The sequence below is a fragment of the Lygodium microphyllum genome, chromosome 10, assembly GCF_053477565.2.
Source record: "Lygodium microphyllum isolate KBCC chromosome 10, Lygodium_microphyllum_v1.1.10, whole genome shotgun sequence".
Lineage (NCBI taxonomy): Eukaryota > Viridiplantae > Streptophyta > Polypodiopsida > Schizaeales > Lygodiaceae > Lygodium > Lygodium microphyllum.
The window spans coordinates 127,823,535-127,895,623 of NC_141144.1; the positions used below are offsets into that span (position 1 = coordinate 127,823,535).

Genomic DNA, 72,089 nt, shown 5'->3' on the forward strand with positions numbered 1-72,089 from the left:
CACCACGGAAAGAGAAGGACTAGTCATGGTATTTGTTGTGAAGAAATTTCGGCATTACCTCTTGGCCATGCCTTTCACTTTCTTTGTGGATCATCAAGCATTGCTCTATCTAGTGAATAAACCATGCGCTACAGGATGCATTGCTCAATGGTTGCTTCTGCTTCTCGAATCTGACTTCTTAGTGGTGGTACACAAAGGGAAACAACACTACATGGCTGATCACATGTCCTGCATACCCACTAGAAAAACTGCTGGACAAGGTATAATGGACAACTAGCTGAATGCACACCTCTTTAACTTGTCTAGAAAAAGAGATTTATTTAGAGTCGATTTAGCCTTGTACTAGGCAGACGACATAGTCCAAGTGCTAGAGCACAAACTACCTGAGAGATCCATTGAGAAAGCTCGACTTAGGCATCTCATCCTCAAGATACAACCATATCAACTCATAGCTGGTCAACTCTATAGGCTAGGACAAGACAGCTTGTTCCGCAAATGCGAGTGCAAGCATGACATGTATCATGTGCTCATAGAGGCACATGATAGAATTGCAGGAGGACATTTAAGCACAGTCATGATAGCCTGCAAGGTGCTGCAGTCTCAACTGTGGTGGCCCATCATTTTTCATGATGCAACAAGATTCATGAAGCATTGTGATGAGTGCCAACAAACCAAGGTACCTATTCGGAAGGGCAAAATGGAGTTGACCCCTATTATTGTGAGACAACCATTCGAAAAATGGAGAATAGACTTCATTGGGCCCATTAGTCCAACAGCCCAATACTCATAAGCCAAATATATCATAGTTGCCACAGATTACCTTATGAAGTGGGCCAAAGCTCGAGCTACTAGGAAGAATGATGTTAGAACCACGACCAAGTTTCTTTAGGAACAAGTGATCTCATGATTCAATTGTCCCATCGAGCTAGTTAGTGACCAAGGCACGCACTTCATCAACAAAGTGGTTGCCCACCTCATGTCCACCTTCCTGATCATACATCGAAAGTCCTCACCCTACTATCCTCAGGAAAACGGTAAAGCAGAATCCACGAATAAAATTTTAGTAAGCGTGCTGACCAAGGTTGTCTCTTTCTTGCACAGCAATTGGGATAAAAATTTGATGGTAGCCCTTTGGGCCTATTGTACAGCCTATAAAACAGTTGTAGGACAGACTCCTTTCCAACTAATCTATGATACAAAAGCTATTCTACCAACAAAATTATGCATTCCTAGTCTAAGCGTAGCCATCCAGGAGAGATGGGAAGGAAGGAAAGAATGGACGAATCGTCTAGCTGAGTTGGAGCACTTATTAGAGACTCAATTGTTGGCAACACATGCATTGATTTGCAAGAAGGCACAAAGGAAAAGCCAGTTTACAGGCATGTCAAATAGTGGGACTTTGACCAAGGCAACCTTGTACTGTTGTATTCGGTAAAGGGGCATAAGCAAAAGATAAAGTTCAAAGGCTTAGGACCTTTTAGAGTCCATGTCATCAACCAAACATGTAATGTGGAACTGGAAACCCTAGACGGCAAGGGCATAGGTTTTTTCAATGATAGTCGCATCAAGAGATACTATCCTCCAAGTCATCCACTCCACGAACCTTCGATGTTGGAACCCTTGTCAATGTTAGAGTTGCCAACCTCACAGAGCTAGGAGATGAGGATAAAGAAGATGTAGTACCTGTCTACTCGCATCTAATGGTCACTGCTCAGAACACGGCCTTATTTAACGTATTGATAGATGAAGGAGCTAATTGTAACATTCTAACCCATGATCATTGGACCCAAATTCACCGACTAGAGCTACAACCCACAAATGCAAAGCTCAGTCCTTTTGGGAGTCAATCACACACACTTTTGGGAAAGTGCAACATCGCAATCTCTATCAAGTCTGAGAGCATAGCCATAATCTTTTATGTGTTTCCAAATGCAAAAGATGTGGGTAAGGAATCGTTGCTAGGATGCACGTTTAAAAAATAGACCTGTTGTCATGTTGATTATGAGTCACAGCGCATCCACCTTGCCATTGGCAATGTACGCATAGTGACAACTTTCAGCAAGGGTAGCACAGCTCTATCAAAGACCACAAAGCCACCTGTAGAGATACCCACAACCAAGTCTAAAAAGGGAGGTGGTGACTTGTCATAACCCACCATGTCTCAACGCCAACAAACCGCCCACGAGCGCAACCAACACCCATGGACCAAGTTCAAATGGGTCCCTAAACATCAAAGACCCCCACCTCAATTACTCAAACACAACCTTGTAATGCTAGAAACCTGTACTCAATACCTAGGAGGTAGAGAAGACATTATGGGTGTAAAAGAATGATCAAACCAAGATGGTTCCCTAAGATCATATTGCAAGCACACATGCTGCATGGCAAACAATCTATCAGCCTGCTCATCATGAGCACCGCTAGAAGATGCATAGTGCCCATGTTGTTTTCCCTTTGCCTTCATATCTCCCTGCTTCTTGTAACAATCCTTTGCAATGTGTCCATATCTATCACAGTAATGGCAGTTCTTATCTCTATTTGACTAATCATTTGACTGCCATGAACCAGATCCACCACCTCTACCATGGGGTGATCTCCCCTACGCTGGTCCTGTGTATTTGTGCCATGCCAGGCATTCTGCTGATGCTATCCATAAGCATTTCAAGTGTCTCCTTGACCTCGAAAAGAGCCACGGCCTCTATCGCCTCTACCATGTTGGCTAGAGTAAAGAACAATGCCTCTGCTTTGAGACGTACTAGAACCTGTATTCAGCCCAAGCTTAACTTCCTCATGCAACACGAAAGCAATCAACTCATCCCAATCAAGGGATTCAACTCTCATAGAAATAGACATATCAAATGATTTATACTCTTTGCCAAGTCCATTCAATGTCACTGCAAGTATATCATCCTCAGACAACACTGAAGATCCAATGGTGGCAAGCTGATCCGCTATGTTCTTAATCTCTGTAGTGTAATCCTGAATGCTTTTGTCATTCCTAGAAATGTTATTGAATTGTTGCTTTAGCTGAATCTTTCTTGCATGTGTTACATTTTCATAATTCTTCATGAGTATGTCCCATGCATCCTTTGGAGAACTACATCTTGTAATCTGTATAACCATAGCATCTAATATACATAAGGAAAACCAATGTAACACCTTGCATGCTCTCTCAGTCCATAGCTTATGAGCCCTTTTCTGATCATTTGTCAGATTCCTTTCATGTATTTCAGGTTCAGCCTCATCACCTGTACATAAGTCCTGATAACCTCAGCTAACCAAAAAATTCTTCATACTGAACTTCCATAAAGCAAAATTTTTATTGTCCATCTCTTCTCCCACAATTTGAGTGATATTGTCAGTGCCTTGAGCATTTTCCATAGTTGCAGCTTAGGTATTCAGTGATGTATACAACGTATAAGTATCTGACTCTTTTTCCTACAGTTCAAGACCAATTTCTTACTATTCAAGACAGTTTCCTGCAATTCATGATAGTTTTCTTAACAACCTACTCGTTGTAAATTGTGCTTCAACAATGAAAAAACACAATCAACTGAGCATAAACCAATCTCAAATCAATTCAAAACATTCTATGGTAGTGGCAAAACATCCTAGCAACAAACTATATCCATACAAGTATCAATGTTTGTACTATATGTAAGTAGCAGTACCAAATACAGCCAGCCCACTGCTATAACCAATAGTATTTTCTCTGTTAAAACAAGAGTATTCAGACCTCAAAACAACCCCAAAACATCTCATTCAGTTGCCACTCTATGCAAGAGTTGATAATGTCAAACCCGTTAGAATATATTGCATGTATGTCAAGTGAAAATGATAGGTATCCTTCCTACAGACAATAACCAGTCAATACCCTGGTATAACCAACAACAAATCAGTCCAAACTTTGGCAATCACAATATCCCAAAAATTATCTACCACTCAAGTGGTATGATCCAAGCATTTGTCAGTAGTAGAAAATAAGCATCACAGATACTTCAACCCTGTAGGTATATTGTTTCCAAATTCAGGATAGCAACCAGTTCACTGCTTCCAGCCTGCAAATAAGCTCCAAAACTGAGCATTTAACACTCCAATATCATGCTCAAATGCATGATAATAAGGGCATATACATTGTTCGGATGAAAGCTACCAATGCCCTGGAATCACCTATTGTTTACTGCAATAAACAACCAGTCCCTCTACACAGGTCTATGCTGAATATCTCAAAATCTATTAGGAATTTGAAAAAACTTTCTTCTGCAAATTGTAGACCACGTCAAAACGGTCTAGTTTGATGGGCCGTTTCTCCAAAAACCATTTCTGTAACAAGATATAGCTTACGCAAAAAAAAGGGGGCTATAGGCATAGTCTCCTTTGATGACATTTTCTTCAAATCTGATGGCTTGATGTCAGATGGCCACTGCCAAGCCTTCAGGCTTCAAGTGTTCAAGCTTTGATACCATGTTGGTAGAGATGGAGAGAGACAAAGTGGAGCGGAAGATGAGTCTCAGCTCATTGTTGTTCTTCTTTCATTATTCTTCCATCATACTCACTGAAAGAGACTTGCACATATAGGTATGACTAACCAAGTCTAACTATGGTTAAGTCACTAACTACACCAACTTATTGAATGTCACACACGTGTACAACTATATCCAACTAATGTCGGTCACACACATAAAGATAGACTGACTAAAGAGTAATGGCAGCCTGATATTCTAACATACACCGGTCAAGTAAAGTGAGAAAGTCAACACAGTGATTGATATATGATAGCTATGTAGCTCATCACTATGCATACATAGCTAATGTTGTGTAGGATGTGGAATCTACTTTTTTTAAGGATACATTGGATAATGAGTATTGGAATCATGCTATGGATGAAGAAATGGCTGCACTTACAGATAATAACATATAGGAGTTAGTGCCCTTACCTAAAGGCAAAAAGCTATTGGTTGCAAATGGGTTTACAAGGTTAAGCATAAGTCAAATGGATCTATTGAGTGCTATAAGGCACGACTGGTTGCTGCCAAAGGGTATGCACAAACTCATGGTATTGATTAAGAGGAGACATTTGCTCCAATGGGGGCTAAAATAGCAACTCTAAGGTGAGAATGTCACTATATGTATCGGAATATTGTGGGTAACCTTATCTATTTGATGATCACTAGGCCAAACCTAAGCTACACCACTTAGTTTGGAAAGTTGATTTATGTGACTTCCATAGAAGCCACATTTGGATGCAATACGGCACACGTTGCTCTATGTCAATTCCATATTGAACTATGCCTTATTATATGGTTCAAGTGTACCATTATATTTCCAGGGTTACACAAATGCAGATTGGCTTGGCAGTATTTTTTATAGGAGATATACCAATGGATTTGTGTTTTCCTTTGGGAGTGTTGTTATTACTTGGAGTAGCAAGAAACAGCCAACAATTACCTTGTCTAGGATAGAGCCAGAGTATAGTGTTGCATTTGTAGTATGTGAGGTAACTTGATTATGCAAGCTACTTTGTGATTTAGGGATGCAGGTGGATAAGAAGGTTATTATCTATTGTGATAACCTTAGTAGCATTCAATTGGCTAGGAACCTATTGTATCATGTGTAGACCAAACACATGTAGGTCCATTACCACTTCATTTGAGAGTGGATTCTAGCATGTGATATTGACTTGGTTTATGTCAACACAAAGGATCAAGCTACTAAAATTTTCACAAAGGCCTTGGGAGCTAAGAAGCTTCAATGCTTTAGGACTATACTTGGAGTTCACAAGCTCGTGTTGAGCTTGAGGGGAAGTGTTGAGATGTCGAGCTCTATATGAGTTGCCATCGACTATGTGCCTTGGTGATGTGGCACAATATTATTCATTGGCATGCTAGGTGACCAACATGAGGATATGCTAGTGATTTGACAACTAGACTATATCCATGTAGTCCATCCTTAGTTATGGCACATTCATTGTGTCACCTCTTTTTCATTAGCGAGTTCACACTTAGTGACCACATATACATACGTTGTGGTACTTTCATATGTCTTTTATCATATTGTAAACTTAGTTCTTTTGTGGAAGAAGAAGAAAGGAAAATAAGAAGATTTTAGCCCTCTCTATGTTCTCAAGTCTCCATTGCTTTTGTGTGTGTATGCTCTCCGGTGCTTCAACTCTCCTCCCTCTTGTCTATTTTCAAACAATTCAACTGTTTTTTAATTTCAAGAATTGATTGATTTTCTAGCTGATCTCTCTTGTTTGTGTTGTTTTTTCCTTCTCAATGACTCACTTTTTTGTGCAATTTTTCCTTTCAGTATGTATTTTTTGGCTTTAGTTTTTAGTTTGTTTGATTTCCTTACCTAAATGCATGTGCATTTGTGGTGGTGATGTGCATCTTTTTGGTAGATTGTACACCTGTTATGAGGTGCATGGTGTGTGAAGGGTGGCTCTGTGTTAACCTAATGGTAATGGATGAGGTACAAGCACTATCACAATGTGTTGGAAAGCATTCTAAGTCATGTGTATTTGACTACTAATGGTCTAGTGCACATTAGGATGCGACATGCAATGTGGTTCAGAATACTCATACGCGATAAGTGTGCTTGAAGATCGTGTGTAGGATGGTGTGAAAAGAGGGTGTGGAAGATCAATGCATGTGTACACATGTGCACTATATGTGTTAGTGAACATACGCAAGTGCACTATGCACAAGGGTGAACTAAGATTATTATATATTGTGTTAGTGCACTATGCACAAGATGATTATATATATTAAACTATGTGCAATTATAGTCTTTGCACATGTACGAGATTATTTGTAAGATACTAGATGGCTTGCTGTGTGGGGTGTGGTGCACAAAGTGTGTACTGGGTGTAGTGGATAGAAGAAAGTGGACAATGGCATCCCCAACATGTGCCAACAAGCAATGTGGGTTACACAAGTGGCCAACAAGTGTGGTGTTGATGTCATTCTCAATGATGGTGATGGCAATGTCAAGTAGTACAAGCACAACAGTAGGTGTGCTACTAGCAACAACAGGGTGACCAACAAAGGGCAGCACATACTCTGTAATTAGAGAAACCCTTGCATTTTTTCACGCTCTCTCCTCACGTTTTCTATGCCTAGACTACAACTGACAACAAGGAGGTAGCTTCCATGACCACTTCATGTGAAAAGTGTTATAAACATACATACACACACACACACACACACACTCTCTCTCTCTCTCTCTCTCTCTCTCTCTCTCTCTCTCTCTCTCTCTCTCTCTCTCTCTCTCTCTCTCTCTCTCTCTCTCTCACATTATAATCTCCTCTTTCTTTACTCCTTCCTCTCCCCATGTGTCTTCTGTGAGAGGATCTTTCTCATCATTGTTAGGTGATGTAACAAGGGTGATAATCCAATAAATCCTTCAAGTTTTTTCAACATACCATACAACTTATCTATATTTTTTGGATTATTTTTATTGTAAAATAAATGTAAAGAAGATATGTTGGTTATTGCTAAATATGACTTAATCATCCTATTATAAATTACCGCATTTAACAAAAGTAATTTGTGGTTTCCACTCAATCCACAACAAGATCTAACTAGTGCATGTGTTGTAGAGTTGGTGCATGCATACCCTTTCTATTCCGTAACACAAAGCATGTAAGAGATTACATGGCCAGCATGTCCTTGGTCTCGACTAAAATGTCATGCTCTACGATCTTGACATCAAGACTATTATACACACTCTTATTAATTCAAGAGTTTCGATGCACAAAGCACACGATTAGCTCTCATCTCATCTACTCACCCGCCAGATCTATGACTAAATGATCGGAGAACATGCTCATCTATACTTACCATATTAGTTTCATCACATTGGCTAACCTTATCCTCAATCCATATGCATGCTCCTTCACCTTTGATCTTGCTTCCATTGTTGCCACGATAGATAGGAGATAAGGATGATGAAATCAAAGAGATGAAGAGAAGACGACTTCTCAATTCACATCCCTTACCCTCTCACGCTCTCAAGGCATACACTCTCGCTCTAGTAAGCACTCACTAAAGAGATGGGATGGGGAAGAAGAAAATAGGATGCAAGGAGCTTTGCACAACCATGTTCCTTAGTCCACTCATACTCACACTCTCTCTCCTTCGCTCTCCTCTCTCAAGGCACAAAAGTTGCAAGAAGTCAAGAAGGCAAAGTTTGCACAACCAAATAGCTTGTTCAATTAGTTTGCATCCTTTTTATCCCCCTAGGACATTCTATCCCTTTTTGTGGCCTTTTGACCAGACATGCCTCTTATTCTATGCACCTAGACCTTAGTCTTAATCAAAAAATTGACTAATACGAGTTGTAATGTCATGTTACCATTTTATCGATGTAACGAGGGACTTTTTAAAAAATTATGGGTGCTTAATTAAAATATATCATATACTTGGAATAATATGCACGTGTTGAGAGTTTATGCAATGCCATAAGCATCCACGACAACAAGCATGACTTTTTTATGTGTTATTTGAAAAAATAAATAAACCACCTTAGGGCATTCAATCTCTATGTATTGCTATATCTAAAGAATCTTTGTTGCTATTTCTTATATCCATATATTTACCATATTGTCCTCATGTATTTGGTATACATCACCTTTGGCAATGCCTTACCTTTGGGTGAAAGATGGATGTTATTCCTATCAAAAAATATCAATGAAAGGCATTGTTCGGAAAAAATATCATTGAGAAATGTACATGAATCCCATTGGACTCTTCTTAAACCGGCAAATCAAACTATTTGGACATACATCTAGTCCTATGTTATTTAACATACACTATAGGTGCTCCACACACAGGACCCATGTGAGCATGGGTCTTCAGGGCATGTGTCAAGTGGTGGTCTAAAACATAATCTTATATTTAACACTTATCTTTCATCTCTACCTTTTGTTTTATCGCATAGACTTAAACACAATCCATCTACATGGTTGTGGTGTATGCCTAGGTGCATCTCTCCCTCTCTCTCTCTCTCTCTACCTTTGAGACCATGTAGATTAATCAAACTCCCTCTTTTGCAACAGTAAGGTGGACGTGGAGGGGGAGTATTTTGCATGTAAGTTGCACAATATAAGTAAACATTAATAAAACTTTTTTCTCTTATGCAATGTTGAGGTGGATATGGAGGTGGAGGTAGATTATTTGCATGTGAGTTACACAATATAAGTTTTTCTTATGCAATGGTAAGATGGAGGGTCTTACATGTAAGTTGCACAGCATGAATATTTGTAAGCATGCCTTCAAACATGAAAGCAAATATACAAATTGAAAAACCAAATTCTAAACAAAGAGAACAATGTTATGCTTGTCTAAGTGCAAAAGTAATTTAGTAACTTTACTTACATGCTCACGCTTAAATTATCACACTTAAAATATTAAAGAGGAGAACATGCTCACACTTTGATTATTGCACTTACATATTACACAGGAAAGTTTGATTTGAAAGGAAATAATAAATATTTGATTAAAGATTAGGCATAGTAAAAAGAGTCTAATGGAGAGAGAGAGAGAGAGAGAGAGAGAGAGAGAGAGTGTGTGTGTGTGTGTGTGTGTGTGTGTGTCTTTAAATCCATCTCACATGAAACTAACAATAAACAATAGGTTGAGTTGAGAGATATGCAACCTCATTGTGGATATCCACAAGTGATGAGGCGTAAATACTTTGATCTACCCTTTGCATATCTCACTCTCACCATGTATGAAGCCGGAATGCACATGTGCACACACACACACACACATACACAAGCAAGTCAACCTATATTGTAAAGCATTCAATTTTTCTATGATATATATACACGTATATAAATCCATCTCACCAAGAACTAACAATAAACAGTAGGTTGAGGTGAGAGATATGCAACCTCATTGTGGGTGCCCACAAGTGATGAGGCATAAATACTCTAATCTACCCTTTACATTACTCACCCTCCCCATTCCTTTTCTCTTTGGGGTTATTGGGACAGGTGCCACATAAGCTTGGACAGCTTGGCCATAAGATTGGTAGATCTCAAAAAAAGATTTAGTATAGATATACATATACATATAGATGACCATCCACAGTACCCCACCTTTGGGTGAAAGATGGGTGTTATTCCCACCAATGAATATCGCCGCAAGGGCAGAAAAATCGCATTATAAAAGAAAGAGACTTCTCCTTGTCCTTGTTATTTTGCTTCTATATACTCTGTACAATCACCCTATTATAAAGAAGAGAAGTTGAAGCTGAGCAGTCAAAACTGCAGAGTCATCTTACACTCTTTACGATTTGAACCACTTAAGTGGCTTGCTTCCATACACTACATCCATCACAGCACTACACTTTCAAGAAAGCCCAACCTATTGGCAACAGAGTGCACCAAGGCTGGACCCATGATGGCTAGAGAGTGGGTTTTATGTTCTACACAGGAGAGAGCTAGTCATATTGTTGCTGATGGCGAGGACTTCAGATTCTAATTTTGCAGCTCTCTAGCTTTTCTATAATGTATAATATGGCCATGAGGATATGTCAATGAACTCATAATGGAAAAGTTTCCATATTTTACTTGACCTATTTCAACTTTATTTGCACTTCAAAAATTTATTTGACAGATTAATTTACAGTTCAGGCACCTGCAACTTGTCACCACTGGCTATGTTCTCTCAGTAGTTTGAACCAAAGAGGTGTTGTTTGTTTGATAACTCTGTCAAATCACCAAACAAAGCCTATGTAAAATGTACAAGTATCATCTTGATTCTTGCTGTCGCAAGACCTTTCAATCCATTGGCTCTGGTTTTACATGTATTTGCCCTTTCTTTACCTTTGGCTTGATGTCCACATGTTCTTGAGAGATGTGGAAATTTCTCTGTGATAACAATGATGGTTGTGAGCTGTCGATCTTTGGCTTGACATCCAGCACATCTGCACATGGAGACTTGTACAGAAAGTCATCTCTAAGTTTCATCTCCACTTCTACTCCACTCTCCCTGTTGCAAGGATCACTTGACAAACTTTTCTCATCGTCTATTGGACAGAGCTCTGCAAGGACCTGCTATTGTGATTGTATTACAAGATGGAAGTGTGTACTGCCTTAATAAAAAAACTGTTTGAATGAAAATCATGTTTGACAAGAGCTTATCAGATGACCAACATATATTCCACAAGAAAACAAGTGTGGCATTGGGCTGCACGAATCACAGATGCATTCCAGTTCAGCAATATCCAGCTGTCTCACTAAAGCTTCTCTCTCATTGCAGGATCTTCACCAATAGACCTTCCTAATCATTCATTTGTCACTGTATTGTTCACCACCAAGGATGGTGTGATTGCTGTACTGAAATTATTCTAAACGGTTTCTGAAATGCAGGTTACATGCTTATGTGCAGAATCTCTCAATAAGCCTCATTTTAAGATCAGCACTGATCTGAAGAAGGTCACAATTTCTTACTGCAGCTATTCATAATTTATCACTAGTTTTCTCATTGATATTAAGGAATTAGATCAGCAGTTGTAGCATCATAATTTGGCAAGTTGATAATTCATTTACAACACAATCAGAACTTTCCCAGGAGCCTTCCTGTAATTAGTTGAAATGTTCATAACCCCCCAACTGCAGGCAGCAGGGTACAGGATCCATAAAGCTGTTTCATAGCAAGTTCAGTGACATTTATTTGGCCATGCTGGCATACTTATGCTGTAGAAACACAATGCACTCATTACACTATTGATTTGCCACCAACAAAAAACAAACCCCACCAAAAAAAAAACCTCTGCCTCAACCTTGAGGCTGATTTTCCAAGTTTTTTGTCTACATACAAAGGAATGTGCTTGTTACCCTAAATTGATGCATGACAAAAAATTACTCCACATTGAGCCTTGAGGCTGCCATGGACATGATTTTGGCCAAAAGAAAGTCCCAAATTGTGTTAAATCATATCCTTGAAGCGAGGGACTTACATTCATCCTAGAGGATAATGAAATTCTGAGTATGTCTGAAAAGCACTTTTCAATTTGGTTATTTCACAAGTGAATAGTCTGCAGGTGGAAAACCCAAAACACTTGCACACCTAGCTTTATGCAACATTCATATCCTGCACATGTGAATAGTTAAGGATACTCCTTGCCTATCATTATTTATTGACCACTAGTTGACTGACAGGGTCATTCTAGGCACCAGTTTGTAGCACCAACCAAAAGCAAGCACCAATGAAAATGTTGAGAGAGTGTAGAAGTGAAATTTGTTCTTTCATACCACTCCTCTTCCCCAAGCTGGAAGTGGAGTATTGCATCTTGATGGAGCACACTGGGGACTGCATCTGCCAGCCTTCACAAATATGGGTGATTTGGAAGGTACCTGCAACATTCAGATAGCAAAAGCGGACTGTGTTGTCAATTATCCACAGGGGCAGTCCCCCATTCCTGCCAGCTTTGCCTTCTCTGCCACTTCTTCCTGCACACACTTGCCCACCTACCTCCACTTCCGCCATGCATGCCATCTTCCTGCTGAACATGCCTACCAGTCTGCCCTCACTTCCGCCTCCTCTTTTGCCTATGATGACTATCACTTGTACTAATTAATTTATCCATATAGATGACTATGATGACCAAACTTGCATCTCCCTTTCTCACATAAAGTGAGTACCAGCATCAGAAATATAAAAGCCCATGTTGAGAGGATACTCTCAGATCTTGTTAGACCATGCTCTAGGTGCTTGCTTCAGCCCATAGAGTGTCTTCTTTAATCTGCACACATATGTGGGCTGCTCTGAATCCTCATAACCTGCCGGCTACTCCATTTTTACCTCTTCTTGCAATTCACCATGCAAGAAGGCATTCTTGATATCCATTTGTTGCAAACTCCAACCTTTGACTACTACTAAAGCAATCACATCTAATAGTTGCCATTCTAGCAACTGGAGTGAATATCTCTTCATAATCTATGCCATATGTTTGAGCATAGCCTTTTGCAACCAGCCCAGCCTTATACATGCTAATAAAACCATCTATATTATACTTGATTTTGTAAACCCACTCACAGCCAATAGCTTTTTTGCCATTAGGCAATGGTATTAGGTCCTAAGTCTTATTGACTTCTAATGTAGCTATCTCCTCATCCATTGTTGTATCCCAATGAGCATGACCAACAATATCCTCAAAACAAGTGGACTCAAACATCCTCAATCACCTTTACCATATAAGCATAATGGTGAGTTACATAACCTTCAAAACCAAATCCTTTAATAGGGTATCTGACCCTACAAGACCTGCGTACCACTGGATCACTCAGTGGAGCCTTTACATTACCATGTGCTCTCTGTACACCTGGTGTCCTGATTGAAGAAATACCAAGCTTATCATTCAAACTCTTTGAACCATTGGAATCTCCATCAAATCCTAAATGACTACTAGATGTATCGTTACCATCCGACACTTTATTCTTCCCTTTGTCTTTACGTGCAACACTTGTAGATGCACTTGAAGATATGAAACTACTCAGTCTCCAAGACGCTAACTATAGATGTAAAACTAGATGATGTTTCTCGTCCACTAAGACTCCGTGATACTTGCTTTTCTTTCAGCACATGACTATCATGATCATGATCATCATCCAACGCATCACCACTAAATACATACCAATTGCTCATCTCATCAAAAAATAACATCCCCGCTTATTCTGAACTCACTTGTAGCAAGGTTATAACAATGATACCCTTTCTGTTCTAAAGAGTATCCAATAAAGATACATTTTCAGCCTTAGGGTGGATCAAGCTTCTTTCATAGCTCATCTGGCACATGAACATATGCAATACAGTCAAACACTTTCAAGTGTGACGCATCAGGCTTCTTACTTGTAAAGCATTCATTGGAGGTCATTCCATGCATTGCATCTGTGGAAGTCATGTTCATAATATAGATTGTAGTATGAACAGCTTCAGACCAAAAGTATTTTGACATATTCTTTTAATCCATCAATGCTTGTACAACTTCTGCAATATGTCAATTTTCCTTTCTACAACCCCATTTTGTACTGGGGTATACCTACAAAGTAAACTATCTCGTTATCCCATGAGACCTCAAAAAGTCACTAAACTCATTAGAAAGATACTCTCCCCCTCCATCTGATCTCGAGCATTAACTTTCCAGTCTGTTTTTATTTCAATAGTAACCTTGAAAGTTTTAAAGTACTCAAATACATTACTCTTTTCCTTCATGAAATATATCCATAGCTTTCTTAAACACTCATCAATAAACGTAACAAAGTATTTGCTACCACTAAGAGATATGTTCTGTGTAGACCCCCAAACATTTGTATGCACAACATCTTTACACTATGAAATTCTGCAACTCTAAAAGCAAGCAACTCTATAACCTATTCTTTGGATTACATTAATTTCAGCCTTTGCACATTTGCATGTTCAATACGTTTATACCATATTTCAATGTCTGCAACCACTTCTTTTCTTTTAGCATACATAGCAGCATTCATAGCAAGAATTCCAACATCTAAAGTAAACATATGGCCAACTCTACTTCCTTTTGTGACCAACATGTACTTATCATTAAAGTCTTATATAAAACAACCTTTTGTATTAAATCGAACCTACAACCCTTACTCTACCATTTGGCCAACAGACACTAAATTCTTTGTGATTCATGGCACATGTAATACATCTGACAGACCCTGTCTATCTAACATGCAAGAACAAGGGAATCTTTCTAATATGTGAAATTGGGTAGCATAAATCATCACCCATTTACACATAACCTAGATTTTGTAAATCCTGCATCATCTCCAAACCATTCAACATGACTAATCATATGATTAGATGCACCTAAATCAACATACCATACATCATTATATGTCCCCTTTTTTGTAATAGCATTCATCATATACCGCATAACAAACAAACGCTCATTTTTATATTCATTCTATCGTGAAGACGATGCATAGTTTCCTTGTTGTAATTTACCACTATGAATATTATCATTCTTAGCATAACAATGGACTGTAATATGACTCTTTTTTCACAATAATGATAAACAATACTAGAATTTTCAAAACCTCTATTCTGCCATCCACCTCTTCCTCTAAAGTTTTCATGGCCTCCAAAAACCTACATTTCACCGAATTGTTGATTTAACATGTTTCGCTAGTTATCATCAACATGTCCCATACCACGGCCTCTCAAAGAGGATTTACCACGTTCCCTCAACTTGAGTAAAATGCTTCGACCTATTTACCACTTCTTTCAAATGATTCACCCTACAAATTGATCTTTTCGGTGATCGTGAGAAAGACCAACTCGTTAAAATCTGAAAATGGCTTCTGTACATATACAGACGTGACAAATGATTTTCAAGACTTCTCACTATTAAGACCACCCAAAGTAGATAAAACCAAATCATCATCATTATACTGTCAAAGTATCTATAATGCTACTCATCTTTAAAACATACTCATTGATAGACATTTTTCCTTTCTTCAAAGTATTCAACTCTTGCTTGAGTTGAATATTTCATATCTTTGTATTTACTGAAAACACGTTTTTAAAATTTTTCCAAACTGTATATGGAATTTCTGTATTTTCTGATGTTCCCTAACATAGTATTATCAATGATTGCAGATAACCAATACATCACATTTTTGTCCTTCTTTAATTCATCTGCAATAGCATGGTTACTCAGCTTTTACTCCTTTTTTTCACCTAAAACGAACTCGTAAAGGCCTTTTCCAATAAGAAAGTTCATCACACGAAACTTTCTTAATAGATAATTGTTCTTGTCTAGCTTCTCAATGATGGGGTTTCCACTATTCTCTGTCATTATCACAAAAATGATACAAAACAACAAGTCTTCTATAACATTTCACAACAAGTGCACAGCAATATACCAAGCAGCTTTGGCTCCCTTTTTTTAAAACCTAAAACGAACTCGTAAAGGCCTTTTCCAATAAGGAAGTTCATCACACGAAACTTTCTCAATGGGTAGTTGTTCTTGTCCAGCTTCTCAATGATAATGTTTACACTAATCTCTGTCATTATAACAAAAATCATACAAAACAGCAAGTCTTCTACAACCTTTCACAACAAGCGCACAACAATACACCAAGCAGCTTTGGCTCCTTTTTTTCACTTGAAACAAGCTCATAAAGGCCTTTTCCAATAAAGAAGTTCATCACATGAAACTTTCTAAATGGGTGTGGTTGTTCTTGTCTAGCTTTTCAATGATGGGATTTCCACTATTCTCTGTCATTATCACAAAAATGATACAAAACAGCAAGTCTTCTGCAACCTTTCATAATAAGTGCATAGCAATACACCAAGTATCTTTGGCTCTTTTTTTCCACCTAAAACGAACTCATAAAGGCCTTTTCCAATAAGAAAGTTCATCACACAAAACTTTCTTAATGGATAGTTATTCTTGTCCAGCTTCTCAATGATAGGGTTTCCACTATTCTCTGTCATTATCACAAAAATGATACAAAACAAGTCTTCGGCAACCTTTCACAACAAGAGCATAGCAATACACTAAGTAACATTTTTCACTAACTGCTCAATAGTATATGTAATTTGCAACCTATTTGCAGATAAAACTTATGTTTACTTATTAGTAAATACCTCAAAACTTACAGGTTTGAAATCTATAACTTGTACACCCACTTTTGGCTGATACAACCCGAATTACAATATACCCTGAAACTGTTGTCTACAACCTTGCGTTTCTAAAATGGAGCCCGAAACGGCCTCAGATTGACCCAAAAAGCAATGAGAAATCCCTAAAGGATTAATCTACACAATATACAATGCTTTGCTCGTACACTAAATCTCACAACAATCTAAAATTTTTGCTCTTCCCTACTTTCAATGCTCCATAGACACTATCTAAGAGAAAGAGTGGAAGAATCGAAGAGATTTTTACCCGTTGCTTGCTTGCTCAGATTCTTGCTTCTTCTCCTTCACTTTAACCTTTAAAACCAACCTCTCTCAATGGCGCCGCTTCAATACCATATTAAGAATTGTGTGGTAGTGGAACTTGCTTGAGTTGCTATGCCAAACACACACCATATACAGAAGAGAAAGCTCACTTAAGTACACAAGAAGAGAGATAGAGGCCAAAACGTTTTCTTGCTGGTTTTTTTCTTCTTCCTCACACAATACAATATACACAAAGTATAGATAAGATATAACATATAGAAAAGTGACCTACTAAGTTAAACAATGTATAACCGACTATACTAATCGACTGGCACTATAACTATGCCAGCTGTATATAGATGCAACAAATGATAGATAAGTGGCCATATGAGGATCATAATGACCACCGATGTGCTAAGTGTAAACATGTACACCCATCTAACCAAGCGGTCCATCATCAATGTCTGCACACAAGGATGGCATTGCCATCACTCTCTTCTTTCCAAGCCCCGATGACTACTTTACTCCCCCTACCTTTCCAAGATTGGCAATGCATTCAGCTACCTCATACAAAGAAACGAGACCTTTGCCAATACAGTCTCACAGGGTCCCTATAGTTACTCATTATTGTTCTAGGAATCAGGATTTCTTGCTACCTTTCCTTAAACCCTCAGATTCTATCCATTCATGGAGGATTTGGAGTTCAAGTATTCTCATACTCCAAGCTTCCTAGGCAATGTTTCACTTTCAAGATGATTGAAACGTCCCCCTAGGATCCAACCTACATACGAGACATGACACAAGCCATATTCAAAATATAAGGGACTGGACATCAAACTCACCTCCTAGCCTTGGATCCAAATGAGCTCACCTCCAAGCCTTAGAGTAAGCAATACTTCGGATGGCAACCACATCCGAAGGGTTGGCACACCATCTCAATGTATAGATGTGTCAGCCAATGGGCCAATGGGCCAAGAGTCCAAGAGTCCAAGAGTGGTGATCACACAATGATGTGCACAATAGGGCCTTGCATCCTATAAATAGAACTCAGCTTTCCCAATCCCAAAGTGCCCTTTAGTGCATTCGCACTAAGTCACTTCATGACCACTATGACCAATGCTACTAGCACCAATCTAAATGTGCAAGGTAAATCCAATTCGTAGGATACGCTATTTATCTTCTTAGTAATCTGGAAATAACCAGTGGGACTTTAAGATAAAGCCACATGTCCTCCTAAAGTTATCAAGGAGTGCAATGTTGGTTAGTATAAAATATGGCACGACCCTAAATGCTTTCCCTATCAATCATCAAGATCTCTTGCATATTGTGCAAAAAGTAGATCACGGACTGCATTTTCACCCGCATGAGCTTGATGGCAATTGGTGGTTTTGGCTCATAACCATACATAAGCATAAACAAACTATAACCAATAGTCAAACGCTTAGCACTATTATAAGAAAACCCAATCTACGGAAGGTAACGCCCCCAGTCAAATTGTCTACAAGAGACATATGCAGGCAACATATCCTCTATGGTTTGATTTGCCCTCTTGATTTGTCCATCGATTTCAAGATGCTCGGAGGACCACATGGGCAATTGAGTTACTAGTTTTTGGAAAACTATTTGCCAGAAATGGCCAATGAATTTAGGATCCCCATCATTAACTTTTTCGTAAAAAAAACCATTAAGTCTCTAAAGATGTTCAACAAAGAGACCATGGCTTTTCACAATCATCTTTGTAGAAATAAAACAAGCCATTTTCGTCAATCGGTCAACCACAACCCATATTGCATTATGACCTTGATTCATACGAGGTAATCCTACTACAAAATCCATAGAAGTGCTAGTCCACTTTCTATTGGAAATTTATAAAGGATGTAGCATCACTGCTTGTCTATGCCATTCAGCTTTATTAAGCTAAAACTGAGGGCACTCGCACATATAAAACTCAACCATAGTCTTAAAGTGCTGCCAATAAAATTAGCGAGTAACCAAGGCCTAATTTTAGTGTATGTTGATTAACAATGATATTAACATTAGGATTAAGCGTTACATCAATATAAACATTAAATGTTTAAAAACTACACTACCATTTAATGCTACATTAAACATTAAAATTAATGATAACATTAATATTAAATGTCAAATCAATAACCAAGAGAGAAATTTTAACTCGATATTTCAGCTACTAATGGCAATCTACCATAGCCTCGGAGTGGTAGCTCCTCAGGCTCCATCAATATCACCGAAACTCGATGCATACGGACCACCCCAACACAAACCCGAGCATACATACCAGATAAGAAATGTACCTTGTTGTACCCACCACCCGCAGCACGTGTCCCCCCCACGCATGCCCTTCTCACTAGCAATATCCCATACCACCCTAAACGAAATAAAAGTATACCTGTCATGCATGAACCATCACAGTTCCGTGAGAAAAAGTGGTTTCATACATGTCATCAAATCTCGCGTCCAATTGCAAGTTGCTGCTCTAATACCAATGAAACATCCCCTTGGGATCCAACTTGCACATGAGACAAGACACAAGCCATATTCACAAATATAAGGGACCGGTCATCAAACTAACCTCCCAACCTTAGAGCCAAATCGGTTCACCCTCAAGCCTAGAGCTAGCAACACTCCAAGTCACGACCACATTCCAAGGGTATTCCAAAGGTTGGTGTCCCATACCACCAACCCATAGCATCCCAATGTACGGATGTGTCAGCCAATGGGACGAGTCCAAGAGTGGTGGTCACACAATGATGTGCGCAATAGGGCCTTGAGTCTTATAAATAGGACTTGGCTGCCTAAACCTGAACTGCCCTTACTGCATTTGCACAAAGTCACTTCATGACCACTGTGAACAATGCTACTAGTGTCCCCAAATGTCTAAATATATAACAATGATGGTCATCTTGTAGTAGATTGACCTAGGACACAAAGGGATATGGTTGCTTCAACCTCATAGGAGGAGCAAGGGATAGTGTCAAAGACAATGCATCACTAGGCAAAGGAGGAGAAAGCACTAGCAACACAGAGAGCAAACTTAGATTAGACAGCAACAAGGGCAAAGAGACTTGGAGAAACAAAGGTAGAAAAAATGATGAATAGTGAGAGATCTTAGACTAGCTACCTGAGCGGTGCTGCCACCCCAATCACCTATGGATTTTGCAAATACTCTTCATGCACACAAGAGCCAGAGAAGCCACAGCCCCATGTACTAATTGTAACCCTCAGAAGCCAAAGATGATACAACCCATGCTTCTAGGGCTGCCTAGACCTTACCAACAACCCCCCAAGAGATAGAGATGCTACAACCTCATGTTTCAAAGGTCCCTAAATGGGTTGTTAATGCACCTATGACTCTAATTTCCACAAACCATCTAGCTAAGACTGTAGAGCTGATATTGTCACGTCCCTGAAACTCAACAAATAGGAGAAACAGTCACTGGAGAGAGAGTAGGCAATGGATGATTCAAAAGACCCATTAGACTCTAAGGACTTTCCTCCCTTGTCTAAGGCAGCAATGCTAGTAAAGAGGCTTGATAGGGTATACTCCGAGAGAGAGAGAGAGAGAGAGAGAGAGAGAGAGAGAGAAGACATGCGTAGGCTATAGAGTCATGCTGAACTCAGAGACAAGACTTGCATAGAGCACTAGTGTGAGGACTAGTGGACTTTTTCATGGTACAAGAGCACCATCACTTATTAGAGAGGATATCATGATATTGTGGGGAAGCTTTTTCCAAGTCAGAGCTATATTTACTGGGCAACAATTGCAAGAGCCACAAAGATCTAGACAAAAGTTTGTATATGTATTGGAGAGCAATGAACTCAGGCAGTGCAAGACTTGGCCATCTTGTACTCACAAGCAGCCATATCATCCAAATACCACAAAACCCAACATCTATGCTTGACCAAGAGTACAACATGATTATTAGAGATTCTTTGCACAATCCATCTTAAGAACAAAAAGGAAATTGGAAAGAACAGACAAAGATGCAATTGCTCAAAGACAAAGGAAAAAAGTCTCCCAAGGCCTTGGTGAAAATATAGCAGCATGATTCTCTGTGCTCACGTAAATCAAGTCAATATCACCTGTCAGAACCTGCTCCTAAATAAAATAGTAATGGACCTCTATGTGTTTGGTCCACCCATGATACACTGGGTTCCTAGCCAATTAAATGCTTCTAAGGTTATCACAATAGATTATAACATTCTTGTCCACCTGCATCTCCAAATCACCGAGTACCTTGTGTAACCAAGCTACCTCACATGCTATAATTCCAGCACCTTTGTACTTTGCCTTTGTACTAGACAAGGCAATTGTCAATTGTTTCTTGCTACTCCAAGTAACAACAATACTACGAAAGGAAAACATAAAACCACTGGTAGACCTCCTGTCTAAAATACTACCGTCCCAATCTACATATGTGTAACCATGCAAGTTCAATTATACGCCTACACTATAGAACAAGGCATAATCCAATGTGGACTTGACAAAGCACAATGTGTACCGTGTCAAGGAGTTGTCGTCACGTCGCCTGCTATCCCGCCCCCCAACTACTCCCTCACGCCCACGCTCGCCCTGCCCGCCGCCTTGGCTGGTGCCCCCCCATTTTTCGCTTGCAGCCCCCGCCTGGACCCCCGCTTGTAACCCATCACCCCGTCCCCGCCCTATTCGTGCCTCACTCCGCCTTGTCGCTCCGTCCCTGCCATGTCCGTCACCCACATGACTGGCCGCACCCGACTACCCACACCCAATGACCCCCACCCGACCACTTGGTCTATCTACCCACACCCGACGACCCCCCCCCTGCCCGCCTGGCCTCCCATTCCGCCTGGCCACCTTGCCAATCCTGCCCCGACATTCTGCACCCCTCCCCCCCCCCTCGGGCGCCCTTCCCCCGTCCGCAACCTCGGACCCATCCGTAGCAAACATAGCAGTGTTCTCCCCCCTCTCACCATTGATCCCCCCCACCCTCCAGTTGCTCCCTCCATTTGCAACAACTCCTCCCCTCAGGTAGCACCGCGACGCAATTGGTAGTCCTCTCAGGAGGAACGCGCAATGGAAACCTTTGGTTAGACGCCGGCGCACTCAGCAAGTGCCCCCCAGTCAAACACCTTGCGCATAGTCCTCTTTGAGGAACAGCTCTTAGCCGTCCGAGCTAAGGAGCTGGAGCTAATGGAAACAGTGATTTATGGTCAAGTAGTAGGGCGTTCCCCAGCCAAGGTCCAACTTCGGGACTGCCTTCACTCCACGCTGTGCATTGGGACAGCACAGATCGAGGAGGCCGTCCTATTGGGCCAAGGGACCTTCATGGTCCGGCTCAACTCGGTCTCCGCACTTTACAGATTGGCCACCAGCAAGGTTCTCATAGGAGGGAGGCAAGGGGAGCAATTTCGGCTGGAGAGATCGATCCGACAGGGCTGCCCCTTGGCCCCGTACCTGTTTCTTCTCTTTGCAAAGGCGATGTATCACTTCCTCAAGTCACGTGTGAGCGGTTTACGTGGCCTCCGACTCCCAGTAAGAGAGGAGATTGAGTTGTTAGACTCTGAGTATGCAATTGATACAGCGCTCTCTGCAGCGGGAGTAAAAATCAACTGGCAAAAGTCGGTTGGCTTCCTCACAGACCCGGACTCTAGCACGGAGTGGGGCGTCCACTTGGGATTTAGATGGGTGAGCAAAGGACAGACCGTCCGGTACCTAGGGTTCCAAGTGGGACTCGACATCACTCCCGCCCAGCAGTTTCTCCCAGTCCTCAATTCTATTCGAAGGAAGCTGACCTACTGGAGCACGGCTCGCCTCTCACTAGCCGGTCGAGCCTTGGTAGTTAACCACGTTCTCCTAGCGACGGCCTGGTACATTGCCTCGTGTTGGTGCTTCTCCTGCGTAATGCAGCTTCGCCGCCTAGTGCGGAATTTCCTTTGGTCTACGTCAAACGGCTCCAGGGATTCCAGGGCCAAGGTGGCGTGGTCGACCATTATACGACATAGGTCAGAGGGAGGGCTTGGGATCATCGACCCAGAGTATCAGAGTATGGCCCTCCTGGCCAAGCTAGTTGTCCGCGGCCTCACAACGAGAGGGCAGACCTGGAAGATCCTATTGCAGGAGGGTATTCAGAACTGTAGACCGAGGCTTGGCGGTGAGTGAAGGCCGTCCCTAAGATGGATCTTCGCGTCAGCCCAGATCACCCCCCCCCCCCCCCGGATCACCCTTCCTACGCAGCTTGCTCCGCGTGTGGTAGGGTCTCCATAAGGCCCTAATCCACAGCCCCCTAGGCTGCCAGGAGGAGATAGACCGTCAGCTGGTGATTTGGAACCCCCAGGTCAGGGACCAGGAAGGGGCACAGATTGGCGAGCGCCCCCACATCCGGTGGGCTGGTTGGGAGGCTGGCCCGACTCGTACCATCAGAACATGGTGGGAGGTTTACATGATGGCGGACGAGGAGGTACTAAAGCAAATATCAGGCTACCAACGAGGAGTGGAGCTGAGAAGAAGGGAGATAGACGTAGTGATACCTCAGGAATGGCTTGCTCCCCCATTCCAAGAGCCGATAGAGCCGGGGAAGGTATGGACCGCTAGGTTCTCACTAGCAGGCATTCTCCTACAGGTGACAGGAAGAGTGGGTGACGCTCCACCTGGGACCTTTTTCACAGTGCAGGAGGGGGGGCGTCTAGCTCTTGACAGAGGGCAGCAGGACGAGGGGATAGATGTCCTTTCATGGAAGAGAATCCGGGTGGTTGGCCTTCAAGGAAAGACATGGCGGTTGGACCCTTTGGTCTTTTGGCAGGAGTTTAGGGAGTGGCGTCTCTGGATCTGGGAAGAAAGGCCACTTGATGAGCTGGAGTGGGATCTGGGAGAGTGGCTTTGGCTGGCCAAAGCGGTCGCCAAGAAGCCACCGAGGTTCCTGGAGTACACTACCAAGATTGGCAGACATGTACTAATGCAGGAGGACATGGATTGGGTGCCGTCACGTAGTAGGCACTGGGCGGAGCCCAGCATCACGGAGCCGTTCCAACGGACCTTCTGGCGTCGCCTATGGGACAGCTGGAGACCGAGGAGGGTATCATATTTTTTATGCCTAGTGGCACATGGAGGCTTAGCGATGGGAAGCTAGCTTGCCCAAATGCAGAAGGAGGGAGTTTGTAAGTGCTGCACACAGCAGTCTATCGAAAACCCAAAGCACTACCTTTGGTCATGTGAGGCAACACAACTCGTGTGGAGAGGAGTATGCCGCATCTTGCACTGCATAGCACCCAGCCTTGGATGTATCTCTTGGGGTGCTTTCTGTTGGTAGGCGGTCAGCCAGGGCCGTCACCTTCTGTATGAGGTCGGGATGCAGAATACAATATTCATTATCGAGGCAGGGTCGTACACATTTGTGGGTTAGAGGCTCTACCCATCCGCCAGGTACTGGAACCCACAGCAGACCGCTCTCAGGTATGGGAAATCATAGGGAGTCTTACTAGTTGGCATATCTGGAAGGCGCGGTGTCAGGTGGCTTTCGGCAGAGAGAGACTTTCAGTACAAGCAACCTTAGCAGAGCTCTGGACCTCCATCATCCACTCCCTTCAAGGCCGATGGGATCAGGTGCAGGGCGAGTCCAAGGCTCGTCAAGAGCTTCGAGGTCATTTCATGCGCACTTGAGATGGCCAGGACCTGTTCTTCGTGATGCAGGCAGGTAGCAGCCCCAGAAGGCGATACACCCCCCCTCCATGGCTTCTTTCCCCTATCCCCCCCAAACCGCCTTGAGAGGCTTGTATATATGATGTATCTGTAACTCTCACCAGCTCCAGCTTGGTCTGTTGAGCATGAGCACTTCTTTGTATTCAAGGTTATTTCTGAAGTAATATAATTAGCCACACTTTATTTGCAAAAAAAAAAAGCACAATGTGTGCCGCACTACATTCAAATGTGGCTTCCATGGAAGCTACATAAACTAACTCTCCAAACCAACTGTATAGTTCAGGTCTGGCCTAGTGATCGTCAAATAGATAAGGCTGCCCACATCTTCAAATACATAGTGAACATTCTCAATCAAGTCACCCTCACGTACATTAAGTTTAGTATTAATATCCAAAGGTATAGAAATAGGCTTGCAATCAGCCATACCATACTTCTTCAACATATCCAACGCAAACTATCTCTGTGACAACCATATACCCTCTAGAGTCTTGATTATCTTTATACCAAGAAAATAGCGCAGCTCTCCTAAATCCTTCATCTCAAATTCAATCTTGAGAAAACCACAATAAATGGTTAATCTCTATCTCACTGTCACCCACAATAAATAAGTCATCCACATAGATTGTAATAACCACAATACTTACATCACTCTCATAGACATAGAGTAAGTGATTAGCCTGTGCTTTGCAAAATCCAAAGCTAAAAATGTAATTTGCAATCCTATCATGCCATGCCTTGGGTGCTTGCTTCAGCCTATACAAGGCCTTACAAAGCTTGGATACATAATCTAGGTGGCTCTCATCTACATAACCAGGTGGCTCCTCCACATAAACTTTCTCTTGCAACTCTACTCAAAGCCATCTCAATCAACATCAACATGAGAGAAACCTAATGACATATCTATCATAATAGGTGAGTCCCCAACTTTCTCTTTACCTTTTTGTAACGCCCATGGCGTACTTGTTGAAGTAATGACATATCTGACATAATAGGTGAGTCCCCACCTTTCTCTTTACCTTTTCGTGGCATCCATGACGTACTTTGTGGAGTAACCAGTGACCTCAATCTACCATTCTAAGGTCTATCAATAGAACTGTGACTAGGAGACTCTTGTGGTCCACTTAATGTCTCTGACTGCTGAACTATTTTCAGCACAACCATACTCTCATGCTCATCAATCCCAGCTACATTCTACATATTACTATATCAGCTACTCATCACATCAAAAACAACATCCTTGTTAACTCTCAACTCACGTGTAATAGAATTATAATATCGATATCTCTTCCGCTCAAGAGAATACTCCACAAATACACATTTTTCTACTTTGGAATCCAATTTTGGGTGACATAACATATACAACAGCAATGGGTGTCATGTTCATAATGTATACAATAGTAGCAATTGCTTCAGCCCAATAGTAATGAGACAAGTTTCTTTCTAACATCAATGCACAAGCCACTTCTACAATATGCTTGTTTTTCTGCTCAACAACCCCATTTTGCTACGGAGTATATCTACATGTATACTACCTCTACATACTATTTTTCTCGAAGAGATCAAAAACTCATTGAAAATATATTCTCCCCCTCCATCTGATCTTAGGCATTTAAGATGCAACCTTGTCTTCTTCTCAACCAAAACCTTGAAGCTTTAAAGTGAACACTTCACTTTTCTCACGCATAAAGTAAACTCATACTTTGTGAGTATGATAATCAATTAAATAAACTTAATACTTGCAACCACTCAAAGTTGTAGTCTTTATAGAACCCCACACATCAAAATGTATCAATTCAAGTGGCTTCTTGCATACATACTTTTCATGTGAAAACGCATCCCTTGCTTTTATAAATTGACATGATTCACATACTTTATATATCCCATTAACCCTAAACTTGGGCAAGCCATCCACAATCTATTTTAACTACATCTCTTTCAATCACTGCACATTCACATGACCAATTCTCTTTTGTCAAATTTCAATATCAACCACAACACCTGAACCTTGTGCAAACATAACAACATCCATTTGAACAAACTTGCATCAATAGCAAACAATCTGCCAACACATTTTCCTTTTGCAATCAACCTACAATCATATTTTAGATCTTCTACATAACAACCATTAGATGTGAACCAAACCTGCAATCCATGTACTACTATTTAACAAACAAAACCCAAGTTCTTTGTAATATTCAGTACACGTAGCATATCAATCAAGTACTTAGTTTTTACCATCTTACATACAGAAAGAAACATTTCCACATCAGTAATGGAGTGAGTTGTATCATCCCCTGTCTCCACATAGCCTAGAGACTCTAGACTCCACATCTCTTTAAACCACTATCTGTGAGAAGTCATATGGTTAGGGACACCTAAGTCTATATACAATGCATCATTCTTTGATGAACCATCAGTAGTCATAGTATTCATAAAGTGTTGCATAACAAACAATTGTTCACTTCTATCATCATTGTTTCTACTACTAGATACATAATTACCTTACTGTTTTTTTCCATTTCTAATTTCAGTCTTCTTTTTTAAGTAATTTTTAGAAATGTGACATTTTTTACCAAAATGCCAACACGCCTTGCTATCACTAGAATTCTATTGCCTATTAGAATCTGCAACTTGGCCTCTTTGACCCCCCCTTTCTTGGGAGTGTCTTCCTCTATTTTGTTATGAATCATAACTTTGTTCCTACTTTGAGAAGAGAAACAAGCCACGGTTCCTCTTTGACCCCAAAAGCGTAAGAAAGGAAAGAGCACTTTTATATTAGCCTGCACAGGGTCCACAAACTTGGGATATCCAAAGAGCTAGTCCTTTGGAAGCATTGATAGCCCAACCACTCGAAAACAAAAGGCCCATAGTAGTGACCTGACCTTCCGGGCCACCAAGCAAGTGAAGAATAGATGGCGGGGGGTTTCAACCGACGTCTAACAAAAGAATGAAGGCCTTGGATCGGAAAGGCGTTTTGTTAAGCCAACTTGCCATTATTACAAATTACCACCACGCTTGGCCTTTTTGCAAACCCCAAGTGGTATTGCCTTTCTGGATGAGACGATTCTTATCTCGAATAAGCAAAGGATATATCTAATTAACTGAAGAGAAACCCAAAAGCAAGCGACCATTAATCATCCAATCTTGCCAAGGGGTCTCTTGTGAGAGGGAAGAGGCTGCATGTCCTGTAAAGAGGTGGAGATGGCATTCCACAAATTGCAATAGCCTTGGGAAACATGAAAGTAGTGTTGAGCCAATCTGAAGGACATAACAATCCCATTGACAAGTTGAAGAGCATCAGTAACAGTGACGAGTCCCAGGCGCACCATCCTATTCAACATTGGCCTTTCTTCCTCTTTGCCTTGTTAGGAGAGAAGCTTTGAAACCGCCAACACTTCCGCTCTCATGGAGTTTGCAGCCTCCAATCGGAAGAGGTGGGTGCCAAAAAGATTTAACAAGTATCAATTTCCAAGAGTGGATTGAATGATTCTACGGCATAGAAGACTTAACATGGATAGCCTGTTCAGCATTAACCACATGCCACCATGAGAGAAAAATCCCAATGTTCTCATGCTTAATACCCTAAGTCTCAAGGAAAAACGTAGCAATCGAAGACCAAGTTTGTTATCTCGAGGCAAGGGTAAATAAGTTCCATGTAGCCATTGCTCTTTGTACATTATCCGGATCAGCATTAAGAAACATAAAGGTGTTGTCCACCAAGTCTTGCCCCACCAACTGTTCCTATGAAGAGAGAGAGAGTCCAATCACCTCACCATTGGCCACTAGACAAGGCGACAACACCACAATGGGATGAGTGGTCAAGGCAAAGGAGAAAGGACTTAGCGGGCAATCCTATTTGACTGATCAACGAAGGGGGAAGGGTGTCATGGCACCATCATTGAGCAGAACTCTTGAAAAGGAATTCGTGTTGATAGTATTGATAAGTCCAAACATTCTCAAACCAAAACCCATGGCTTGTATCAACTAACCCAAGAAGGACCATTTCAAATGATTGAAAGCTTTTTCAAGGCCCAATTAAACCATCGCCATTTCCTATTTTGTGTATCGAGCATAATCTATCCCTATCTAGACATTCAAGATGTTGTGCAGAATATTGCACCCTTTGATTATCCATACTGGGCAGGGTGAATAGTATCTGGTAGGTATTCATGCAATCTATTAGCCACGGCTTTGGTAAAGATCTTATACATAGAACCTATCAACGAGATTGGTCGCCAATAGTTCAAGGCTAAGGGAGATTGCACTTTAGGGATTAGTTTAATCAAACCCTCCTTAGAGGGCGGCATGTGTCTAGTTGTCCAAATTTGCTAGCATAAGCCTATCAAAGATGCAGCCAAGTGAGTGGTATAGGTCTCAGAGAACTCATTGATAATACCATCTCACCCCGGCCTCTTGTCTTTAGGCAAATGCAAGAGGACATCCATGACCTCATCTTGTGTAATGTCCATGTCCAAGCTATTGGCAACATCTGGTGGAACTTGATCTTTAACTAGATCACCGTACAATGAAGGGGCCACACCGACTACATGAGAAATAGAGAACTATGATCTAAGCAAGCCCATGAAATAGGTTCTATGCATTTGCACAATTGCTCGCAAATCTGTGACCATTTTACCATCAGAGATGCTCAGGGGGGACCACATTTTCCTAGCAAAGGAAGCATGCAAGCTGTGATATGACTTGTGCAACCGACAATTATTTTCCTACAGTCTTGATAGTGTAGCAAGTTTGGTCTGTTGGTATGATCTCTTTTAAAAAGTATGAACAAGTTGTGCCACTCTTATAGAGATGGAAAATAAAAGGGGATCTTGTGGCAAATCCACCAAAAGAAAGTGTGTTAGATCCAAGAGTTGCTTGGCAGCTTGCAACCATTGCCTGCACAGGGTAGCGTGATGTATTCCATATTGTCTAGCAACCATTTGCACATTGCATATCATCTAATTGAGGGAAGCTCCCCCTTGGAATGAAAGGTCCAATGAAAATTAATGTAGTAACGATTACACATAGCCATTGAATATCTCATGCCGGAGGAAGGAGAAGTTGAAATGCAGAGAGCATGCTCAAAAAGGATCAATAGGATACACGTGCATGTCAAATACCACAGGAAAGTGATCAAAGAGAACATAGCCCTGCAAAACCATGATTTCAAAAACCTCAGGCCAAAAGGATCATCATGCATAATGTAGAGCCAGTCCAAGTGGCTCTAGGTTTCCAGGTGTTGCGCCAAATGGAAGGTTATGAAGAAATGCTCTAAACGTAGAAAACACAAAACCAATCATATGACAAAGCACAAACTAATAAGCAGAGAGCACAGTTAGGGTTAGGGTAACTCAGAGACAATGAACACAATGAATAATGAAGTGAATGACTACTGAATATACACTGCTCATGCAACAAACACGCTATGCAGTGAATACTAAACCTTGAATTCTTGTATCTTTGGGGTCAAGCCAGAGGTCATGAGCTAGAGAGTGTGTTGTACTCTAAATAGATCCCAAAACGCAGCAAGGCAGCCTCCATGTGTCAAACAACGACAAACGCAACCAAAGAGACTAGATCTCATGTAGAAAGATAGTGAGGGAGAGAAAAACCAAAAACGTAGGTACCTGAGGAGAGAGAAAATTTGAGCAAAAGACTAACCAAAAACACAGAGGAAGTGAAGTTGACAACTAGAGGAGAGAGAAACTTAGCAAACGCAAGCTGTGGATGATGGTGACAGTATCTGATTGATGGCGACAAGTCCAGCTGATGATGTCACCAACAAATGCAAGCATCAAACAGTAGTGTTAGACTACAGGTAACAGCTCTGGGCTGCAAGTGATAACCCATAGGTGGGGTCGGGGACTAGAATCAAGCGCGAGATGATAGCAAACAACAATGGGGAACTTACAAAAATGAGATTGAGGGAGAGCGGCAAGCTATATGCCTGTTTATAGAAGTTTGACGCACCCAAATTAGGGTTTTATATGTGGAACACAATAACTTTCTAGGATCGCGTTTATTTTTAAAATAAAAAGGTTTCTTATTTTGGAGCTGTTTAAGTCAAGCTAATGCAATTTTATCTCAACACCCTCTCTCAAGCCCAAAATTGAGCCATAAGAAATAAGCCCCTTTTGTTTATTTTTCTTTTATCCCAAGGCATCCCACTCTAAAGGGGAGCCAGGGCATCGGACAAAGGGTACACAACGGCTATCCGATGACCTACCAAGACTATAGAGGCAATGGTTATCTTACCAAAGAGTCCAAATGATCACCCCAGAGAGGCCAAGGCATCGAACCAAGGGTGTACATCGGCTGCCCAAGGGCCTACCAAGTCCTACAAAGGCAAATGGAATCAACAATGAACTGTATATATTTATATATATATTTATATATATATATATATATATATATATATATATATATATATATTAATTTTTTTTTAAAGGGTTTTGTTTTTAGTTTATCACAAGATTTAGCATTAAGTGATGGTTTCAAATAAGTGTTCGTCCCATTGAGTCACTATGCCCCAAGGTATGAGAAATAAGGATGGATAGCCCCACTACCTTCATAAAATAAGCAAAACCGCCCCCTCTCAAATTGAAAGAAGCAAGAGAAAAACATCCTCTCCCCATCAAGATGAAGTAGAGAAGGGTGTACCCAAGCTGATCCATGGTAGAAGATACTATAGAATCGCTGCCATGGTTAAAATATCTATAAAATTGTCACTGGACAACATAAACTCTAGGCAAATAGTGTCTAGCTCAATCCACTCTATGGTGAAGTGAAAATGAATCACCATGTGCTATGTCCGAGGGATTATTATGAGACTAGACTAAATAAAGATTTGTTACAAGAATTCTAATTACAAGATAATCCCATGTAGGGGCACAAGATACAATGATAACTTAACAAGATGCGGAAAATCCCACAACCCAGGACTGAGGTATAGACAGCAAGACTCAATAGGATATGAAGGATCCCATAACCCGGGACCATAGGTATGGATACTAAATATTAGAATTATAAGATCTCACTCAATAGGGATAAATGAGATACAAGATAGTATTAAACAAGATCTCGTACTACAAGATTACAAGGTGACAAGATAACAAGAGTATAATGGAAGACAATACAAGACTAGATGCCATGACTAGACAATAACTAGAACTGAAACTTGAAGTTACTTACTTGGAGGTCTCGACTCTTGGAATGTTCCATGCAGAGTTGTCTCCGTACGTAGTACGGACTGATCTGTAAGGTACGGTACAGTACGTATCCGTATGATTTAGTATGAAAAAATGGGCACTTTTTGGCCACTCTTCTTTAAGTCTACAACTTTCTTTTTTTCTTTCTTCTTTCTTTTTTTTCTTCTTTCTTTCTTATTTCTCCCCTAAGCCTCTCTCTTTTTTTTTTTTCATAATGGATGTTATATTTATAAAGTACTAAACGACAAAATAGTTACAAAAGTCATGGCAAAGACGCAAAGAAAATTGCCATATGCCAGGGAAGTAAGTCCTCCCGAGGGAGTAAGTCAGAGTGCCGATTGAGATCTATCTCCCAATGCAAGAGACCTTTAAGCCTAGCAATATGTTCCTAAACATTAGAGGCTGAATCAAAAAGAAAAGCATTCCGAATGGTCCAATTGTGCCAACAGCCCCAGTATCTAAGAAAGTGAAACAAGATCTTCGTATGCGACTATGCCGATGTGGGGTATTTGGGCCGCACAAAAACCCAATCAAAAGGGCTTAGCGAGAAACCAACCACTGCTCGCCAAACCGCTGACAAGAGTGACCAGATTTTCTTAGCGAGAGGGCAAGAAATAAATTGATGACGGGCCGATTCCACACTGGTGGTACAAAAGAAACAATTGCTGTTGGAGATTCGACGCTTGGAAAGGGCTAAAGCAAGACCACCAATCATCACCCTCCAAAGAAAGACCTTGCATTTGAAAGGTGTCTTGTTCAACCAACCCTCCATCACAGTTACCTTCCACCATGATTGAGATTTACGCAATCCCCATACAGTATTAGCTTTAGTAACCAGCCATTGATAATCTTTAATCAAAAGATGATACACCTAGCTAGCTGAGGCCTTTTCCAAATTCAGCTGGCCTGCAAGGTCCCAGTCCTGCCAGGGACGATCCGAATCAAGGGCAAGAAAGGGTTGTCTGCTCTGGAGCACCATCAAAAGCTGTCCCCATAAATCATGGTATCCACGAGGGATCCTGAAAAGCCTCCTAGCTGTACGAAACGATATCAACACATTGCGACTGGCAAGGGTGGCATCTGCAACTGAAGTCAAGCCCAAACGTGCCATGCAGTTAAATTTTGGTCTGAGCTCATGTTTGCCTTCCCAAGAAAGTAATCGCGAGGCTGCCAACAATTCCAGTTGAAAAGAGTTAGTAGCTAAGCGGTCCTCCGCTGGATGCCATTGAGCCTTCTGGAGAACCAATTTCCAGGAACATACCAAATGAGCAAGTAGGGATGATGAAGAACTAGAAAACCGAGAGTCTGCATTAAGAACATGCCACCAGGAGCTCTGAATTTGAGTATTACCATGCACAAGCCCGTGATCCTCAAGAAAATAACGGGCTATAAAGACCCACGGGTAAGGATCCAAGCACATGGCACGAAAAAGAGACCAACGAAGTGTCAGCATATGAGTTTCGGCATCCAAAATAGCCCCACCACCCATGCGTTTGGGGGTACATGCATGCGACTAAGAAATCCATGAAATGCCTGCATGCAAGGAGTCCTTCCATAACATGAAATGAATGTACTGAGTAAGAGCATTCAATGTAGTAGTAGTCCAAGGCAGCAATGGCAAGAAATATATAAGCATTGGCAACATAATTGTTTGAGCCATTTAAGGCGAACATGGAAGGGCCAAGCCTGTGACTTCCAATACAGAAACTTAGCTGCCAGTTTCTGAGAAATCCACTCTAGTAGTTGCTTTGGCCGAACATCAACACCCAAAGGGTACCCAAGATGCCTGACAATGAAACCACGGAAAACAACCATTCCCTGCCAGTCCAATGACTGCAAATCTGACTCCGTGCAACTGAGAATGGCTGATTTCAAAGCATTGATATGAAGACCAGAAGCATGACCAAAGAGAGTCAGAACATCTAATGCTTTGCGAAGATTATCCTTGTCCGTTGGTAAGGGTGCATTTACACGAGATGTGGATCCATATGGCATGAGCAAAAATTCATCCGTATACTTGATCATGGCATGTCCGTGACAGGGATGATTATTGGATTATCCGCAAGGGCAATGGCACTTTGGTTGTCGTAGTAGACAACTATAAGCATCTCACAAAGAAGCTGAAGAGTGGCCAGCAAGTTCCTCAAATAAATAGCCTCTGTAGTACCATCGAAGACAGCCTGATACTCGGCCTCGTTGTCCATAGAAGCCACCACCGTCTCCTACTTATGGTTGGACCAAGTGATGGGTGGCATATCCAAGGTATAGAATAGCCGCCATGGGAACACCAAGCATTAGGATCTCCTGCCCAGTTAGAATCAATGTACCCTTGCAAGCATAAACTATGACCATAAGTTAGTCCATAATCCTAGGTATACCTTAGATATCATAACACACAAAGACAAGCAATCCAATGAGATATTCTATGTGCATTAAAATACTGACTAAGCAAACTAATTGAGTATGTAAGATCTAGCCTACTATGAATCAATAAAAGTAGTTTTCCTACAACAGAATGATAGGTGTGAGTATCAAAAGACTAACCTGAGGTATCCTTATATAAATGGACAATGGGATCTAGAGATAGCCAAAGGCCATATCTGATCAGTGCAATACTCTTCTACCAACAGTAGGGTGTACTTCTGTTATGACAGAAAGATACTTCCCTCGGATTGAAAACTCTTCATCCCCAAGAAATAAGACAATAAACCTAAGTCTATCATCTCAAATGTAGTGCAAACTTGTGCCTAGATTTTTTCTATAGCTGCAAAATCTGAGTCAATGAGTAGTATATCATCAGCGTACAATAGAATATAGCTGACCCCCATGCTAGTGATGCGCACATATAGATTTGGATCATAGGTGATAGAATCATATCCATGAGTCCGTAAGAACTCGTCCATCCTATAGTAGCAAGACCTCGGGACTTGCTTCAACCTCGAAGGAGCTTTCCACAAGCAAAACACCTTGTCATTCCCATTAGTAGAGTAAAATCCGAGAGGCTGCTCCACATAGACTTCCTCCTCTAAATAACCGTTCAAAAAAACATTTTTTGACGTCCATTTGATAGATTGGCCAACTACGGTAAGCAGCAAGCGAAAGCAATAGACAAAATGATGTCAACCATGTGAAGAAAACTGCTAGGGTTTGCACTGAGGACACACTGAGTGTACGAGCATGACAAAAATACAAAGAGACATACACAGACACAAAGGGCAAAACTCAAACCCTAATTGCAAAACTCAAAACTCAAACACAAATAGAGAAGAGAGAGAGAGAACACAACTCTGAAGTGAATGAATGTTGTAAATGAATATAAGAGTGTCCAATGTGCTCAAGGGCAGAGCAATGTCGGAGTGTAACGTCCATCGGAGACGGATCCCAAGTCTGTGACCACCAGTCGGAGAGTGAAGAGAGAAATACTGCAAAACACTGACACCAAGGGCTGTCAGAGACAAAGGCGACAACTGTAGAGTGGGGAGATGACACCAGGCAGCTCCAAAAGAATGCAAATGCAGACTGTAGGATGTTGCCTGATGTTGGAGATATTGGCAATGGCAGCTGGAGGCCAAACGTAGCCTGGAAGATGGCACCTGACAGTGGGCAACAGCTGGAAGAAGGCGCCAGGGCACTACGAGGCTGGAGGGAGAGGTGGAAGCGGTCGTGAGGGCCGGACAACCACGTGGAGGTAGACTGATGGTTGGCTGAAGTCTGCATTGGAGAGTGTGAAACCTGCACAAACGTAATAAGGATAAAAATGGGGACAACTTGTCTATTTATAGATGTGGAAGGATGCCCCAAAAATTAGGGTTTCAACTGAACTCTCTTGAACCGCTCCTCGTTTTAGGGTTTCACTGAACTCTCTCGAACCGTTCCCTATTTTAGGGTTTTATTCTAAAAGAGCATTTTTTAGTGTGTTTTGGGACTGTTTAAGAGGCTAATCAGCAAGTAATGCATGTTTTAGCTCAACACCCCCTCTCAAGCCCAAAACTGAGCCAAAAGGTGAGGCCAACCATTGTGATGTTTATTTATCCCAAGGCGTCCCACCCCAAAGCAGCCAGGGCATCAGACAAAGGGTGCACATCGGCTCCCCAGTGGCCTACCAAGACTACAGAGGCAATGGTTATCTTACCAAGGGAATCCAAGTAGTCACCCCAGAGAGGACAGGGCATCAGACAAAGGATGCACGTCGACTGCCCAGTGGCCTACCAAGCCCTACAAAGGTGGATAGAACTACATGAAACTTCTTTTTTTTTTAATAAGTGAGGTAAATTGTATGGGATGCAGCCGATTGACTAACAGTGACCCAGAAGACAAGAGTACGGAGAATACACCCAACACATCACAAAACAAAACAAGCTAACCCATCCACTTAGGGTGTCGATGACGAGGAAAAATAGGTGATGAAGTATCCATGGGATGAAGGAGGATGGTGGTGGGGTAACAACAGCCGCCGGTGGAAACAGCTTAGGATCCGCTCAAGTGGTGCTCTGCATAATGAGATGCAAAGTATGCTACATGCTGAAGAATGCTCATGCAGCAGGTGCCACTTGGAAAGTGTCCCTCATAGGGAAATTGTTCACTTGCCCAAGAGCCCTATTACAAAGATGATAAAATCATGCAATGCAAAGGGTAAGGTACAACAGGGGGAAGAAGCCGATATCAAAGACAAAGTACTGAAGCCTGTAGAGTACCCAGAAGGTTAGGACTCCCTTCTCAACCTAGATGTAGATGCCAAAGAAGGAAGAGGAGTCTGATGTCAGTCTTTGTATGGTGCCAAGAACCATAAGGAATGAGAGAAGAGGAAGTGGATGAAGTGGATGAAGCACCCCACTAGAAGAGCAAGGTAGAAGTCACCGCTAGGATAGCATCGAGAGAGATGCTGCACGATCCACCTCGGGAGGGAAAACCGCCATGCTGAAAGAAGAGCAAGCACTCCTAGGATTATGAAACCATGAAAGGAATGATGCGCATCCCCACGTCTCTAGCCTAGGTAGGACCAAAGCAATCTGCAAGTTAGCCCTACACTAAAAGACAAAACCTTGCAAAAGAGATGAGAATCTGCAAACACAGAGGATAGTGGTGAGATGCTCCAAAGCAAAACATAACACAAAGAAAATCTAACTCAAAATAAATGCAATGAATGTGTATGTGTAAATAAATGCAACGGAAGACAAAAGAATGGAAAAGCTAAGGACAATGAATCCTATGGGCCTGACTCTAAGAGTGCGAAAAATGAATGCTAGAATGACCTAGGGAATCCGAAAGGACCTAGAGATATGCTAGTCTAAGAAGGTGGCTAGCATCGCGTACGTCCAATAGCAAGGCTCTACCAAGGGAACGTCTGACGAGGTGGGCAGGAGGGGAGATAGATGCATGAAGTGCAACGGGATCGGAACCTGCAGACCAATCAACCAGTCCCTCAGGGATAGTGAAAGAGATGGGTTGTTGAGACTGTACTCGAGCCACATGTCCAGCAGCAACGACGGATGCTGAAGGAGCAGATGAAGCAGAATCGGAAGGCATAGCCCCACTAGACTGTGCAGTCGCAGCAGTCTGCTGAGGCTTTTTAGGTGGAAGACCTTAGGTCTTGGAGCGACACTCCTTGTCCACATGGCCTGCTCTCTGGCAGTGTGTGCAAAACCAGTTTTTCTTAGGGAATTGCTGCTAGATAGGTCTAGATTCTTTGGTTCCATCTGAGGAAGAGGAGTCGCCCTTGGATTGGCTTGCCTTCACATCTTGCGAGTTCTTGCCACTGGTGGTTTTCCCTCCCGAAAAAGAGGCAACCAACCCCCTCTTCTCTGAATAAGGTTGTGATGAGGATCTCTTGTGGACTTGATCATGCAGCCTTGCGTAACACAAGAACTGGCACTCAAACTCGTAGAAGGTTGGAAATTGAGGTTGGGAGATGATGTGTTGAATGAAATTAAAGTATTTTTCGGGCAACTTATTCAAGAAGAATGTAACCTGATCGTCATCTGACTTTGGAGAGCCAATAGTGGCGAACTCGCCTATATTCAACCAGCTTGACTTTCAGATCATCCCCTTCCTTAATCAAGAACTCTTGAAGCTCAAAGTCGAGATTGATATGCCGAGTACGATCATGAGCCGCATGGCAGTCGAGAAGGTGACTCCAACGCTCTAACGCGAGCAGGAAGTGCTGCAACTGAGAGTGAAACTCAAGAAGCAATCCCTGCATCAGCTCAACATTGGTTGTGGCATTGTGGGCTTTCCATTGACGGATGTAATCGGGGTGAGCTAGTCGAGGGTTCGGCATAGGCTCTAGACCAATGACGAGGTCCCAAAGACTCAAGCACTTGTTGCATGAAATTAGACCAAGTGGTGAGCTAGTCGAGGGTCCGGCATAGGCTCTAGACCAATGACGAGGTCCCAAAGACTCAAGCACTTGTTGCATGAAATTAGACCAAGTGGTGAAATTTGACCCGTTAAAACGGGTCTTATCCGTGAAGGCATTCTTGGCTGTTGCAACAGGAGTGGTAGTGCTCGGAGATGGATAGTGTGAAACAGTGTAGTGGGGGTAGGATGGGGAAGTGGAGTATACTTGGGAATGGGCCCCAGAGTACCTCCCAGGCATGCGGATAGTGTACAAGGTGGATCCATAGGTAGGGATGGATTGACTAGGCATGGACATGGTAGACACATGAGGAACCCAAGAAGGTGGGACGGGAACACGGGAAGCAGAAGAGAGAAATCCCTGCGTAGGCGTAACCCAAGGAGAGTGTGAAGACGCACCATAAGTTGAGGATGGAAACCCCTATGTATGAGTGGTCATGGGAGATGTGAAGCTGGGGATAGTGAGGGGGATGCCCATCATAGTCGACCCAGGAGTTTTGGGTATGCTCATTTGCAGAAAGGTGAGAGGAACTGTGTTAAAGGGTGCCATTCTCCCTAACGAAGTACCATGGTGCAAAGAGGTAGAAAATGGAGTGGAGAAGGAAAAGGTGCTAGGAGCGGAGATGAAAGATCCAACCCCTAGGGTGTGTGATGCAGATGTGGAGTGTAATCCAAGGTTTTGGAAAGATGATGAGAGGTGATCAAGGTGTGATATTGAAGAGGGTGGGATGGGAGGGAAGTGAGAAGTGTGTGTGATATGCTCAAATAAAACAGAAGCTGTAGATATACCTGAATTCCGTCCACTTGGTGAGTCCCCCTCTATTGAAGTTCACATACGCAAAGCCATCCGGATCTTGTACCTCAAAAGAAGAAACAAGCAAGGGTTTTGATTCATCCAACACAAAAGAATTGTACAAACTTGACATTGAACCTGGCAGAGATGATGAAGATGGATCGCCAGACGTTCCGAATACCATATGTCCTCCATGATCAGAGAGGTGGCCAACCTCACCAATCGGTCTAGATGTGGTAGCAAAACTGGTAGGAGGGAAGTAAACAACACCATACTTATTGTGATAGTACTCCTCAAAGGACAGAGCAATGTTGGAGTGTGACATCCACCGGAGACGGATCCCAAGTCTATGACCACCAGTCGGAGAGTGAAGAGAGAGAAAACTGCAAAGCATTGACACCAGGGGCTGCCAGAGACAGAGGCGACAGCTGCAGAGTGGGAAGATGACACTAGGCGGCTCTAGAAGGATGCAAACACAAGCTATAGGATGTCACCTAATGTTGGAGATGCTGGCGATGGCAGCTGGAGGCCAAACGCAGCCTGGGAGATGGCGCCTGACAATGGGCGACAGCTGGAAGAAGGCACCAAGGCATTGTGAGGCTAGAGGGAGAGGTGGCAGCAGTCGCGAGGGTTGGACAGCCACGTGGAGGTAGACTGATGGCTGAAATCTGCACTGGAGAGTGTGAAACCTACACAGACGGAATAAGGCTGAATGGGGGCAGCCTGTCTTTTTATAGATGTGGAAGGGCGCCCCAAAATTTAGGGTTTCCACTGAACTCTCTCGAACCGCTCTCTGTTTTAGGGTTTCCATTGAACTCTCTCGAACCACTCCCCGTTTTAGAGTTTTATTCTAAAAGAGCATCTTTTTAGTGTGTGTTGGGGCTGTTTAAGAGGCTAATCAACAAGTAATGCATGTTTTAGCTCAACAACCGAGCAGTAGGTATAAAGGTTTTCTCATAGTCAATGCCGTACTTTTGCCTAAAACCTTACACTACAAGGCGAGCCATGTATTTGCCTAAAGTATCAGCAACCTTTAGCTTGGTCCTAAAAATCCACTTTGTCTCGATGATTGGCTTGTGAGATGAGGATGATCCACCAAGGTCCAAGTCTCATTTCAGTCGATACTATCCAGTTTCTTCTCCATGGCCTTACACCACAAAGAATTCTAGAGAGTCTCCTCCCAACTATCTAGCCAAGCAAACCTAGGGCCCTTCGAAGAAGTGAAATCTGGTGGAAGGATCCTCAAATCCCGCATGGTCTACAAGTACCAGCAAGGTAATGGGTCTTGTGAAGAGGGCTTGGGAGCAAAAGTATCTGCAAGATGGTCACGAGCGAGTAGTAGACCCAACTCAAAAGGCATGAACTCAAATGGTATGAATGGAGATAAGGACACAGAGTCCAGTGAAGAAGACTGCACTATGTCCCTCTCATCAAAGATGACATCCCTCCTAATAATCACCTTGTTCGAACAAATGGTAGGCTTTGCTTCAAAAGAGATCAAGAGATCTACTCATGGGGTGAGCTTTCCTATCTTGTAATCCGAAGTATGCATATTAGCATAACTATCAAAGACTTTAAAGTGAGATACAACAGGCCAAGAGCCAAAAAATGCATCGTATGAAGTCTTTTTAAGGACCGCCACAGTCGGACATCGGTTAAGGATGTACATTGAAGTGTTAATAACCTCAACCCAAAGATGCTCAGGAAGCTCTCCTACGAACAGCATAGAGTGTGCCATATTCACAACTATCTAGTTCCTATGCTCTACAACTCCATTCTGTGCATAGAAGTTAATAGAGGTGAGCTGGCGTGCAATGCCCTACTCCTATAGAAACTCAGAAAACTCATGAAATGTAAACTCACCACCAAAATCACTCCTCATAGTACTCACACTACGACCAATCTGGTTATGAACTAGCAACACCCAAGCACTAAAATAAGTAAAGGTATCTAACTTGTGCTTGAGGAAATACACCCACATGTACCCAAAGAAATCATCCACTATCAAAAATAAGTACAACTCGCCATTCAAGGCAGTAGTGGATGTGAGACAACAAAGATCTACATGAATGAGCCTGAGGGGTTCCTCAACACGGATAGTAGACTACTAAGGAAAGGGTGTATGATGCTACTTACTTAGCTGACATCCTTTACAAACCTCTCAAGATAGTTTTAGACGTGGAAGACCCTTAACCATCCCTTGACACAACAACTCATAAAGAGAGTTGTAGCCAAGATGTCCTAAGCAAAAATGCCAAAGACACTCAGAGTTTGTGGACTCCCGTGTAGTGGCCAAGGCCAGGGAGCGACGGAACTCCGAATCATCGATTGTCGGCTCAATAAGAAAATGGGTCATGTGTCAAAGGCCATTAGACTATTCCTTGCCGAAAGGAATTAGTAAACCAATCTAAGAATTAAGAACCTCGACTGTGATCATTGTGAAAAAAATTGCTCGCCCCAACTAGCAAAGTTATTGAACAGACAACAAGCTCACTCCAAGCTGGGTGACATGATAGATAGCATCCAACAAAGTAATATTCGAACCCTGGTCAATGGGAAAACTCACGCAACCCTAGGCCTGAATCTTGACCAAGGAGTTATTTCCTATGCGAACTCTCCCAACTGTAGGGGCCCGAAAATGAAAACGTCCTCTATAGAAGTCATGTGATGGGTAGCTCCACTATCCACAAGCCAAACAGGTGTTGATGTACTCGATTGTGATGAGTAGGCCTTTGCACTCACCTCGTCGGGAGGCAATTCACAAATGTGAATGAGACTCGTATCCGATGTCTCTAAGGAGACAATGTTGATCTTTGCAGACTAGGCAAACAAACCCTCTAGAGTTGAGTAGTTCACCGATTGTGATGGCAAACCAATAGCAATTTGGATTTTCCCTCACCATTGCCCTTGCTAAGGGTTGCCACCACCCTACTTCCCTTGCTAGGGATTACCTCACTAAGTTGCGAGAATTTGATTCTTGGATTTTGGCTCTGTGCCTCTTGCATTAAATCAACACTCATCGTCATCATGCCGAGCCTTTTGACAATGTTGACAATACCTATTCTTCTTAGTATATTCTGCCATCCAAGTTTAAGAGTGGATTGTGTGGTTCCTTGGGATTAATTAGCATTGTTTTGATTTTGATTTTGATTTGAGTTTTGTTTTTCCTTGCCTTGTTGCTCCCTCTATCAAGGTGATAGACCTGTCCAAATGCCGGCTGGGGCACAACATAATGACCAGATGGTCCACTAGGTAAAGCCATAGAGCCAAACTCTGGTACCAAACGATCCACACTCGCGTATGGCTGGATACACTCCTATGAGTCATAACCCGAAAGTGTTCGTGGAGGAGATCTAGCCTGTGTCACAAGTACACCACCCGAAAATGGATATTTAGAGGTTTGAAAGGCTATGTCTAAGTGTGCATAACCCCCTAGTGTGGTGTGGTGGCAAATGTGGTACACTTAATGAAAATGGAAAGAAAGATGCAATGGAAGATGAGGGAGGGATGGGTGGGAGCCCAAAGGGATTAGCGATAGATGTTCTTGTGGGAAACATGGTTGATTCATTTTATCCATTAAATGTATTAGATTGAAAATTGAATGAAGATACACCTGCTCTAGATTGACGATGAGAAATAAAATTATTTGAAGGAAAAGAAAGAGACAGAATACTTATAAGTTTTTTTTTCACCTTCTTACCTAGTTTTGAGTTCATAAAGAAACACATATCTTCCTCATTACTCAGAAACCAAAGGTTATTTTGAAGAGTCCCTTTCTTGATGAACATCCCCCAATCCAATAGAAAATACAAAATCAGTTGGCATAGAATCTGACATGATAGGGTTCATACCTAGTATTGGAGAAATAGAGTTTCCGAAGGTCTTGCAAGATCATTAGTTTTATGCATCGAATCTAAAGGAGATAACTTTAGGCTTACCTTCAACCTCCTAGAGATCCCTATGCATAAGGATGAGAGTATACTCAATGGTGGAAATCTGATATGGTTTGTGGACTCCATGGTAGTCCAATGGTTCTCCGCCCGTGACAGATTGGGCAATAGCAAACTAGGAGGCCCACTCCTAATCGTTTTTGTCCATGTTCGACCATGGAGACTGGAGCAGTGGTATGAATGCATTCGAAGTCATCTGACTCTTATATTGTTCTTGCTTCTATGGATGAGCTTTCCAATCAAAGGCCAAGGTTTCTCAGAGAGTATCTAGCTTTGATACCATGTGAAGAAATGCTCTAAACACAAAAAACACAAAGCCAATCGTACGGCAAAGCACAAACAGATAAACACAGAACACAATTAGGATTAGGGTAACTCATAGACAATAAACACAATGAATAATGTAGTGAATGACTACTAAGTATACATTCCTCATGTATCAAATACACTATACAGTGAATATTAAACCTCGAACTCTCGTATCTCTGGGATCAAGGCAAAGGTTACGAATTGAGAGTGTGTCATACTCTAAATGGATCCCAAAACGCAACAAGGCAGCCTTCGTGTATCAAGCCACAACAAACACAGCCAAAGAGGCTAGATCTGATGCAGACAAGCAATGAGGGTGATAAAGACCAAAAACGCAAGTACTTGAGGAGAGAGAAAAACTAGGGAACATCTGGAAGCAATAGACAGCTATGTAGAAAGTGAAGATGACAACTGGAGGAGAGAGAAACTCAGCAAATGCAGACTATGGATGATGGCGACAGTGTCTAACTAATGGCGACAAGTCCAACTGATGACATCAATAGCAAACGTAAGCATCAGAAAGTAGGCGACAACTCCAAGGTACCAAGCGATAATGTTGGACTGAGGTGACAACTCTGGGCTACAGGCAACAGCTAATAGGTAGGGTCAAAGACTAGAATCAGGTACCAAATGGTGTCCTCCACGAACAGGGTGTGGGCAGCAAAGATATGACTCTTGAAACTTGCAAAAACGAGATTGAGGGAGAGTGGTGGGCTGCATGCCTATTTATAGAAAGTTTGGAGCACCGAAATTACAGTTTTGCATGTGGGACACAGTAACTCTCTGGGATCGCATTTCTTTTCAAAATGTTGGAAAATTCCAAAACATGCTCCCAATCCAAGTCCTGGGGTGAGACAAGGTTGCCCACTAGCCCCCTTCTTATTTCTATTTGTAGCACATGCCATGAGCTCTTTCTTGAAAAACAAATCCACAGGTATGAGGGGCATCAAGTTGCCCATCCTTAAGCTCATGGAGCACCTTGATGTGGAGTTTGCAGATGATGTATGAGTTACTTGAATGGGAATGAGAGCAACTTTAGGGCCTTTATAGCGGCCATGGAGATATTTTGCAGAACATCTAGTGCCTTTACTTAATTGGTACACATCCTATGGATTTTGGAGAATATGTGCCACTAGGCAACCAAAATGGCAACCACATGAGGACCTTACTTGGGTTTCCCACATCAGTGAGGTGAAGCTCCTCATCAAGAACTTTATTTGGCTAGGAGGAGATGGGAGCCCAGCTAGGCAAAAAGGTCAAACCAATGCATGAGGCAAATCAAGATATGATGGTTCTCATTGAACCTTTCATCGGGTTTGAATTTAGCTCCTTCACTCACTTGTGAAGTCTAAACTTGTCAATAAGCTAAAGAGGATGTAGCCTGTGAACCAACCACTCTTCTACTCAATAATGATAGATGAAAGAAGCTCAAATGGCTTAAGGGTTCTTGCTTGATATTGGATCACATGAAAGGGCATCTAGACAAGTCATAGGCCTTGGGCTGACTTGAGAAGAGAATCTCAAAATCATGTTATCTGTCACGTGTTCCTATATTTTGGAAGTGTTACTGAATTGATGCACATGCATTGAGTCGTATGAAAAGAAACATATGAAGTAGATAAGAACTATGCTCACAAGGATATAGGTGCAGTTGTTTGCATGCATTGACAGAAATCTACAATTTAGGGGTTGTCAAGTCAAGTATTTGCTTGAGGCACCATCAGCATCTTGTGAGACATTGGAAATTATGATCTTTGCTCTGAAACATTGGGTATCCATATCAAGTTCCTGCATGTAGAGGTCGACACTAATATATCTTTCAAGGTTACAATCCTTAGCAGCTCTAAAGGGGATTCAATGCGACTTGTTGTAAAAAAGGCATAATTCTCATCTCTTTCATGTGTTTCTGTTAAACTATGACTTGTGCATATGCATTACAGGACAAGTTGTATCATTAGCTTCCCTTATCCAGTGTAGCCATGTGGACTTCATTCTTGGCACAAAAAAGGCATGTGGACTTCATAGTTTTTTGCCACACCTTAATTTGTTCATTATAAAGAAAAAGATAAGCCCCGTGGACTGGCTCATGGGATACCTGACACTCCGGGCCATCTGTTTCAATGCACTCATAATCTGATGTAGTCTCTTTCAGATGGAGATATGTCACCCAAGGTTTGAAAGCACCATATGTGGCAGCATGCTGTATACGAGAACAGTTGGGATTTCAGCACAGAGAAAAAAGTTGGAATAAGCCAGGAACACATCTAACTGAGGGTTTGATAATCATTCCAAGAATGAATCTAGAAGTCTATAATAGAAGAAAGGGTTTTGGATTCTCCATATTTCTGAAACAGCTAATCATGAAGGTATTGCTCTGCAGTTAGCTTCAATCTATTGGTTATTAAATTATTCATATCAGATAGCTGAGGGATACTAGGCGATATTAGGACTTCTACAGTGAACTTATAGCATCGGCACATTTGTGGGTCAAGCAGATTGTTAACATTTCTAGATTCAAAATTGAGGAATCTATTTAAAGGGTGGCAAATTGCAGCAAAAACCAGAAACATGATTTTATGTAGCCACCTACAGGAGAGAGCAAAGACTAAAAGCAACAACATGACTAAGTCAGATTGAGGAAAAAACAAGTGAGTTTAATACTGTGCTGCCTATTCCATTGCAATAAGCTCTTTAAAACAAAGTAGAAAGAATCATATCAAAACATTGCATTTACAAGACAGAAGTGCACATAACCAAGAAGAACAATCAGTTCCAACTATTCCTGTCAGAATGAACTTTCTGAGCAATACATCTATGAAACTATGAATGTGGCCATGTTAGCTTATTTCTGAGCAGAGAATGAGTTCTTCTTGGCACAAACACTATTTTTTAATAACTCAATAATTAGCTCTAATAAGAAAAGCAGAAACCACATGACTTCTACTGCTGCTATTTCTGAAGAGCAGTATGAGAATGTACTAATTACCTCCAACCAAAAAAAGAAACCGCGCAGGATTTCCAACCTCTCCTCCTGCTTACTTGTTAAATTCAGCAAGTGTGCCAAATCTGCAAAACAGCAACATATTTTTTTCAAAAGGCATCCATGCAATACATTGTGCATGTTCTAGTCAGCTTGTCTAAATACGCAAATGAAGGCAAAGAGAATGCTGCGCTGAGCCCTACAGCAAATCAGCACCACTCTTTTATTTCAGTACAATACTATTCAAGCACAGCGGGTGCATCAACACCTGTAGGTTCTGACACAAGTATTACAGTGTTTGTAAATTTCAATATGAGGAGAAGATCTTATATCAATGGTTCTAGTTTGTGAAAAACTAACAGGTTGGGGTAAGTGATAATGCTTGCAGCAAGCACAAACAGGGGAAATGCATGGCCTGGATGTTTGCTGCTATAAGTGAACAACTCATTGGCTTGCATGTTAGAATTGGATACCTTCAAAATTGCATGCCTGCTCCAATGATTAAACTAGATATGGAAAGTGTTCATCTGACCTACCATGCACAGAGAAAATTACTGTGCATATATGCAAGGGCATCTACTTTGACAAAAGTTGAGGCAATATATGTGCCTAATGCATTTTGCAAGAGCTCGGATCATTTGAGAGAATATCCATAAATGATGATACCTACCATCACAGAGCAAAAGTAGCCTTGTAGGGCATTCAGGTAAACCAGCAGAAGAAGATTCGATTGTTAGTTTTTCCACAGGGTGCATGCTTGCATGAAGGCAATAATGACCCTTTAATGTGGCAATTCCTTTGAAGAAATTAAATGTCTTCCTTTCCCAACTAATCAAGCTTTGAATTTGGATCCTTTATTTTACATGAAAGTCACTAGAAGTTTTGCTGCCCAATTTCATTCAACGTTGTGTGTTGAACTCTTTGTTTGAGCACATGTTTTTCAACCACTATTCCCAAGACATCGCGGTATTTCGTGTCAGCATTGCCATGTAAGAACTGCTTCCTACATGCTCAGTGAAAAAACTTTGAACTTTCTTTAGTGTTGTTCATGTACTTACAAAGCTCACAGTTCTGCATGCTGTCACAACCAGCTAGTTTAGCAATAGTGGTAGTTAACATATTAAGCTCAACCTTACGCTGTATCTGGACATTTTGCTGAAACATATATACAGGACTGTAAATTCATTCAGAACTACATCTAAAACAAGCTGAAATGTGTCAATTTTGCTTTGACATTAAGCACATGATGATAGTACGAATGGGTCCCCTAAACTACAATGTAAATCAAATTGTCTTACCTGGATGATGATCAAGATAAGAACAGCCTTGATACTTTGTAGGATAGGTCAATGTACTATGCCGTGTCTCACGTGATCGGTAGATATTTTTACAATGAGTAATTTGTTTCCACAAAGTGTCTAGTTCCAATTGATCAAAAGGCTTTTGTAGTTTCCTCATTAGCTTCTCCTTAAAGTCTTCCTGAGATTGAAGAAACTTTGGAACTGAAGTATATTCCCCAGCCCTAGTGATTTTTTGGTTGATACTTACTTCCTCTGGCGTTTTCACATCATTTTTCCTTTCTTCTGTCTTTTCATTTTGTGTCCCTATCTCAGACCCAACACAGCCCTCCTCGAACTGTGAATCATCACTGATGTAAATAAGCTCATTTTCTGTCATCTTTCCAGGCTTTAACTTCACAGGGGAGTTTTCTGATTTGGCCAGTGGGCTTTCTGCAGGAAAGTCACTAACTTCCTTTCTTGTATGGGCTGAACTATTCATTTGAGTTTGGATAGTTCTACACCATCCTTTGTTTATCTTTCTCTTTGCAATGCACTCTGGAGTCTCTCCAGTCTTTAAATGCACCAAAAAGTCATGCACATTATTAAAGCCTTGGGCTTTCAAGGCTGAGAAAATTATCTTAGGTGGTTGCCGGTCGAGGGTCCTCAAACAAGGACCACAATTGCAACTGTAAACCAAAAACAGCAATCCTTGAGTGCATGAACACTGCTATTGACATGATCTGATATGAGTTATGCTGTAAATAAGAACCACAACACATAAGCATCTTAAGTGCACATGAGTTATTGCTATAATGATGAGCAAACGTTCAATGCTTGATTGGACATGAACCATGCTGAAAAACAGTGACATTTAAAAATTATGCTCACAAAAATAAACAAGGCACTTGATGAGGCCGACCAGTTCACACAGCCAGGACCGCAACCTCCACGGCATTTGGGACATACCCACGAATCCACTTGCTTTTCTATGTTTATATCCTCGCCATGTCGAGTTCGGAGGCATTGGCCGCAAAATGCAATGACACACCTGATACAAAGGACATGGGGCTCGACTCTCTTTTGCCTGCAGAAATGACAAGTTATTCCAAGCTCGGAGCAGTAAAGCTGACGACCCCGGTAACGTCTACCCGCATCACGTCTGCGCTTCTTCCTGGGGGAGCGGGGTAGAAGGTCATCACCACTACTAGAGCTGCTGCCAAGATTGGAATCTCTCGCAGCAGCCATGGGAGCTGCTATCTGGACTGTGTCAGCTGAATTGAGGAGGACTGTGTCGGCTGAATTGATGAACTGAATGGATATGAAAAGAAGCAGCTATTGATAATGGAGATGTAATCGGCCTTACCACCAGCAGGAGGCTCTCTCTAAACTGCATGCAAACTTAGAATGAACCTTTATTGTAATCGTGCTGTAAAAAGTCACAACGCATTTATAGTATATACATTTTGGTTATTTACTTATTTATTTATCTATTGATTCTCGTAATTGTTGTTTCGTCTATTATTACCTCCATTGCATAATAAAAAGTCACAACGTGTTAACTCTCTCTCGAGTTCTAATTTCTCATCTCTCTTGTTTCTTTTAACTAGCCTTCGTGCGCACAGAACGCAAGGCCGCTTCACGGCAAGCAAGGTTTTTTTTTTAGGGTTGCTAAGCCCTTCTATAAGCATTTTGACCTTCAAGAGAAAGCAAAAATTTTTACGGCCTTGTCACAGAAGGCCAAGATAAATAATTTGCCCTTCTTCACGAAAGGCAGATTTTTTCTAACCTTGCTTTAGAAGGGCAGTTTTTTATTTAAAAATTTAATTAATTAATATGAGTATTATCTTGTCTTATGTATCTATTCTAACCATGGGTTGCAAGTCCAATACTCTTGAGGGGACAAAATCATATAACCTACCTACATACTCTGGAGAGGTTGACAAGTATAAGTAGCTACAATAAGGCAAACCAATATGCTATTTTCACATGGAAATAGGATGATTTCCACCATCATAATTTATCAAGCTAGGATGTTTTGGTCAAGGTTCATCAACATTGGTTACAAGAATGAAAAATCTCAATATCACAAAGTTTATGCAATGCCTTGAGTGACAAATTTGTAGGACCATACTATAACTTTGGGATGCAATAACTGCATAGATCATTCATGAATTGCATCTTGCATCTTTGATGTGTTGATTCTTTGATTAAATTTGCCTATTTCAATACCTAGTGTTTCATAATATTCGTCTTATATGACCCACGATATACCCATCGAACACTTGGAACTACTACGAATGTTGTGTCAATGGAGAACTAGAACTATTAGAGCACTTGCAAAAGAGTATGAAGCTCGTATGAAGTTGATTAAACTCTTGGTGCTAGTTGACTTTCCTTTTTTGGTTGGGGGATAGGTTGGGATGGTTATTTCATTTATAAAGTTTGTAGTACATTGATAGATGTCTCAAGGCAACACATCTTATGTTTCCAAAAACATTAGCTAAACAGTATAACTACTTTTGAGGAAGATGTCCAAGATTAAAAAACACTCTTGCCAATGCTTAACAATCTCATAGGTGCTTCATTGATTATGTTTTTTTGTTGTACAGTCTTTGCTAACTAAATATTAGCTTACTAATCTAGCTCTCCAATGCCTTTTGTTATATGCTCTATCAACCTCTATGGCACATGCCATGAACTAGCTCCACACACGTACTAGCATTCACACATATCTTAATTCTCTCGATGCTCTTACTAAGAAGAGCATGAGTCAGTCTCTGGATATCCATGTTGAAATTGCACAAGATGCCAGACTATGCATCTTGAGAGTGCCCATTTATGGATGTCTAATGTTGTCTACTTTGCACATGAATCGACATTGTTGTCCAAATGGTGATGCATCAAGAGCCTAAGGGTTACTTGAAAATCTCCTAGCGAGTATCTTATCACTTGAACTGTAAAAAAGCTTCTTAGCATGAGTCACAATTGTTGTGACTCATGCTCTAACTAACATATCCAATAACACATCTGAAATCACTTGATCCTTCATACGATCAACTTCTATCACGAAACCCTAGAATGCTAAGAATACTAAAGGCTCAAATGCCTGAATGTATGATTCAACACAAGAAACATGTTCCATCACATGCTCTCATTACAACTATACATACAAGTTTCGGCTTTCATGAATCAATAGCAAAGTCCTAGCTAGGCCATCAAGTAAGAAGATATCTTGATACTTGCATAGCTCAAATCCATTCTTGAATTGCATTAGAGCTTGCATATCCAACTGCTTGATAACAGTATGCATGCATGGAATGTCGCCTCTTAGGATTAACTATGCCAACAAGACACAAGATTGGGGTCTTGACTTTGACATTCTAATTAGCACCACACAAAGTATTATGGTCTTTCATTCTCATTTTTTGTCAATATAGTAAATCACATTATAATCCACACGTCAAGAAATACTTGTTCGAGATACGTGCAAATGCAATAGTGATAATGGTGCTACATAGGCTTGCCCATGCCATGATGTAAACATAGTTGATGGTCACAATGCCATTGCATATGCTTGTCCAAGCCATCATCATCGTGAGCTTGAGACTATGACAAAAGTAAATGACACTAACTGTGAAATGCATCCTAAATTGTACTAATCCAATGCAAGTTATGAAATTTGATCTCTCTCTCTCTCTCTCTCTCTCTCTCTCTCTCTCTCTCTCTCTCTCTCTCTCTCTCTCTCTCTCTCTCTCTCTCTCTCTCTCTCTCTCTCTCTCTCTCTCTCTCTCTCTCTCTCTCTCTCTCTCTCTCTCTCTCTCTCTCTCTCTCTCTTAGATATGCATACTTTCCAAATAGGCTTTGAAAAGGTATTTACTGATGTATTCCAAAAATTCATTATCAACCAATTCATTTTAGAGCCTTTATTAGATACTTTTTATGCTGCTAGAAATACTAACCTTTAGAACAAATTCGAAATGCTATTTGCTAACATATGTGTGACACACTACAAGATACAGGCCTCATATCAACATTCAAAGCGACGAAAATGTTCATAAAAAAATTTGCCCCTGTTGTCACAAAAAATTGCTATTAGCGACGCCATAGAATCGTCGCTATATAGGCATCGCTATTTGCATTGCAAATGCGACGTTGATAACGATACAAATAGCGATGCCTATAGCGACGATTTGTGACGCTAGCTGTGACGCATGTAGTAAATTTGTGATGCTAATAGCGACGGTTACACATGAAAAAAAATGTGTAAAGGCAAAGTGTACTTGAATCCATAAGACTGATACATAAAATAAATAGAAGATCATGTAATGAAAGCGACGATAGAATAATGGCAAGATACAAAGGATGATAATAACATAGTGCATAGGGATGTACGGTCCACGAATCCAAGGGCGAGCTATAGATCCACGCCATCCGAAAGCTTGTCCCATTGCAAAGGAGCATTGAACGGACTCTGCAAAAGAAGAAACAATTACACATTAGTCCACCATACAATAATGCATTTTAATTAAAATCAATAATTATGAACAAGAAATATGAGTGACTTATTGGGCTGCCGCATCCGTACAATCAGTCGATCAATGCAGTGAGACAATATCTCTTTGCATATTGAGTCTCTAGGCCGGTGGGATCATGGTTTGTAATGGAGTACTGCAAAGAAAACAAAATACAACTATTAAAAACACAATTGTTAGTATAAGGAATATTGCAAAAAAATAAGCAAGCAAAACAAAAGAAAAACTTACAAAGTCCTCCAGATAAGTCCTATGGCCGCCACTCCCAAGATAATGGACCACTCCTACCTCTAGTTGTGCCCTTGCTACCTCGCGCTGTTGTTTCCAACATCCTGGAGAATCTGTAGCCTCCTCCCTGAGTTGGCGCCAATCATCTGTATCTAGCCACTCAGGCTTTGGGGCCCCACTTTTAAGTGCCTTGCATGCGTCCGATCATCTGTGTGACATATACGCACGTATACACTCCATCGTCCAACCTATGGAAAATCTATCTACTGTGGCGGGTACCGTAAACTTCTCATGCAAGAATGCTACTATGTAGTCCTTGCTCCCCTTTGGTATGTTCTTTCAATGATCCAAGACGTTGTGTCGAAAAACTTATTGGCACAACTCTTATACGAGCCATCACCCTTCTCCCTTGATCATTCATGATGATGGCTCCTACCCTATCATCTACAAGGTATCCATACCCCTCTGGGGTATGCCTAAGATGTGTATTTTCCCACCTACGACCACGTTCATGGGCATATCCAGGAGACCCCTGTACATTTGATGTACCTACGGGAGTAGTATCTCTCAAAGCAGCACCCATAGGGGTGCCACTTGCGGATGACTGAGCAAAAGCTGGAGTGGCTAGAGTAGACGTCCCCACATGTGTGACAAATCCCATAGGTGATGCAACTCCAGTAGAACGACAAGATGGAAACACTACGTCGGTACCTCCAAAACAACCACTTAAGCCATGCTCTCTCGAACCTGCACGAGAGTGAGGAGTAGCGCCTATATCTCGAGCCGACCGTGGGCTCACTATATCCACGTCTCCGCAGCATCCCCCAGAACCACTCCCTCCATCCGGCCCAAGTCTTGTAGCGTCGACCTCGTCTATTAGAAAGCGAAGCATCAGAGTGCACCAAAGTAGATCTAACAGAATAGCCTAATGGTGTCCGAGACAGCTCCTGGTCCGCCATATATCTAAATTGAGCCATCTAATCTGAAAACATACATGTGAAGACCTCCTGTAGCTCCTCGTCACTTATCCCTCAACTCATCGTGCGGATCCAAATATCCACAAAGGTCACCTGCACAAACAAAAATTGATGTTAGTATAATCAATATAAATCAAGCAAAGCACGGTAATATAAATCTTTTAAAAATGATCTTACTTAAAACGCATATCTTATGTACCCTTCTAAGCGATTCATCAACGAATTGAGTAGGTGCACCTTTCTTTGTGCTCTTCGTTTTATGTTCTCTCCCCTTTCTCTTTCATATTTTCTTTGTCTTTCATGTTTATTCTCTCTTTCTCATTCTCTCTTCCTCTTCCTTTCTTATTCTCACTCTTTTATTTTATATATATATATATATATATATATATCTCTCTCTCTCTCTCTCTTTGTTACCCCTCTCTTTGTTTCTCTCCACCCCCTTATGCGTGGATATATAGTATGTAAAGTCTAATATGCTATGCATGGGGGCGAGGGACTAGCTACCCTACGTTAGAGTGTTTCCCATCTCGTGGTATTGCACTGGACCTTGCCACCTTTTTTCCTTTGTGTGTGACTCAATATGCAGAGCGTAGGAGGAGCTCCAAGTATGAAGTACCCTATGGTTCCATGTCAATCTCCTGACACAACTCCGCATACACTGGAAGGTCGATAGACAAGTCACCACAAAAGAATGAGTCCACCTCATTCTCAAAGAATTCTTGGAATCTTGTATTTTCATCATTGGTACCCGATTCAGGCTCCTCTACCTGCTCCAAACTTTCATCATATAATCTTGCACTTCGGGGAGCTGAAAGTACAACATACCACCATCAAGATTGTCGGGGGTTTGAATAGAAATTTACATGTTCAAAATCACGTACAAGAGAGACTTAATTTTTGTGACATGTACCATGTCATAATAAAATTTTAAAAAATATGAGTTCATGCACCTGTTCACAATGGGCTGACAATACAAACGTGTCACACAAATCCATCCATATTTTTTCGGAATCTATTTTGAGAAATCTAGATGAACCTCGTCGAACTATTGCCCTAGCTCCGTCAAGTACCACTTTGAACCACTGCACATCGAATAGGATCATGGAGAAGCTACGGTAATCCACCATGATAATACTTTGTAAGTTCCCAAAATATTCCATCTCATCTATAATGGTGTTTGAATCCGTTGCTCATCGTCAGCTCTCTTGCTTGAACTTTGCCATGATACCTCAATGTGTTGTGGAGTGCATTTTGTTGATATGCTCCACACGGAAATGCCATCCACGCGACCATGCCACACTATATATTTTGTATTGTACATTGAAACAATTAATTAGCTGTTGCATATAAAATCTAGATACGACAAACCCTAAACACGTCGTCACCTTTGGACTACATCCCCTTGAGAATTCCCACTCCTTAGTTGAGACCTCCATCCCTTCGTGAGATGCTACGATCAAAGCTCCATGCAACCATCGTGTTGATATAAACCGCAGCATCTCCTCCATGCCCTCAGGATATCGAATCGGTCGATGGCACGTACTACATCAAAATTCAAATCGCGCTTCTTCTCGATCTTTCCTGGCTTGCTCATACCTAGTGAGCCATGTCTCCATGGAGAAATGGTGCAACATACAAAAACGATTCACTTTATCCTCCATTACAGCATTCATCCTTTTTTCTAACCCATTTCCAACCACCACATCTCCAATCAATCTATTACCGTCCTTCAACGACCATAGCATACTATTGTCTGAATCCATTGTTGATAGCCATTGTGAAATATGCACTAATGCCTTAGACACCAACCAACCTTAAGCCATGCTGCCTTTTGGCTGAGCTCGTTGTCGCATAAAGCCTTTCAGGGTTTTCATGAAGCACTCCAAGAAGAACATCCATCACGTATGGATAGGTCCCGTAATCTCCACTTCCTCTATAAGATGCACCAGGAGGTGGGTTTGTATTGTGAGCATGTTGGTGGGTAAGTACTTCTCAAAGAGACAGATATTCTCCACTGCTCCCTACTTGTGAATTCAATAGAGGATGTCTTTATCTCCTTCTGTGAGATCCATTGCACTAAATTTGACAACTTGTAAATCGCCCCGCATATTTCTGGAGTAAGGCATCCTGTGATCGTGATCGGTACTACAAACTGCCACAAATGAAGAAGACTCCAAATAGCAAAATGCGTAGGCCACTTGCAATCCATTTGTAGTACAAACCTGACATATCTTATACCAATCATGGAATTTTAGCCCTGATAATTCATCATCTTTAAATAAGGTAGACATGAGAGAGAACGTATCATACCCATCGGAGTGCAAATAGACTTGATAATTTGTTTCACAATGCGCTCTTCTTTAGTGGACAAAACCCAAACCCAAGGAGCGCAAGGTAGCTGCAAGCGACCATCAGCACTCGTCGACTGCGGCCAAAGCATCTCCATCTTGCCTACCTCATTCAAATCCATTCATGCCCCTGCAGTGTCTCTCTTTCCTATGATGTGGTCCCATAGTAAGCTGCCCACATTCTTGAAAATATGCATGGGATCCAACAAGTGGTTGATCTGCAAGTGGAGCCAATACGGCAACTCGTAGAAAAATGAGAACCGTCACATTCTATTTGGATGTGACTTCGTGTGGACCATTTTTAGCTTTTACCAGCTTTGGGTATTCACTCATGTTGGAGGTCATCCAAGAAAACTTTCCCTCTATTCATGATCCTCCGGCAAGAAAGTGATGTGTCCTTGATATACCATCTTCTTCATGGTTCGTGACCTTCGAGAGTCTAACTGTGGCCCACACAATGGACGTGCATGATAACCTGAGGTAACCAGACCTGTTCCAACACCTCTATCCAGTGAATAAAAACTTGAACAAGCTATGATAGATATTATCAACGAGAACGGAAGCCTACTTACCTAAGCACTCCCCGAATCCCGAAAAGTCATGCATGGTCCACATGAGAATGGCTCGTATATTGGCGGTCCCTCGACCATTGCGTTTGCTCATATCTTCAACGACAATCCCCTCCTCTCACAAAATCCTAAGCTCATTGACTAATGGACGAAGATACACATCCATTTTCTTGACTTTTTAGTGGCCAGGAACGAGCAAGCTAAGGATGAGGTGTCCTTTCTTCGTAGAAAGCCATGGAGGGATATTGTAGTTAAGAAGGACTAAATGCCGCACATTGTAAGAAGTTGAGTGCAGACCGAATGGGTTCATACCATCCATAGCAAGACCAAGCTAAAGATTCCTTGGCTCTTGGGCAAAGCCTAGGAAGGTAGAGTCAATATGGCTCTATGTGCATGAATCCGCTGATATTCATTGGACTCCATCTATGGATCTATTCTGTGCATGCCACGTTGTTAAGCTCACCATGTCGGACGTACGAAACATGTGATGTATACAGGGGATAAGCGAAAAGTGTCTAAGAACTTTTTGAGGGATGGTTTGCCCTTGTAAGTCCTGTCGATACTTGTGAGCACCACACTTTGGATATGTCTCCATAGTCTCATATTCTCCTCGAAACAGTATGCAATCGTTGATACATGCATGGATGCTATTATAGTCCATGCCAAGCTTTCGTAAAACATGTCGTGCATCATCATGAGACTCAGGCATGGTATTTGCAAGTTGTAATATATGATACTTTAGTAACCTGAAAAGAAATCATAAAATACTGTAAAAAAGAAATTTTTTTAAAAATGATGGTGCTGAAAAGAAATCAACAAAGCATACGTAGAAGGTACTTGAACAACTCAGTCACACTCACATCGCTCCATCCATATTTTTCTTGTGCACTTAGGAGTGCAAGTAGTGTCTTTAGGCGAGATACTGGACACCCATCATATAATGGTATGGATGCTTCCTCTCTAAGAAAATCAGATGTCTCAATATCCATGAGCATCAATGCATCAATCATTACCTCCATCTCAGGCTCCAAGATTGTAGGAAAGTCTGGAAGACTGCCTGTCTCCTCTGGTATTGACGGTATAGATTGGGTAGTGCCTTCCAAGTGGTGGATTGGCTCAGACACTCCATCCATCGCATGCCCACGAACTCTTCTAACTAGCCGCAAAGGGTGCACTCCTCCTTAGGATGAGACGTCACCTCCCTGTAATTAATTTTATGGCAACATCCAACGTTTTTGTATATGATATTCAATTAGTTTGTGAATACAATGCATGATTGATATACACTCTTTTTACCATTTGCTCAAAAATTGAGATTGCCTAATCAATGATCTCTGATTGAAACTCGCTGAAGTGTCGCATGTGTTCTATATAGACAATCGATGTTTTCATCTAATTGCCCGTTTACATTGAGAGCAAGGACATGGGACACGCTGATTAAGATATGCCTCGCGATCTTGAACATCATGGCCTTCATCGTTTTCCCTTTGGTCTACATTACAACAAACAATTTGTTTTTGTTATCATTATTTTTTTGTTTCTTAAATTGTTTGAGAAGGGATTTCTTCTCTTGTAACTCAACAAAATTAATGTATGTAAAGTCTCCACCCACCTAAGGATGGGCATACAGTATGTAAAGTCTAATATACTATGCATGGGGGCGAGGGACTAGCTACCCTATGTCGGAGTGTTCCCTATCCCGTGGTATTGCACCAGACCTCACTATCTTTTTTCCTTTGTGTGCGACTCGATATGCAGAGCATAAGAGGAGGTAATGCAAAGCATGTCAATAAAACCATCTATTCACCTCCAAGTCCAATCTCTCTTTCGCTTTACCAAGCCTAGAGACACAGGCCTTCCGCGCCTTCCCGAAGTGTCGAACACACCTAAGGTATACCCTTAACATTATATATATATATATATATATATATATATATATACTACTACTACTACTACTACTACTACTACTACTACTACTACTACTACTACTACTACTACTACTACTACTACTACTACTACTACTACTACTACTACTACTACTACTACTACTACTACTACTACTACTACTACTACTACTACTACTACTACTACTACTACTACTACTACTACTACTACTACTACTACTACTACTACTACTACTACTACTACTACTACTACTACTACTACTACTACTACTACTACTACTACTACTACTACTACTACTACTACTACTACTACTACTACTACTACTACTACTACTACTACTACTCGCCTTCCCGAAGCGTCGAACACACCAAAGGTGCACCTTTAACAAAACCTCTCTCTCTCTATCTACTACCACCACCACCACCACCACCACCACCACTACTACTACTCGCCTTCCCGAAGTGTCGAACACACCCAAGGTGCACCTAACAAAACATCTCTCTCTCTCTCTCTCTCTCTCTTCTACTACTACTACTACTACTAACAAGAAAAGAAGAAATTAAAGAACAAGATCTTACCCTCTCTTTGTTTTTGATCCATTTCTTCTCCTCTCTCCCTCCCTCTCTCTCTCTCTTTCTCTCTGTCTTTATTACGTTTCATGTTTATTCCCTCTCTCTCTCCTTTCTTTTTCTCTCTTCCTCTCCCTCTCTCATTTCCTCTCTCTCTCTTAGTACACATAATTTTTAACAAAAGCAAACAAAAGAAAAGGAGAAAAAACAAAAACAAACCAAGAGAAAGCAATGCACTCATCGCAAAGGCCCGAGGATGGATTCGGTGGCTCCTCTTCGCCTTTCGTGCAGTTCCTCCTCTTCTTCGTGAACAGCGCTGGCAGTGGCGGTGAGAAGCTCTCCTTCTCCCTTTTTCTCTCTTTCTCTCCCTCCCTCTCTCTCCCTCCCAAACACACGATGTAGTTCGCTCTCTCTTTTGCTCTTTTTCCCAAAATGCTGTGCTCGGGTTTCGGCCTGCTTTTTTTCGTTTGAGTATTGTTGCAAATGCGACGCAAATAGTGACACTGCTAATTTGCGTCGGAAATGGCCATCACTATTCCCCTATATCCTTGTAGTGACAATTGATTTATATCAACTATTGCCAATTTTGAAAACAATATTACATATGGTTTATGTTGCTACAAATTCTAAGGTTAGGGCCACAAAAAAAAGAAGAATAAGTTAATGCCATATGCAACATATTCCCTAAGTCTTTTGATGATTATTTATAAGAATAGAAGTTCAAAATATAGCTCAACTCAATCTTCTTCACCATCCAAGCATGACCTCAACCTATAACTTGGATCTAATAAAGAATTGCGACGAAAATATCTTTATCCATTAACACAACTTAGAAATAGAAAAACATGACAAACTTTTAAAGGATATAAGAGGTTATGTATCATTTGCTAATTCTTGAGCCATCCATTTAGCTTTATCACCACCACCATGATTTAACAATATTATTTTGTTTATTTACATAATGTTCTTTTGTTTTTGACACATTGACCAATAATATTGAAACAGAATAGAGTTACATATAAATGATTTTTTAAATAGATTTCCATCTCCGATCAACCATTTACATACCTTTAAAATAGTATTCAATTAATAAATCATAATTTAAAGTTAGCATGTTCATCTATATGTTGAATCTTGTGCTTGAATTTTTTAAAGATATCATTTGATAAAAAGTTATCTTTTGCTACCATCATAGTAATAACTTTTTTAATCAATATTCAGTTGTTCTTTTGTATTTAACACATTAATCAAAATAATCCAAAATAATGTAGCCAAATCTAATCTTTTACTCGAACATCTAAATCCCTTTTACATGCTCACTAGTATATTGTTACAATGAAGTACATGATCTTTTTCTACAGATACAATCTCTAAAGCACGAGAGGTATCATTGTTCTTACATGTCGAGAATGATGTTGCAACCCTCTTACTTATACTTGTTGTCAATTCAAGAGAATGTGTGTTGCTAAAAATGTTAATGCAAATGCTATCTTGAATTTAATGCAAGAACTCCCTTCTTCACATACGTATTTGTTATTTACCATACGGTGCAATTGTGTTTAAAACATGTCAATAGTTGTTGGTCAATACTAATCACAATATTATCATGCTTTAAGCTTGATTTTAATACTTTATATGGTTCAAGAAAATAGACATTCACCAAAGTTCCTCTAAAAATAATCGTAGACTTTAGACATGCAAAATATTTTACACAAAATGCTATACTTGTTTCTTTCAATTTACAAATGTTAAAACTCAAAATGTAATATTTTTAAATATATGTTTTTTAATTATCTATAATTTTTGTTTCAATTTTTTAGGATTAGATTTAATTTAAGCTCATATTAAAGTAATAGATATGAAAACATTCTTGAATTGCAATATCAATTTCAATATAAATCATTGTTATAAAATAGTGCTTTTAAAATTTAGACTTAATTAAACACACCCCTCAAGGTGTCTACTTTCTTCGTGTGCAATCAAGTGTATGTCACTAGCAACAACTTGATCAATACTATGTAAAGCAATAGTGCCTTAGGCAACATTCCTCAGCAAGTCTTGGTTATTCAAAGTAAGTAACCTCACTTGATTTTGGCTTTGAAAGGAATTAGACAATTTATTCGGTCTAAGCAAGTACCTATGGACAGAATTTGTTAATTCACAAGAGAGAAGGTAATTGACTAAGGCGCTAACTTTTTTCTCGCAATAAAAAATATCTTCATGTAGTCAATTATGTCTTTGTGCATGATCTAAAATCAACCCTTGGTGTTTGTGGTCACTAGATTACCTTCTTAGCTAATTGGTACATGGAGTTTGAGCTAAGTGTAGAGATGTGCAAGTGATCTCAAAGCAATTGAGAACATAACCCACATGTTTACGCAAGGTGAGACTCTAATGGCTTCAGCAGCCTAAGTGGGTTATCCTTAAGTACAACGTGGGAATCAACTCAATTTAGCTTAAGGACTAGATGGGTCGATGGCTAAGGGTTACTAGTTATTTTTATTCTTCATGAAGGACAAGTGGCTCTAGGGTGCAAGCCTTGGAAATTCTAGGAATTCCTAGGATGCATGGTGAGATAAAAAACCTAGCAGTCTAAGGATGAGGGTGTTGTGCCTTAGTAAATTTTGTGTGACCTATGGTACCTAAATGACCATAGGCATTGTCCTTCTTATGGTTGTGTGAGCTAATTGCCTAACGGTGCTCATATGCAATGAAGCAAAAGTGCACTATTGCTCTTGGCCCATGGAATGCGATTTCTCTCGAACCTCATGCCTATAGTGGTGGCCTTGCTTGTAAAAATTATGTCATTTGACAAGCTTCTAGTTGAAGTCTATGTAGTAGTGGAACTTAACCATGTCTACTTGGATCATTGGGTCAAAGCTAAAAGAGCAACCTAGGGTTTCGTGGTCCCAAGAGATTCCTTAAGCCATTACTATGCATTGGTTTCATGCATCTCCATGCTAAATGTTACACAACCTATTGCCTTGGGCTTTGCCTCTTGCAATTAGTAAGTGCATTATGTGACTATTGTAATATAGGAACCTACATAAGAATGCAAGGTCAACTATGTGCTTGGGTACCTAATGTGAAGATATTCTAAGGAATTTTGTGCATAGAGGACAATGTGAACTTGGTGTCTGATTCTAAGGTGTGTGTATATGCATGTGTGTGTTGGTTATCCTATATGTCGATGTGCTTTAGTATAATTGAATGCCCTAACACCCTATGCCCAAGGGTCAATCCTAACATTCCAACATGTGCCTAGAAGTGTCTATCACTATGTGTTGTGGTCTTCAAGTGCATAAAGTCCTGTGAGCACTTTTCTACATACGTGGAGTGCAATGTGTGATTATGTGCCTTCTAAGTGGAATACCTCTAAGTATGTGAGAGTGCTAAGGCTATGTGCATGAGTGAAAATGTAATTTTTATTTATGTGCCTAACCCCATGTGCCTTGAAGGTGACCTATTATCTAAGTTTCCTCGTTCCCCTAAAAGTGGACTCACATTACTTAGTCACGACTAAGTTGACAACCATGGCCTTATGTGGCCCTCTAAGTTGTACACAAGGGTTTCTATGTTGACATTCATCGAGGTTATGACCACCTGATTACGCAATCTCAAGGCCTTATGTGGTTGTCATCCAAGTGGCCTCAAGGCCTAATGGCTATTTGAATGGTCAATGGGCCAAGCTTAAAAGTGGACACTTGAAAAGATAATGGTTGCTCCTCAAGGTTGATGGTGGACACAAGGGCTTCTCCCTAGGTCAATCCAGCAGTTTGTGTGGTGTGGCCTTCGCAGCCTAGTCATTCAAGCTCATCACACAAACGGGCTTAAGTAATCTTCACCCTTGCCAAAATGGATTGTACCCTATTTTCCTTAGTAAGATCAAGCCTCTTTTTTTCAAAAATGTAATAAAATAATAACAACCATTTTTAAAAAACGGCCCTCTTGGTCTTCAATGGTTGAATTGACAAGATCAAGGCTTTAAATATGCCTTTGAAGCCTATGGACCTCTAAATACTGGAATTGACAAACATGGAAGGCCTTAACAAAACCCTTTGAGGCTATTAACCGATGACCAAGTTAACAAGCAATGATCAAGGCCTTTCGAGCCTAACAAAGTGCAATCAAATCTCTAAGGCCTTGTGGCCTTGTCTTATGGCCTCAAGGCCGAGTGTCAATACCAATGAAATTGAAATAAGGCCTAATAGGCCTATTGAAAGGTCTTATAGTCAAATCAACAAACAATGTATTTAGTAACCTTATGGCTGATAGAAGAGGATCAAGGCCTAGAGGCCTTGTAGAATGATCGATCTGAATTTTTTAGAGTCTTGATTAAGACTTGAAGTGTAATATTGAGCCTTTGTGGATGAATGGTCAACTTCTTCTATCATTTATTTATGCTGAATATCCACATTTGGAACATCATGTTGATGTATTGGCTATTCCTTTGGTACATCTTGTTGTCTCGAAGCTCTTGAAGACAATTTCTTCTTTTGCCTTTGCTACTCTCCTTTGGGGTGTTCAAAAAGCGCATAAACCAAGGATCATTTGCCAATTGCACAAACATTTGAGCTACTATTCTCAACTGATCATTAAATTGGTAATCAAAATTCCTCTCTCTTGTTGGTCATTAGTGTCAAGAGGTCTAGAAGGATCTTTTTCTTATCCACTTCCCTTAGTCTCACCTTGCAGCTTACGCTACGTGCCTTGTCCAAGATCAAGCATTGCAATTTCCCCAACACTTTGTGAATTTTCATTGCTTGATCCCATCTCATTATATGAAGAAATTCTTGCCATAGTGCTCGATTACAATTTTAACACTAAAGCAATGCTTCTAGCCTTTAATCAAGTTCCTCGGGCCCAAAAAAATCAAGGGAGTTGATGATATCCTAGTAACGGAACATGAAACAAGCATTCCTTCTTGGATAGGGTGGTAATTACCTAATCAAGCAATCAGGATGGAATACACCGGGATTCGCTAAATCTCCTTCACTCTTGAATTGTCTATTACTATCACAAATAACCAACAAGCATATCTTTTATTGCAATCTAGATGGAATACACCGAGATTCTTTGAATCTCCTTCACTCTCCAATTGTCTCTTGCTATCACAAATAACAAGAAAGCCTTTAAACCAAATTGCCCCTTCTTTCGCTTGGGGAATTGGCCATTATCGTGCTCCTTGGTGACAAATTCAACCCCAAGACATTATTGGTGGATTGAATGGCCTCTTGAATTCTTCAAATTTCCTCGATTTTAGTGATTGAAATTAAAGTCTTTAGGCCTTCAAATTTAACTGCATTTCTTGAGGTGACTGTCAAACCCTAATTTTAGTTGTAAATTGGTGTTTACAGTAGAGATTTATTAAAATCTTCACCTTCATTGGTTAAATCTACTAGAATTGACTAAGAAAACATGTGATTATGTTCGAGGATGAGAAGAATGTTGAGGAGAGAGATAATTCTGAGTTTTATGATGAGAATTGAGCTAAAATTAGTTGTTGCCCTATTGTATTAGGCCAAATGGCAATTACCTCTCTATTGTTGTCTGACTATTGGAGCCTAGATATTGTTGCCAGGTCCTTGGCAACTCTTTGATGGCTAAAACTACTCTTGATCTATTGACGCCTTACTACTACAATCTCTTCTCAATCTAATCCAACTTAGAAGCCCAAAAGGAAGTATAAGTGAACTTTAGGGGCAAAAGAGTGTGACACTTGGGGCCCCTAAAAAAATTGATTTCGTTGGGGGGGGGGGGCTGTGTTTTTTCGTGGGAAAGAAAATGGTGATGTCCTGCTCTCTGTAACAATTTTTGGAGAGGGAGGGGGCTATGGTGGCTGAGAACAACTCCCCCCACTGATCACATCCATGAACTTGTGTCTTTCCACGCTCTCCATTGCTACCTCCCGCGCATCCAATGGCTACCCAAATGAAGAGAACTAGTTTTAGAATTTCTCTCTCCTCCCTCTCTCTCCCCTTTATGGGCTGTTCATGCGCATGATTTCAAAGGAAGAATTGGAAAGGAGATTGAAGCAAATGATGATGGAGATTAATGGAGATGTTGAAGCTTGATGTGCAGCATGGAATTGAGAGCAATGGAGGCTCCATCCTCTAGTCACGCAGTCATTTAATGCATCTAGGGTTTCATAAAAACACTGTATGACTATTTTTTATGAAGGAAATGAAGTTTTTTGACATTTTATGATGGAAATGATGTTCTTATGCGATGAAAATTTGTGTGAGTGCTGTTTGCATTATGTTTAATTGCTATACACTAGATAATTCTGATTTCATAATGATTTATATGTGCTATTTAAATCTTGAAAACCCGAAGTGCGGTTTTTTAAGGGTAAAATGATGGTTTTGTCATTTCAGGTGGGTGAAATGTCTTCCTATGGGGAAAAATGGAAAATAAATTGAATCTTAGTGTGCTAAAATGATTGGTATAAAAAAATCAAAAAATAATAGAGATTATTGTCAAATAAATGCATAAAAATAAGTAGAAATAGAAAAAAAAACGCTTCATAAAAATAAGAAAAATTACAATGAGTGTATGTGAATGTATGGTAGTGGTAAAGCATGAGTTTTAGCCTCAGTTTTCCCTATTGTTTTGTCAAAGTTTGTGATTTATCACTTTTCCTACATCAAAATATGACAAAATGACCCCCTACACCTATGCAACGGAAGCACTACCTAAACATAGAGAGTGAAGTGTTTGAATGATGCAATTTGGGTGTTGTTTATTGCTGATTTTTCTGATGCATGTCATGATATAGAGTTCATTGTATTTTAATTAAGAGGATAATAACATGAGCATTGTCTCGGTGCTATCCTTAGATCGCCGCAACAAGTTAGCGAATGAGCATTGGAAAGCCTGGTTGTGCATGTCACGTTTTTGATTGAAAATTATATTTGAGCACATTAAGATCATCCACTTTTTCATGTGTATATCAACCATGGTATTGGAATATGAAGAATTGGATGTATAACACCTGTTTTTCATTATGATGGCCTATGATTGAGTGTGTGAGAGACAACTTAAGCTGTGGGCTAGTCGATTGTTTTTTTGGGAATTGTTTGGTAAGGACACATGGTATCTCCTGGAATACATTCAAAATGAAAGAGTGGAGCTTGTCTCGTGTGTACTTTATGTTGAAGCGATGCATCTTGGGGCCAATCCCCGAGGTGTAGGAGAGTCGTAGTGGAGCCATGGCAATCACCCGAGAGGTGCTTCCTTATGTTTGTGTTACGAGACACTATACCTATATGTTATGGGATGTCCCTTTGAGGAGAAGAGATGGTGAACATTGGACTATGACTCAATACAAACACAGAATCGATTAGTGTAGAGTGAGTCTTAGACGCTCCTAGTCCGCGAGGCCGTGTGGTGGGGGTGTCTATTGTGTGAATGAGGTCCGGCTAGTGCCATAGCTAGTGCCGGCCCATTTTAGGTCCCATTAGTGGTGCATTTGCCGAGAGCCACCAATAAGTGGTGGTGTCGAATCTAGGGTTTTTAGGGACCAAATAGTTGGTCTATGTTCTCTGATTAGAACCGTCAAACCAAAATACAAAAAGGGGAATGTGCTGAGAGGGTTAAACAGCGGTTGGAGATTTTAAGGCGTTATTCTCCTCAAAGGAGCAACTTGTTACGCATAAGCGGTAGTGGTTCTAATAACTTAAGTGTCATAAGTAGCCCTTTGAGTGCAAGTGGAAGTCTTAGTACTTCCTTGCTTCCAGTCAATCAACCCACTTCAAGTGGGGGTGTAGTTTTATCCACACAAACTTCTGTTGTCAATCTGGTTGTAGCCATGGCACAACCCATCGCAATTCCAGTAGGGACACCGGATTTACTGGCATTAGGAGCACCTTTGCCCATATTCCATGGGTTAGCAGAAGAAGATAGAGAACTCCATATTAAGGAGTTTCAAACGCTCATGTTCAACTACCAAATCCAAGACGAAGGACACCTAATGATGTTCTTCAATATGACGTTAAAAGGAAGGGAAACAGTATGGTATCATAGTCTAGAGGCCGGAACAATAACTAGCACTGACCAATTCTTCACGGCCTTCCATAGAGAGTTTGCTCCTGAGAGGGGTGGACGGTATTGGTTGCATGTCTTGAATGTAACACACTAAGAGCCAAATGATAATATCTAGGCCTATGCCAAGAAGCTAAAGCAAGTTCTTCGCAAACTTAATACTTATATCCCCATTCCACCAGCTGCACAATTGCAATATTTCCTACATGGATTAGATTTTAATATCTAGGTGCAGCTTAGTAGTGTTTCTTTGGCCGACATTGACACTGCTATTACCCAAGCAGAAGGAGCAGAGTTGCGCTTGTAAGTGGCTTACATAGTAAGGGTAAATTGAAATGGTGATAATTTGGCACCGACCAATGGGAGTCAAGGGGACCCCATGTCAAATGAGAATAGCAGAGGGAGTATCATGCCGAATTTTCCTATGTTACTAACTCCTCCCAGAAGTATGACTATGCCTATGGCTAGTCAAATGGCCCCACTAAATGGTAGAGGCCAAATAATAAATCCTAATGTTGTCCCAGTAGGTTAGCGGCCAATTCCTAATCAAATGGTTAGGCCGATGGGACAACAAACAGATGATCGCGGCTATGAGTCGAGTGCCTCTAATGTCCTGGGCGAAGTTAAGGACATGATGAAACACTACATCAATATGATTTCTGAACAATATAGACAAATAGATGTGGATGTCAATTTCCTTAAGAAGCAATAGAATTTGATAGGGAGTCGATGCCCTGAAGAGGGTGCCCCCTCAAGATTCAGTTGTAAGTGGTGTGGTGGCCAACATTTCCCTAGAAATTGTCCGAATGTCAAATGCAATATTTGCAAAAAGTATGGCCACTTAGATGCTACCTGTTGGAGTAAGATTAGCCTAATGCTTGTTGGAAATGCCATTATTCAAGTCATGTGACTTGCTACTATTACCAAAGCCACAAATCGATGCTAAGGGCCCTCAACACATTGGGTATATCTTCATGTATCAAGAAGATCCACAATGTGCAATAACCAATAGCAAGTTCCCTACACCTATTAGCCTTGACATTTCTACTTGTATGGTAAAGGCTATCACCATTGACCTCAAAGACGATGAGCTGATTCCACCTATCTATCTTAGAGTCAAATTAATCACAAAATGAGAGCACACCATTGAAGCTCTTATCAACAAAGGAGCTTATCATGATATCCTCACTTATCACACTTAGACTTGCATAGGACAACCCAAACTAGTGCCCGCAAATGCTACAATCACTCCTAACGAAGGATCTTTGTAGTCTCTTCTAGACAAATGCAAAATCTTAATTACCTTAGAAACTAAACGCTTGCCAACTATGTTTTATGGTTTCCTAATGGAGAGGATGTCGAGAAGGAAATCCTACTTGGTAAACCTTTCAAATGTAGAACTAAGTGCAATGTCAACTATGAGGCACAAGAAATACACTTGACCCTACCGGGCATCAAGATCATCATGATATTCAGCAAGTTGTTGCTCAAGATAAGGGTAAGCAATCAATTTCTTCCCTAGATCAAAACTCAATGGAGGAGAGTGTTCTTAGTGAACTACTAGAAGCACAAGATCGAAAGAAAATGCCTCTTAGTGCGAAGTTCCCTAGTGTTAGAAAGAAAATCCAAGCATCTTATAGCTCCCATCCGATGGCTAATACTACCAAATATAGACCCCCACACAAAAAGGGACAAAGATCTTGGGGATACCACCATAAAGGTCGATGGAGAGTTAGCACAATGCCAGGATGGGTTCTCAAAGTGTTGCTACGTGCTCAAGGGTATAATGCAAGAAATTAATGGATTTGGTTACCCAAACTACCTATATCACCACCTCTATCAGTCATGGCCCAAAAGAAATGAAGGATGACGTGAATTTGGAACATGGCCTAGGTCAAAAGCCACACAAGAAATTGAGAGAGCTAAGACAAAAACCAAAAAGCCAAACTTCACCTATTGAAAAAAGGAGATAGAGCCTAACATTGAGGTACAAGTGCATAATGTCATTGTCAAATCCAAGGAGAGAATAATAATACCTCATAGGACAACAAACCCAAAAGAGGAATCAACATGTCCACTCCATGGTAATATTCTTATTGCACAAGAATGTTCATAATACAACAAGGTCACACTATCAACAAACAATGAGCAACCACTTGAGGCATCAACTAGCTTGCTTAGGAGTCCCAAGTCTCCTAAGAATGTCTCACCTAAGCAGAACCAAGAATCCCAAATAGCGACAACCTTGTGCCACTACTCGTCCTTTGCAAATATGATCACAAAAATCAGCCAAGGACATTGTCACACCCAACTAGGGTAAGAATATGATGAAGTAGTCAACCTCGAATGACATGTATTTCCAATCCGATGACCCTGCTACTATTATTTTCCAATAGGAATCTCAACAGTCACTGCTTGTGGCCATGATAGAGCTCACATCCACAAAGGAACAAGCCCTTGTCAGCCCACTCACAGAAATGTTGTTTTAAGAAATATATATTTGTTACCTCTAGAACCTCCAACACACCTCAAGCCTATGCCCACAAAAAAGACACTTGAGTAGATGGTTGACGAGCTAGCACAACAAACCATTGACCTAGCAATGAAGTGTCTAGTGTGGCTCGATGCAAAATTAACATCGCTCACACAAGCATGCACTCACACCGACATTGGAAAACTACAAATGAGCATAAACAATTCTTAGAGAAGCCATTGACTTGGGATGAGAAGTAACAAAATTTCTCTCACTACATGACCATTGCTGATGAGGAAATCATGAGAAGTATGCCAAAAGCCACAGTTAGAGAGTTGCATTTAATTTCCTCCTTCTATACCTCCCTTCATAAAAAAAACAAGTTAAAATTAGAAGCAATGGAATGGAAAGGAAAAGGGCACGATAAATGGAATTCTAACCAAAATCTAATAGCTAAAATTGGCATGACTAATGGTTGAGCAAAGGAAAGCTCTTTGGACATCCCTACATGACCCCACATATGTCACTCCTACATCCCCTCATCCATGATGTTGAACTTTCAGCCACCACCCAAAATCATCCCTTGTTCAATAAGCTTCTAATTGAAGAAGACCCACATGTTGCTAGTAGGATAAGAATAGGCAGTATGGTACTTGATGTCAATGCATATGCCTTTTGCCTTACCCAAGTCCATGCAATCCTTGATAACTATGCTTCACTTCAATACAATCTTGACTTCTTCAAATGGTTCAATCCCAAGCTGAGTGATGTAACACCTACTTTCTCACTCGATTCCCCCTCATACAACCCACATCTCCAATGATGAATGCAAAGCAAAACAAATTCTTCCAATTCAATGCATGGTATCCTACAATGCTCTTGTTGAAAGGTATGCCTAAGATGGATATTGTTGTGAAGCTCTTGTATGCCAAATGCCATGGACTTGCAAAAGTGAAAGATGTGTTTGATCAGTTTCTAGCTTGAACTTCAGTCTACTATTGGAATGCACTGATTGGAAAGTATGTCCAACATGGGTATTCTAATGTCTCATTAGCTTCCAACTTGAACTTTAGTAAGCTAGAATTCATTTGCAACAATCTTGAATTGTGAATAACCAAAACTTGATTGATCTCAATCTGTTGTGGCTCCATAATTGTTGATTGTGTTGGTCTTTAGTAGTAGACAACTTCTAGGTGACTACATCCACCTAATAATGAAGACTTATGGAGAATAATTTCATGACATTGGGACATGCTACAATATTTGACCTTATCACCACCCTTAACAATAGTGCATGTGAGGATTTGCCACTATACTCTTCCAAGAAGGCCTGAGAATTATACCCAAAGAGACTTGCAAGAGACAATCAATTATTTCAAAAAGTTTGAAAACTTTAAGGATGTAACACATTTGAAGTTTCTACACTATCAATATATTGGCATGCTATGAGTCCTATTAAAATATTTTATCAAGGCTAAGAAAGCCATACCAAATAACAAGCAATTACTTATATATATGGGCCAACATGTATATGTACATGACATTTAAAAGAAAAAAGTGAATTGGGTAGATAAGCCTTGAGTAAAATATAATGGCTAGTGTGTGAAGGGAAAATCAAGCATCCATGCATATTATGCCATAGGAGCAATGTGAGGCCTTTGAGAATGAGAGTTACTTAAAGAGATTGTTAAAGACCCTAGTGAGGAAATTGCTAATGCTTGAAAAAAAGAGACAAGGGATACCAAAATATTGCTCAATTCTTAGAAGAGCTTGATAGTACCTAAGGCAAAATGGCAAAAAAAAAAGAAAAAGAAAAAAAGAATGACGAGTAGAAGTCAATTGAAGAGTTTCTTTGCAAGCTCACCTAGGACTTCCCTCAAAATCTTACACAAGATCAGTGAGATCAAGTAAGCCGGGAATGCTCAAATACATCCAAATCCAAGCTCCAAATGTCGGTATGACATACATGAACCAAATAGCATATGTCACGAACCAAAGCATGTAATGCAAAAGCCTAACTGTCAAGCAGAGACATGAGGCATAGGCGGTCCACGAGCATGCCAAGTTGGTCCAAATGCCAGTGAAGACGGAGCTAATGCGAAGCTCAAAAGCATCCCATAATCTCATACATATGCTCCAAGTCGTCCCCAAATGTCAGAGACATCATGCCAAAGCTCAAAGCATACATCCGGTATCGGTAGGTAAGTGCCAAAGCATGTAAAGTACCTTCAGCCCACTGTTATTCCAGCATGTATTTATTGTTCTAAACAGTAGATTTCAGCCCCGTATTCAAGCCAAAATCGCTCCAAGTCGTCCCCAAATGTCAGAGACATCATGCCAAAGCTCAAAGCATACATCTGATATCGGTAGGTAAGTGCCAAAGCATGTAAAGTACCTTCAGCCCACTGTTATTCCAGCATGTATTTACTGTTCTAAACAGTAGATTTCAGCCCCGAATTCAAGCCAAAATCATGGTCAAACCAAATGCATACATCCCCAATACATCCGGGTAGGAAGTAGACCGCATACGGGGATCAAATAGCTCCAATGGAATGAGGCATAAGCAACAAATGTCAGTGTCAGGGGTGCTGCCCTATTTCCAGCACTGTTATGCAATGAATGACAGTTTCAAAACTGAGAAAGATCAGCTCTCAACCTCAATGTCAAGCCAAAGCATAAATGCCCTCCAAATAGGCCAATGATGAGTGCTCCATGAGCAACAAAGCATTCAGCTGTAAAACGTGGAGGTCAAAGTCTGAAAATGGGCGCCATATTCAGCGTGTTGAGGCCTGGAGTGCTGCTTTAATCATGTGGCTGAATGTTGAGTGTGGGGGGGCTCAATGATGGCCCAAGGTAGGCACATACCAAGCCATGAAGGCCCAATGCAAAGGGGAGGGAAGATATGAGCTATGGAGCTCAAGAAGAGTGGCTGCCCTTTGTTCTTGCCCTATTT

General features: G+C 41.0%; 1 protein-coding gene across 5 annotated transcripts; it reads right to left on the reverse strand.

Annotated features, from left to right (window-relative positions):
* Positions 1-10,021: 10,021 nt before the first annotated feature.
* LOC148030551 (uncharacterized) lies at positions 10,022-48,878 on the reverse strand. 5 transcript variants are annotated; one of them, XM_087687275.1, is made up of 5 exons: positions 48,459-48,559; positions 47,511-48,178; positions 46,219-46,298; positions 45,328-45,432; positions 10,022-11,062 (listed from the first exon to the last, which is right to left on the reverse strand). In XM_087687275.1, exons 2-5 carry the CDS (start codon positions 47,989-47,991, stop codon positions 10,787-10,789), a joined length of 942 nt encoding a protein of 313 aa, XP_087543401.1. In that variant the 5' UTR covers positions 47,992-48,178; positions 48,459-48,559; the 3' UTR covers positions 10,022-10,786. The 5 variants fall into 5 exon arrangements, with proteins under 5 accessions (XP_087543401.1, XP_087543400.1, XP_087543398.1 ...); XM_087687274.1 differs by having other exon boundaries at positions 48,381-48,484; XM_087687272.1 differs by having other exon boundaries at positions 10,023-11,059; positions 48,412-48,878.
* Between the last annotated feature and the right edge of the window lie 23,211 nt (positions 48,879-72,089).

Excerpts from the sequence above, each read along its gene's own strand:
- LOC148030551 (XM_087687271.1), bottom strand. The coding sequence starts at position 48,737 with ATGGCTGCTGCGAGAGATTCCAATCTTGGCAGCAGCTCTAGTAGTGGT. Across the intron at positions 46,299-47,510 it reads TTATCTTGATCATCATCCAG|ATTTGGCACACTTGCTGAAT; the intron begins GTAAGACAATTT and ends GCTGTTTTGCAG. Across the intron at positions 11,063-45,327 it reads CAGATGGCCCGGAGTGTCAG|CAGGTCCTTGCAGAGCTCTG; the intron begins GTATCCCATGAG and ends CAATCACAATAG.